The sequence below is a fragment of the Erpetoichthys calabaricus genome, chromosome 9 (assembly GCF_900747795.2).
Source record: "Erpetoichthys calabaricus chromosome 9, fErpCal1.3, whole genome shotgun sequence".
Lineage (NCBI taxonomy): Eukaryota > Metazoa > Chordata > Cladistia > Polypteriformes > Polypteridae > Erpetoichthys > Erpetoichthys calabaricus.
The window spans coordinates 167,518,605-167,590,693 of record NC_041402.2 but is presented as its reverse complement, the minus strand read 5'-3'; positions in this window follow the sequence as shown (position 1 = coordinate 167,590,693).

The window sequence follows — 72,089 nt, the reverse complement described above, 5'->3', positions numbered from 1 at the left end:
AGAGTGTTCCCCATGACTGAGTCTGCTCTTTAAGTTAGCTTGTTGAATCGGTGGTCCTTTCTTAAAGTGATCTTACCAGCCCAGCACACCACAGCATAGAAAAATCACACTGACCATCATAGAGTTGTAGAAGATGTGGAGGATGTCACTATCCACATGAAAGGACCTCAGTCTCCTAAGAAAGAAGTGCCTGCACTTCCCTTTCTTATTTAGTTCCTCTGTGTTTCAAGACCAGTCCAACCTGTCTTTGATGCGTCACTGATCTGTGCCGGCATGTTTGTGGAATCTATTAATTCTTCATTGCAAATCCATCCATTCATCCTTTATCAAATTCACTCAATGCAATTTGGAGACTATGGGAGGAAATCCTATCTTGGCAACACTGGGCAATGTCAGTGCATAAGTATTCAATATGCAATTTATTTTGGTGCTGTCATAATGCAATAAGGAGACCAGGCTTCATATCCCAGGTGCTCCTTCAGTCAAGCTTGCATGTTCTCCCCGTGTCCAAATGGGTGGCCAGGTGCTCTAGTTTCCTCCCACAATGGAAAGACGTGCAAGATATTAAAGTGGACTTACTAAATTTCCCCGTGTGTGTGTGTAATGTGTATGTGTTCACCCTATAATGGACTGACTTCATGTCCAGGGGTTTTTCCTACCAGTTGCTGAGATGGTCTCCCATGACCCTGGGTTAAGTAGTTTAAGAAGATGGACAGATAACCCATATGCCACATAAGAACAGCATTGTAACGAGACACTTTAGATACACTATTGAAGGAATAGGCTGTGTTTACAGTCAAAACTACAGTACATCAAACATGCAAACTATGAATACAAGGTGCTTAATGAAATGCAAATACAAAATGGCATTTGGGCATGAAACAAGATTAATAATAAAGCATCATACCCAACCCCCTGCCAAAAACTCTGAGTCTAAGCGAATGTAATGTTTGGACAAATTAAGTCATTACAGTGGAAACATCAATAGATTAGAAACATCATCTGGTCCATTCGGTAAACTGCATCATGTAAAACGAGTTCAAATAAAAAAAGAATATTAAAAAATCCTAATTAGGTTTTAAGGTCCTTTTCTTGTTGCCTTATTTTTCTTCCATTCCTATTGACCTAAAAATGATTTTGATTAGATTAGTTTGTGCTCATAACCAAGGAAATAACTACTTGTTACCTTGGAGCCTGATGTTTGGAGTCGGGTGAATTTTCACCCTGTCCCTTAAAAGAAGCACTATTCTGTTTTCAGCCATGTCTTTCAGATGAGCCTTTAAACTACAGAATCCATTATCAGTCTCTCTCTTTCTTTGTCTTCTTTATTCTGCAGATGTTACAGGACCTGCTGCCCAATGCTGGCTTGAACTAAATCAAGCTCTCAGTTTTTTTTTTTTTTTTTCTGGATTGAGCGGCTCTTTACCCGGCCTTTCACTTTGACCCACGTGCATAAGGCATCTGAATGTTATTTCAACAGGGCAAGACAAGCAACACAGTTACACTTTATGAGGGGGTCTATAGGCAGAAAAATAGGCAACGGCACTGAAGGAGCAACAAAGACACAAAAAAAAAATGAGGCTTCAAAACAGGACCACATCAATAAACGGAATCACATTTGGCTGGTGTGACTCAGCTACTAGCAGACCGCTCATTTATGAAGCTTTAAAATAAATGGGATGCGGAAGAGAACAACTTGAGTGAGAATAAGCCATTTAGTTTAATGCAGCTGATCAATCCCTATTCATCTTTTTATCTTATTGAAAATATCATCAAAATGAGGTTTGAAGGTCCTTAAAGTATTACTGTCTACCACACTATATTTGTTCCACATGATGCCTATAGATTTCTGTGTGAAGAAAAAACTTTGTGAAGTTTGTGTAAAATGTCCTCTTGTCTAGCTTCCGTCTGAGCCCCCAATCATGTTAAAATAGCAGCTGGTATTTACCCCACTGATTACTTTCATAATATTTGATGTTTTTTTGGAAGAAATAAGTGGATAGGACTGGCGAGCTTTGTTGGGCTGAATGGCCTATTCTCGTCTAGAGTGTTCTAATGTTATTAAACATGCTCCTGGTACCTTCAAATGTTTTGGTTGGTTTATCCTTCAGACTTTCCTCATACAGATCTGAACTCAGTAGAGCTGATCTTCTCTGGACTTTCTCTAGCACTGTGTTATGTAATAATGGGGTCCAACATTAATTTTTGGCTGAGAAATTATGTACCCTTTTTCTGTTTTGTCTTCTATAACAGCTTTGGTTTGGACATCCATCCATTTTCTAAACCTGTTAATCCAGAGCAGGGTCGCAGGGAAGATGGAGCCCATTCCAGCAAGCACTGGGTGCAATGTAAGAACAATCCCTCATCAAATTAGCATTGCTACCTGCATGACTTTGGACTGTTAGAGGAAATGCATACAGACACTGGGAGAACATACAAATGCCTTGAAGGAAGCATCTGGGACTTCAACCCCAGAATCTTTTCTACATTTACATTTTTCACAGCATTGGTCACCATTGGCTTGTATCACATTCTAAACTCCATGAAAACATCAGATTCAATTGTTTTTCTCAGTTTATAGCATTCCATGCAGTTCTTGCTCAGCGATATACATAGGACAAACTTCAAAAAGAATTGCAACATGAATACATGAACATCGCAACGCTGTCAGAAGAAAGGACTCATGATCACTGATCTACACGCATGCTAAATCAAATTTAAGGCCAGAACCAAAAGTACCAGAGAGCTGGCCGAATCTTGGCTATCAAATGAGAATGCCATCAACAGACATTTGTACATAAATCCAGCAAATGCAAGCTTAAGAAGAACATGTTCATAATAAATAAAATCTTTACAACATATGGGGTGGGGGGGGCCCTTTCACATTGACTTTGCCCACCCCCACCTCCTTGCTGCCCAACTACGTCATTTTTGCTATATATTGCCTTTGATTCTTGTAAGTCTAAGCATTATCCTCTGATGAAGGCCCCTGGTAGGGGCTGAAAACTCAGGAATAAAAACTACTTTATGATACGTGATTCATTTTCTCCCTTTGTGGATCTCCAGCTGCAAATATGCAAACCGTATCACAGACCTTCTCTTCCATATACATATATATATATATATATATATATATATATATATATATATATATATATATATATATATATATATATATATATATATATATATTGTGGCGGACGGCTGGAGATCCTGCTCATCTAGGACACCTGGAAGATGGGAGGACCGGGAGAGGGACAATACCTTCCCCTGGACACGAGAGGGCATGCACCCTAGTTTGCATCGGGGCCACAGACCACGGAATCAGAGCTTAGAAGCTCAGCCCTGTTGGGGCCTGTGGCCAACACTAGGGGGCGCCCGGATGACTACGGAGCCTTGGACTGGAGCACTTCCGCCACACCAGGAAGTGTTGCCGGAGCAGGAACCACATACACCCAGATGGCTTCTGAGTGCCCATGCAGCACTTCTGCCACACCAGGAAGTGCTGCAGGAAGGTCATCATGGAGCACATCCGGGTGCAATATACTGTAAAAGGGGCCGCCTCACTCCATTCAGGGAGCCAAAGTTGGGAGGCAGAAGACAGAGCTTGAGGTAGAGGAGTGGAGGCGGCAGGAGAAGAGAAGAAAAGAGAGAAAAGAAGAAAGGACTGAGTAATTGTGGGTGATTGGTGCATTGTGCTGTGTTGTATAAAGGAGAAGAATTAAAAGTGTGTGTTTTTGGGACTTGCGTCTCAGTGTCTGTGTGTAGTCGGGTTATATTCCACTATATACAGTATATAATATATACAGTGATCCCTCGCTATATCGCGCTTCGCCTTTCGCGGCTTCACTCCATCGCGGATTTTATATGTAAGCATATTTAAATATATATCGCGGATTTTTCGCTGCTTCGCGGGTTTCTGCGGACAATGGGTCTTTTAATTTCTGGTACATGCTTCCTCAGTTGGTTTGCCCAGTTGATTTCATACAAGGGACGCTATTGGCAGATGGCTGAGAAGCTACCCAACTTACTTTCTCTCTCTCTCTCTCTCTTGCGCTGACGTAGGGGGGTGTGAGCAGGGGGGCTGTGTGCAGCTGCTTCCTGAAGGACATGCTGCACGGAGCTTCGCATACTTAAAAGCTCAAAGGGCACGTATTGATTTTTGACTTTGTTTTTCTGTGGCTCTCTCTCTGTCTCTTCCTGCTCCTGACAGAGGGGGTGTGAGCTGCCGCCTTCAACAGCTTTGTACCGGCGGTGCTTCGCATACTTAAAAGCCCTATTGATTTTTTTTTTTGACTGCTTGCTTTGCACTCCTTTGAAAAGGAAGATATGTTTGCATTCTTTTAATTGTGAGACAGAACTGTCATCTCTGTCTTGTCATGGAGCACAGTTTAAACTTTTGAAAAAGAGACAAATGTTTGTTTGCAGTGTTTGAATAACGTTCCTGTCTCTCTACAACCTCCTGTGTTTCTGCGCAAATCTGTGACCCAAGCATGACATTCTAAAAATAACCATATAAACATATGGTTTCTACTTCGCGGATTTTCCTATTTCGCGGGTGGCTCTGGAACGCAACCCCTGCGATGGAGGAGGGATTACTGTAGTACATATAATATATATATATATAATATATATATATCTGCCACGTCTGTTAAGGGTGGCTTGTCTGTCGCCAAGGTAACCACAGGTTCGCAGTGCCACAAAAACAACTACAAGCTGAATACTGCCACACGATGGGTGATACAGGGAACCAGTGGTGTAGCTAAGGGTGGGCGGAGGGGGCGGTCCGCCCCGGGCGGCACATTTTTGGGGGCGGCATTATTGGCCAAAAGGCTCAGAACACTTCACGTGTAAGCAGCAGGGTTCGGAAAAATATCACTCATGAATGAAAAAAAGTCAAATTCTCTGATGTTCATCCACAAATGCTTCAAAAATCATTTTCAGACGGTCCTTCTGTGACGGCATCAGACACGGCAGTTGATATTTATGAGGCAATAACAAAAATAAACAGAAACTTTACACCGATAATAATTTCTAGGAAGATAAACAACTAATTCACAATGTATAATTTCGTTTTGTTAACAATCCGAATGCGTTCTTGCTCATCCCCACCTATCGCTTGTACACTATACCAGTTCTGGTTTTCGCAGCGTAATTATATTAAACTAATAATCAGAACACGGCTTATCAGTGTGTCTGTACTATATTTTTGTCTAGTTGATGCTTTAAAATAATTATATGTGAAAAAATATTGCTGTTTCTCTATATATAAATAAATATATGCAAAATGTATCTTAATTTTTCTCCATACGTCATTTTAATTTTCTATTTAAATAGTTTAACATATTCAGATACGTTGGAGGGCGGCAAATTGAAGCAACGCCCCGTCCCGAGTGGCGCAAACTCGAGCTACGCCACTGCAGGGAACATTATAACTTGGCCACTGACCTGGCCCCAACCCTGCCTGTTTGCTGTGTCTGTGTATAATAGATATAATAGATCCAACTACAATAAATATTGTCGTTGTTCCAGTTCAGAGTGGAATAAAGCTGGTTTTGCTAAAGTACTGAGACTCAGCTTCGTCTTTGGGGTGCAAGACATCGACTCACACGTCACTACATATATATTTAAAATGTATTATTATTATTACTGTATTATCATTATATAATTTTTGGATGGAGTATTTTTTTAATCAGATTCTAGTGGGGAAACGACTCAGGGCAGGATACCAGTTCATCTCAGGGTGAACTCACACTGAGGCCAGTTTACATGTAACAGTTAATATAATTTGTATGTGGGAATAACTCACACAGACATGAAGAGAACATGCCAACTCCACATAAACAATGCAGGTGCTTGATTCACACCTAGGAGGCTGGTTCTGTGAGGCTAACCACTCTATCACCATGTTGCTCTTCCATTAAATGATACTACGTAAATTAAAAATAAGATGACAATATATTTAACTGGTACTCTGTTTAGGGTCAGCTCTTGACTTGTGGTCATTGCTTTTGTAATAGGCTCTGGGGAAAAGGCACATCAAAATCATCATTATTATTATTATTGTTGCTGTTGTTGTTGTTATTCATCAGCATCAAAGGAATGTGCTCAAGTTGCATGTTAAGAGCAAGTGCAGGTTGTGTCGACAACAAAAGGAGCACATCAGTCATATTGTTGCAAGATGTCAGTACTAACACCAAAAGAATAGACTAATTGACACAATCAGATAGCTACTTGTACTGATCAATGCCTCAAGAGCTTAACCTACAAGAACATAATCACTGGTATAATCACCAACCTGAAAAAGCCATTCAGACAGAGAACGCCTTCATCATTTTCGACAGATGGACCAGACATCATACTCGATGATCACAGTCTACCTATTGGCTCACATCACATGAAATGAGAGGTTAAAGGAGGTTTTATATTGGAATGGTATGCCAGTCCATCACAAAGCGCACACTCACTCTCAAGAACTCATTTGAGGTGGCAATGTGATCCATTATGTGTATATTCTTGATTTGGTGGGGTAGAAAGAAACAAGTAAATGTACAAACAGGCTACATGATACATTATAAATCTTGCTTGATTCAATTCAAAGTTTTAGGGTACATGATAGTTCCCAGTCCATCGCAAGGCACACTTACACACACTTACACAGGGCACATTTAGAGTCTCCAACAAAACTAATATATACAGAGATGGAAAAAAGACTGGAAAATTGAGGCAGCAACCCTGTCTACTGCTTCACCTTGACTTACACACATAAACAAGACAGGCTGCTTGAGAACTGGCCTGTCATGAATTGACTGGCAGTTGGCTATGACTGGCTTCATCTTCCCATGACCCTGTATTGGAAACAGCGGGCTTGAAACACAATGAAATTAAAACTGCAAGAATGTCAGCGCAGATGAGTTGTGAAAATGAATGGCAGCATAACATCATAGATATATATATGTGTGCGTATACTGTATATATATATATATATATATATATATATATATATATATATATATATATATATTTAAACATGGATGAAGACTGCAGTTACTGGATTTTTATGAAATGAAAGACATGGCAGACCTGGACAGGATTATGACATCTAAAGACGTTACATTGACAATAAATGTCTGAGTAGTTAAAGCACTGGCATTCCCAGTAGAAACATATGGCTGTGAAAACTAAACCTTCAGAATAGCCGAGCGAAAGAAAATCAATACTTTTGAATTGTGGTGCTGTTGAATATTGCTGCTCATTCCATGGACTATAGAACAGACAAATTGGCCAGTTAGAGATAAGATGACACCCAATATCAAGGCAGAATTATTTACAGTCAAATTAATGCTAAAATACTGTATATCACTGATAGCTAAAAAACGACAAAGAAATGACAAAGAGCTGGACAGAAATAGAGTGCCATTGTGGAAAAAATGAAAAACAAGCCAGAGGACAAAATGACATTGCTAGTGCTGTCTATGAAGACAGCAAGAGGTGGAATATAACTATATAGATGAAAAACAAACACCATTTCACATATAATACATTGCTTATGCAATAAATATTGTACTCTCTTAGAATCAATTCATCTCCTAACTTATTTATCCAGTTCGGGGGTGTGGAGAGATATTGCCTAGAGTGGCAGCAAGGTGTACAGGGTTGTAATAATAATAATAATAATAATACATTTTATTTATATAGCACCTTTGCCATGCTCAAAGAGCTTGGATCCATCCTTGGATAGGACGCTTGTCCATATATTTATATATTATTGTGATGTTAATGAGTTAAATTGTACTTTTGTGTAATGTTAATAACACAAGTAGTTGATTTAGTTGTCTGCACTGTCTCCTTTATGTAGAGGCGAAGGAGATGAGGCCACCAAATCATGCAGCTGGGGTACAGACGCCACCAAGTATTTGAGGGGAAACATTGTGTTTGTGTTCTTTGATTCCTGTTTTGGATTTGTGCTTTTATGTCCCTTAGAATTTCCTGGATTTAAAGCCTTCACTTATTTGAATATCCCGTTTTTGGCTGGCTATTTCCCCAATTTTGTTTCTTTAGGTTTTGCTTTTTAGGTAAATCCTATTTTTGCGTTTTTTCTTCCTTACCTTTTTTTGTCCTTTTTAAGTAAGCTTAATCTTTAACTTTAAAGAAACTTTGCTGTTGCTGTTTGTGGATCAGAGGTTTCACAGTTTCCCTCTCATTCTTTATGGACACTTTTAACTATAGATATTTAAAAGCCATAATCTCTGCACTGACTCATAAGAGACATTAAAAGAAAAATTAAAAATTACCTGAAAAATCATAGTCAGCAAACGGGCCAAGATTCAAAACACAACCGAGTGTCAAAACCAAAGCGAGAACTAAAATATGGAGTGGAGATTCACAAACTGAGGAGAGCAAAATGAAAGTATTTTATTGCAGCAGAACAAGAATTTTTCCAACAAACCCTGCAGCTGTTGAGGATGACCTTTAAAACATTACCCTGATGATGTTACCAACAAGTCTGCCACAATGCATTCTGGGAATCGTTGCCAAGTAAGTGAGAACTACTAAGAGCCTAAAATGGTGGTGCCCATCAGGAAAACAAAATGGTATCATAGATAGATAGATAGATAGATAGATAGATAGATAGATAGATAGATAGATAGATAGATAGATAGATAGATAGATAGATAGATAGATAGATAGATAGATAGATAGATAGATAGATAGATAGATAGATAGATAGATACTTTATTAATCCCAAGGCTAAATTCACATACTCCAGTAGCAGCATACTGATACAAAAACAATATCAAATTAAAGAGTAATAAAAATGCAGGTATAACAGAAATTCTTAGAATGAGATTTGGAGTCTGACTTTCAGACACCTAGACACAGCGTTACTTATTATACAGTTACTATTGTTCTTTATGCTGTGACGTAACTATAACGTCGTTGTGTTTATTGTTAACCAAAGATTTCAAGTTAATGCTATCAATTTTACATTAAACAGTTTACTTAGTAATTTAGCTGCGTTTTTTGCAATATCTTGGGGATTCTTGCCACTTTATTATTGTTCTGTAAGTGCTACGTAGTAAATTTTTCACCTTGAAAGTTAGTTGTACAGTAAAAATCGATGGCTTTTTAAATGGTTATCTGTAAAGGTAAAACTAAAAGCCGGCCCGCGGGCCCGGCATGGATGTTTCGAATTTTTTAAATCCTCAACAGGATTCTGGTCTGTTATGAAATTTAAATCGTGGGCAAATTTTTACCCTCAACAGCCTGAACTGAGTCACTTTGACCCAATGTCTCTGAAAATTCATTTTTTCTTACTCTGTTTCGTAAGAGAATTGCAAAATTTTGTGTATTTCATTGTTAGGTTTTCTGCATTAAGTGCACTTTTCAGTCAATTGCTATTGAATGTTGATGTTACATAGTTTGATGTTAATCTCGAGTTGTTACGATACGTTATTATTATTCATGTTCAATAAAGGCTGCCTAGTTGCGTCGCAAGCAATTAAGGCTCCTTGGTCAGTCTGAGTGCGCATGTATGGTGAATGTCGAATGTACATGCACCAAAGCTGAGAAAAAATAGGCCTTTTTTGCGCTGCAGCATCAGGCCCAATTTCATCTTAATCTGCCCCTTACTATGAGCGAACATGAGTTTCAAATTCAGAATGCTGGTTCCATGAGGCACAACCCAAACCACAACACCACTCAGTCCTTCTGTTTGCTATTATTTAATTGAGATCAGGGTCCTGAGGAGCAGGTGCCTGCACTTGTTAAAAGATGAGAGACAAGTTCAAATGGACATTCTTAATAGTCTATTCTAGAAATTTAGGTGGGAATACTAAAAATGTGAATATTGGATATATTCATAATTTTCATAACTGTATTAGTCTGCAACTGGCTGTAATTAACTATACATTTTAAAAATGGTGTGTCCAACTGCCTTTAGGAAGGTAACCACACTCGAGTGCAAAGGATTCCTACATTTGGTGCACTTCTACGCTAATAAATGTACTGCCATGTAAATGCATTCTGGATTGGAATTAGGCAAGAGAAATGTGCCAGAATAAAATAACAAAACGCTGGTTGTGTCTACCTGAATGGTCTCTGACTCCTAATATTAACACACTGCTTATTGGTTGTACTCAATCTGTTTCCCCTATGGCTTGTCTGCAAGAGCATTCGAAACACCTTCACATTCTTATTATGATATAATCAATCTTGCCGGTGACAAGGAGCTTCCACTTTCCACAGCGTGCTCTATCTGCTGCTTTGTATTCCATCTCATGTCAGTAGATGTCACTGTGATTGATAGCTGTCTCTACATCCCTCTGCTCGCCGGTGATTTAGGCTTCCCAGTTTTTTGTTTTTCTTGTTATTACTTTTCCTTTTTCTTTCATCACAATTATATCCAATTAGTAGTTTCACTTTTTTTGTTATGGCTTTTTTAAGGATATTCATGTTCAAAATAATGTCTTAATAAAAACAGGAGTGCAAGGATAGAGTTCAGTTCAGATTTGCATGCCGGAGATCAGTAAAGATGTGAGGAAATGGAGCATGTGACATACTGGACTCAGGCTGATCTGTTTATGAGACGATGAGTCAGCAGTGGAACAGAGGTCTTAATAATACAAAAAAAAGTGAATTTAAAACATCTGTTTATTTTAGGAAGATCATCAAATTAGCCATTTAGGAATTCAGCAACCCTGGCAAACGTATAGAGAGAGGGTGACGCAGGGATAAACAAGCGCACTGCAGGCTGCCAAAAATCCAAGTGTCAATTAGCCTGCTATCATATAAGCGGCTCTCGTGTATTTGCCTTTGCCTTTGAGCTGTTTGTTTGCTGGCTGCTTCTCAGACAGAAAATTCTCTGTAAGTCTGATCCTTTCTAAAATACAATTAAAGAACTTCAAGAAGAGCGAATGCAAGGCCTCATTTTGTGTCAATGCCTGCGTTAATGAAGTGAAGGCACTTACTTGAGTGCTTGCTATGGCAGTCACTGTGGCCGAGAAGCTAAGGTAATGGGCTGAAAACTGAAAGGTAGCAGGTTCAGTGCCCATCACTGGGTGACTGAGGGAATCATTTAATCTGATTAGGATCTGGGTGTCAAAACATGAAATATTTCCATGTCTGCAATTAAATTGGTCAGCAAATCACTTAACCTGATTCAGATCTGGGTGACAAAATATGGAATATTTCAGAGTCCATCAATAAGTTACAGAACAAACCATTGACAGTAAATTCATTGAAATATGTGCATCAAATTATGGAATATAATTTAAACTGCATGTAAATGATCCAGTTTAGCTGGCATTGTAACACTGGGAACAATGAAGGAACCAGTCATGGGCAGGGCCCACACTTTTATACAATGTCTAATTCACCCAACCTGCACATCTCTGGGGATGTGGGAACAAAAACATTGTACCCGAGGTAAACCCGCATTGTCAATGACCAAGACAAGAGTTAACCGCTGCACTACTGTGTTCGTCTATGTACAATATGAGATTTCTGTTTGTTTATCCATTTGTTTGTTTGCTAACCACACAAAAATTACAGAATCGGTTTTCTCAAAAATTTTTTTTTAATATATTATTGATTTTATTGTAATCATTCCATACAAATGCAGTAATCCCTCCTCCATCGCGGGGGTTGCATTCCAGAGCCACCCGCGAAATAAGAAAATCCGCGAAGTAGAAACCATATGTTTATATGGTTATTTTTATATTGTCATGCTTGGGTCACAGATTTGCGCAGAAACACAGGAGGTTGTAGAGAGACAGGAACATTATTCAAACACTGCAAACAAACATTTGTCTCTTTTTCAAAAGTTTAAACTGTGCTCCATGACAAGACAGAGATGACAGTTCTGTCTCACAATTAAAAGAATGCAAACATATCTTCCTCTTCAAAGGAGTGCGTGTCAGGAGCAGAGACTGTCATAAAGACAGAGGAAAGCAAACAAATCAATAGGGATGTTTGGCTTTTAAGTATGCGAAGCACCGCAGCACAAAGCTGTTGAAGGCGGCAGCTCACACCCCCTCCATCAGGAGCAGGGAGAGAGAGAGAGAGAGAGAGAGAGAGAGACAGAGAGACAGAGACAGAGAAAAACAAACAATCAAAAATCAATATGTGCCCTTCAAGCTTTTAAGTATGCGAAGCACCGTGCAGCATGTCGCTTCACTAAGCAGCTGCACAGAAGGTAGCAACGTGAAGATAATCTTTCAGCATTTTTAGACGAGCGTCCGTATAGTCTAGGTGTGCGAACAGCCCCCCTGCTCACACCCCCTACGTCAGGATCAGAGAAAGTCAGCGCAAGAGAGAGAAAGAGAAAAGTAAGTTGGGTAGCTTCTCAGCCATCTGCCAATAGCGTCCCTTGTATGAAATCAACTGGGCAAACCAACTGAGGAAGCATGTACCAGAAATTAAAAGACCCATTGTCCTCAGATATCCGTGAACCAGCAAAAAATCTGCGATATATATTTAAATATGCTTACATATAAAATCCGCGATAGAGTGAAGCCGCGAAAGGCGAAGCGCGATATAGCGAGGGATCACTGTAGATCAATTTTTACAAAAAATAGGATTGAAAACAAATTAACCCTCACCCCTGAGAAAGAGAGCATGGCCAACATAGTAAAACTTAAAGCTAGTAAACATAAGTAAATTGATGAGTTTAAGAGGAAGGCCTAAGCGAAGATTTATGGATGTGGTGAGAGAGGACGTGCAGGTGATGGGTGTGACAGAGAAAGATGACGAGGACAGAAAGATATGGAAGAAGATGATCTGCTGTGGCAACCCCTAACAGGAGCAGCCGAAAGAAGAAGTGGATAAAGATAAATGGAGAAGAAAAAGAAATGGGAAGAGAATCTGCTTCCTCAGTGCTTTAAGAGCTTAATCTAAAATATTATTGATTAGATCTTGCCAGGTTTTGAAAAAGTTCTGCACAGATCCTCTAAGTGAGAATTAGATTTTTTTCCAATTTCAAATAGTAATAAACATCAGTTACTCACTGACTTAAAATTTTGCGTAGTTGTTGCTGCAACTTAAAACATCGGCTCTATGCCATGTTGGGAAGAATGGTTATAATAGTAGGGGGGCAATTTAAAAATCAATTTAAAAAATATGGAGACTACAATTCCTATCAGTTAGCAGGAGTGTGCTGGTGCTGATGGGAGGAGTTTTATAACGGCCAAAGTACGACCTTATCAAAGACAACAGGTACGCACAATTCGAACAACACAATTTCAGCTCTTGTCTAAAAATATGTTTTTGATCATCGTGAGTTGTGTTTAACTATGTTGAATTTACAAAAGACAGTTCTTCCCTGTTTATTTATGCCTGGGCAATGCCGGGTACTTCAGCCAGTTACTATATAAGCTAAATCTTACTACTTGGTGTCTACCTGCTTTAATTTGTTGTCTGCTACTTATCCATTTTGCACACTAAGGAGCTCATTTTAACCTTAATCTGTTTGTTTGCCAATTATGCAAAAACATCATCTAACTGATTTTAACGAAATTTATCAATGGTCAAACGTAAAACATAGAAGTAGTATTCATGGTTTCAACCCAGCAAGGCGTTAGCTTAACTCCAATACAAGCAAAGAAGAAATTCTTCACTCATCATTGCACAGAAATTGGTAGAGACGTGATAGAGTTGAAAGAATGGACACTTGCATTTCATCAACATATAAAAAGCACAAATAGATTTGCTTTCTTACATTAACCCACTGAAAAATGTATTTCCTGAACCTCCCCTCCTGGCATATAGACAACCACCAAACCTTCAACAATTAATTGTCCGAGGCTCCCTAAGTGAACCAACAGAAAATGGCACATCTCCATGCCTACAGAAAAGATGCAAAACATGTGCCCACATCTATGATACAGACCGTATAGTTATACCACACTGCCGACTTGAACATCACATCAAGGGATCATTTTCCTGCAGATCATCTAATGTAGTCTACCTAATTTTCTGCATGAAATGTCCTGACACTGCACTCTATGTGGGAGAAACTGGACAAACACTCCGCCAGAGAATGAACTTACACAGGTTCCACATTAAACATGGCAACACAGATGTTCCTGTGGCGGCCCACTTCAATAGCCATGGACACTGTGAGAAGGACTTTAAGGTCACAGTGCTTATGGGCAACTTCAAAACACAGCAAGAGAGAAAAGAATGGGAAGTTAAACTCATGCTAAAATTTAATACTTTACAACATGGATTGAATAAAGACAAGAGTTTTATGGCCAGATATGAGGATTGTTTACATCTCTCAGAATGACAGACAACCTGTCTACAGACCCACATTGTTTTGAAAAAACTCATTACAAACTTCAAAAGACTTTGTTGGACAGTTATCTTATCCAGAGATCTTGACAATACATTGTTCTTTTCTCTCTTGCTAAATTAACCCTAGCCTGAATGAATCTATTAATTTTTTACATACAAAATTTCTCATTTAAATATTTGCCAATGTTGTTTCTTGTCCTAGAGTGTGTATATAAACATAGGAAACTTCAGTTTCTGTATTACATCTTGCCTGAAGAAGGGGCCTGAGTTGCCTCGAAAGCTTGCATATTGTAATCTTTCTAGTTAGCCAATAAAAGGTGTCATTTTGCTTGGCTTTTCTTTACATTAACCCGTAATACAAATACAACACAAGGTACTTTGACTTGTCTACCATATATTCCATTTTCTAATATAAAATATCATGCTGTTGGTCACAATTTAAAATTACTTTTTTTCTCATTAGAAAGAAAATATGCCAGGGTTTTTACAATTCCCCTCTCCCTCCTGGCGATTGTTTGAGGCCTCAATGCTTCTTTAAAAGATTCAGACCTTTCTGATGTTTATAGGCCTAAAATCCAAAGAGAATGACTGGGAATTAGAAGGTAAGAGGAAAGCCAAAGGGCCCCAGGCTGCTTTCATACCTCTTCCTGAACCCAAAAGAAGAAAAGATAAACTGTTTGGGGACAGAACTTCCCCAATTCACCTCAGGGTACAGTTTTAAACACAAAATAAAGGTTTAAACTGTAAGATAATGTCATATTCAATTAAAATGGGGCACATACTAGAAACAGTAATTGCTGAAAATGAACGCCTAGAGGCATTGTCTCTTTCAGAGAGCAGATGTGAGCCTCAACTGATGTTTGCACCATCAAGGACACTTTCTATTCATTTGCTGATTGGTCAGTTCGACCAGTCATAACTCTGAACTAAATGACTATAAGTTGTGGCACCTGGCTGAGGTTCATGCCCGGCCGGGATGCCCAGGAGGACCGGAGGAGGGCTTGTGCCTCCTCCAGAACATGAGGGGGCGACCGCCCTGGTTGCTTTGGCGGCCTGTAGGGGCCCGTGGCCACTGCCAGGAGGCTCCCCAATGCCTTGGGAGCCCTGGACCTCAGCACTTCCACCACACCCGGAAGTGCTGGGGGGAAGAGGAGCAGGGACACCCGGAGTCCTTCCGGTTGCGCAGCTGGCACTTCCGCTACACAAGGGAGTGTTGGTGGAAGAGTGTCAGGAAGCACCTGGAGCCCATCCGGGGTGTATAAAAGGGGCCGCCTCCCTCCAGTCAATGGCAAGAGTCGGGTGGAAGTGGAGAGGAGTGGAGGCGGACCAGAGATAGTGAAGGCATTGTGTTGTGTGGCCAAGGACTTAAGGGGTGATTGGTGCTGCGGCACTAGGTTTGTGCACTTGGACAACTGTAAATAATGTATAATAAACATGTGTGTGGTGAAACCAACATGTCTACCTGTCTGTGTCCGGGCTGTTCCCCACAAAGTGAAAATTAAATTGCAGATGAATATGTGGACTATTCTGATATGTCACTGGTGTCCAGATTCAAGTGGTTAATTTTTAAAATCCAGAGAGCCCATCCAGAAATTAGAAAGCAGGGGACTTTGGCACAGCTACTCAAGAGAACCAGGAGGCTGCAGGGTAGACCTGCTCACTTTATCTTCCTTACTGGCAGAATGAGGGATCCTCTATTAGAATGTGGCGGCACTCCATCAGTGATAAGACTGGACAGGCAGCTTCCTATCAGCTTGCCAAAATCTCAGATGATAACAGGAACAAAGCTCGTTGGGGGATTCTCTTGTGTTAACTCTAATGTTGTAAACACACCAGGACTGGCTATTGATTTTGCTGCTTCTATGATTTCTGAATGCATCTTGATGTCATACACAGTTTCAAGTCTGTGAATGTTTTCCATGCTTGCGTGGGTTGCTAAAAGAAAATCAAAGCTAATTCTCATGTTAATATGCAACTGGAAAATGTTCAATTTCATTAATGGATGAGAATGAACAGTACATTCAATTTTGAAGTGGTATTTGCTTTGATTGCTTGTTAAGAAAATAAAAATGTTCAGCAAGCGCAGGCTGCACAGTACCATAGATACATGCTGCTTACTAACTTCAGGACCTTACACCAAATTTGCATGTTCTCTTTGTATACCCCATGGGATTTCCCTTTGGTACCCTGGCTTCCTGCTGTATTCCGATGATGGGCATATTTGATTGATCAGTTACTATAAACTGATTAAGTAAATGAAAGATGGATGGATACCCATGTCTAGGGCTAATCATTGGAGAGCAATGGTCAGGAATGGGGTACACCACAGGGGCCAATTAACTGGACTGAAAATCAAAAGGTCTGCTGGTTCGAACCTGCTGTGTCCTCTTCAGAAATGTACTTCCTATGGAACATGTCTGGAAAGTACTTGTAGGGAGCTGAACCGTGTATCTTAACTTGGAAAGCGACACGCAATAGTGTTAAATGTAGTGTCACACGCGTGTGCATGGGAGGGAGCTTAAGGGCTTAACTAACTGTAGTTGTACATCAGACCAGTGGGTGACGCTGTCCACTAATTCCTTCTCTCTTTCCTCCTCAGAAGGAGATCCCTGTCACTTTCAGTTCCAGCCCCCCTAACCTCACTTCCGCTTCCAATCCCAGAGGCATACCTCTTCCTGTCTTCCTTGTATAAAACTGCCAATTTGTTCTGTTACCTCAGTTTTGTTGTAAACTCAGTCTGAAAAGACAACTTTGATTATTTTAAATCGATTTATTTCAAGTATACAGGGTGGCTACCCCAAACCTTTGTCACACACGTGTGCATGGGAGGCAGCTAAAGGGTCCCAATAGTGACAATTCCATAGCTGACCAGGGGATGGCGAGGTGCACTGACTTTTTCTCTCATTCCTCTGCAAACCATTCACGGGAAATCCCATAGGGTTCCAGTGCCCGTGATGACATCAGTTCTGTTTCCGGTGCCCGTAACGACATCACTTACAGTTCTGGCACCAAAACGGGACGTCACTTCCTGTACAGGCCTTTAAAGCCGCCATCTTTGCCACATGTCTTCAGTTCTGTTTTGGACTTTGAACCAGACACAACTCATCAAAATTTAACCCTTTTGTAGCCAGGGCATAATACACGGGTGGCTGCCCCAAATCTTTTTCATGTCTCCGGTCCATTCTTGTGGCACCTTCTTATATCACTTTGTGATTACTTCCACAGTAGAAAGGCACAATACAGAATAAAGGAGCTCCCACAATCATTAAATACAATAAAGACAGAATTCACACATGAGCCAATGCATGGAAATTACAGTACCTATAAACAGAAGTAAGGAGACTGTGGAAGATTGTGGGTTCGCTTGCTGGTTCCTCCCTGTGTGGATAGCGCTTTGAGTACTGAGAAAAGTGCTATATAAATGTAATGAATAATTATTATTATTATCCATCCATCCATCCATCCAGTTTCCAACCCGCTGAATCCGAACACAGGGTCACGGGGGTCTGCTATAGCCAATCCCAGCCAACACAGGGCACAAGGCAGGAACTAATCCTGGGCAGGGTGCCAGCCCACCGCAGGACTATTATTATTATTATTATTATTATTATTATTATTATTATTATTATTATTCTCCACTTTGGACGTTCCAGCACTCTATTGGATTTAATCTGGCTTGTTTGACACTGATCAAGATGAGTGTTCTGTCCATAGATTTTCCTGCCTTGTGCCTTTACGCTTATGCTTGCTCCCTTGTGATTTATTTCTGGAAAATGGTATGGCATGGTAACAGTATATAACTAAAAACAATTAATTACATAAGTATTGACACCCTATTATGTGACATACCTAAATCATCACTGGTGCAACAAATTGGCTTCAGAAGTCCCAGAATTCATTCAATGGAGATCACATGTCTGGGATTTCAATTCACTGCAATCTAAATGCTCCTATGTGAGGAAGGACCATTTGTGCTGATTCAGTATGATGGACCTAATCTACACATTGAAGACAAAAAAACACTCCAAGTAACTCCATGAAAAGCTGACTGAAAAGTGCAAGTAAGAAGATTTGAGACAAGCAAATATCCAAGTCATCGAATATCCTTTAGAGTCCTCGTAAATCAATCATGAAGAAACAGAAAGAGTATGGCACAGCTAGAAATTTGCCTAGAGCTGGCCATCCACAAAAAAATGGGATGGAAATAGGATGGAAGCAGAGTGATTATTCAATTAGAAGACTAGGCCACCAGGAGACCTATGAGAACTATGAAAGAGTTACAAGCTACAGACTGTGGAGGGATTGTGCAAATAACAACAGTTCCTCAGGTGCTGCGCCAGCGGCAGCTTTACAGGAGAGTGGCAAGGAGAAAATCGCACATGACGTCTCAACTAGAGCTTTCCAGAAGACACAGGGGAGACTCTGAAGTCAGCTGGAACAAAGTTCTATAATCTGATAAGACGGAAATTGAGATTTTTAGCCATCAGACTAATTTCCAAAAATACACCATCCCACTGTGAAGCATGGTGGTGGCAGCATCTGGCTTTGGGGATGCTTCTCTGCAGCAGGCCCTAGAAGGCATATGAGGGTTGAATGCAGCAAATAATGGAAAATCCTGAAGGAAAACCTGATAATGTCGGCAAGAAGCCTGCACCTTGGAAAAAAAAAAAACCCAGCATAAAGCCAAAGCTACACAGGAGTGGCTTAAAAGCAACAATGTCAATGTCTTTGAAGGACTGAGTCAGAGTCCAGAATTTGTGACTGGACTTGAAAAAGGCTGTTTACTCATGATCACCATGCAACCTGACAGAGCTTGAGCATTTTTACAAAGAAGAACTTGGAGAAATGGCAGTGTGCAGAGATTTACAAAGCCGATAGACACCCGTGCACACCGACTCAAGGCTGTCATGACCGCTAAAGTTGCATCAACTAAATACTGCCTTACTTGTGCAGCGTTTCCCATAAATACAACATTTACTGTCAGGCTGCAGCTCCAAAGATTTAGGCCACCATCACTGCTGCTGCAAACGTAAATGTGTAAATGGACTCCTGGATACTAGGTAGGTTAGGAGAGAAAGGTTAAACTGAATCTTGTATGACTTTATTTCATTGTATCTTAACATTCCCTTCGCAATGACCATTAAGACTTGAAAGTCGCTCATAGCCTTGGGATTAACCCTTCACTCACCACAACACTATAGATAAAGCTTGCACATCACTTTAATTCACTAATCATTATTACAAAGAACTTCCAAAGAAAAAACAAAAAAGATTCTTTTATTGTTGATCAGCGTCAAAGAAGGCCAAATTAAATCCACCATGCTTCAATGTCATATAACAATAAAATATGAAAAGTTGCAAGGGATGAATACTTTTTATAGATGCCTAGAATGCTACAATAGAAAGGGTTGGAAAAATCTATTTTGAGATGAAAGTCTCCAAATGTTGATGACAACATAATGTTGAGAGAGAATGCAACATTTGACACTAGTGTCACAATAGGTGCTGCACTGAGTAGTGGGATGTGCAACTAATGTCAGCAGTGAGGTTCTTCAGCCTCACTGGATCATTTTAGAGGAGGTGTGATAGGAAGAAGGGGAATGGAAAGCATCCAGTAAACATGAAGAAAGTGAGGCTTAATCAGGCAAAACGTGTCACTGCTCTCTTTATCTTTAGGTCCTACTTTTTTTATTAAATTGACCTCATCACAGAGCAATTGAGTTTGTGTGTCTTATTTCTTTTATTTCATTATCATTTCATAATAAAATTACTAATGTGTGCCATCTGAAGTCTACTCCTGGTACATCAATTTTATCTAAAATCTGAAAATATTTTGGAAGAGGTTAATTAACTACTCTTGAGGAATATTGGGCAGAGTGAGCAATGTATGAATAAGCAATACCTTTAAAAGTGCCAAAACTTAATATCAGTTAAGTCCAAAGGATGCTTCCCTGTAATACAATGTCATTTAATATAATCATAGTATCACAGACTGGTGACGTATTGCATGAAAGTCAGAATTCCACTGCACTAAGTGCACATGCTAACAATACCATTACTGATATTACTGATTATTAATCAATTAATGTGATTTATAAAATGTGATTAATCTTTTAGTTCGTCTTAATCACATTTACCTTATTTTTTTATTAGGGTATCATGGTTTTCATATTTGATTTTCACACCCTTATTAGTGCCTGATACTTATTTGGCCCAAAGGCTGCAAAATAACCAGGAGGTGAAACATAGTCAAAGCCACAAACAAGTCGAAACCTAAAAGATGAAACTTTTGCACCAAAGGCCAACTGCTAAAAGGTCATCAAAGTCAAAGGGAAAACAGTAAGATCAAAAAACAAAAATTCAGGAGAGAAATCCGTGCTACATTTGTTTGTGTTTACTGTATATTTAAATCACAGATATGGAATGAACCATCACACAGGTATTTAAAACGTCACACTGATGACATAAGATGCATTGATGTCCAAAACCACATTCCATGGCAATTGATAATAACGGCATAATGACATGGAAGCAAGAGAAAATAATGTTGTGATACCTCTAAATAAATAATCACTAATTTCTAGAAACATTATAATGCAAGGTAACCACACAGAAATGTTCCAAAGTAATAGAAAACCATCTTCTCACAAATACTTTTGCTTAGAAAAATGTACTTTAATATTAATATATTTTTAAAGAGAACAGCTCATAAAACTACTGAATGATTTGCACATCCGAAAACCAACTTTGTGGCCTCAAATTTCTATCCTTTTAATTTTCCTAAACCAACATCAGGTTTGAGTTGAGAATGCTCTACAATTCTGCCACAATATTCTTCATTAATCTGAAATAAATTTAAACAATCAAATGAGGTAAAACAAAAGAAATGGGCAGGAGTTTTGGGGATACAAAACCAGATAAATAAACTACCATTGTCTTAAGAAAAATAACTATACAAAAGGAAAGCCTAAAGACATAGCCAAAGTCTATCAAATGCAGAGCTACTGCATTTGTTAAAATAATGAGAAATAATGAGAATTAATTTGAAATTTCCAAGTTAGAATACTGACCCTGGGGTGCCACCATCTTTTATAGGTGTATGATGTCATATGTCATGTGACCTCTTTGTCATATGACATGGACAACTTGCAAAACTACATAAAATGGCCACACCCATGAGAAAAAAATTAAAAACGAAAAGGTGACAAATGATGTCACGAAAATACTGTAGTTAAAGGAAATGTGTACCGGACCATCCTACAGTAGAGAACAAAACTTTAGGAGAAGGAGTAGCTATTTCTTTAGAATCAAACAGAATGCTCATCTGCTTCTTTTTCACTTTTTGTCTCATTTGTGCTGACCATACCTTCCTAATTAAATGGGGTACCTGGTTGGCACCCCAACACCTTGACATGCTGTACACTCTCTTTAATTGCAAATGGCAAAGCCTGCATTTAAATCCAGCTAGCTGAAGACCAGCGACTGTCCTAGAACAACAACATCAGTTCAACCAATGAATGGAAACTTTGTAGGTGCAAAGTCAACCCATTGTGGCAGATTAGAATTTTCTAGCTTCTTGTTCTTTGTGGGGCTCAATTTTTTCTGCAAAGGACACATAAACAGAAGAAACTGAGTAAACAAGAATACACAATGAAGAAAGGAATTAAAATAAACAAAATAAATACGTAAAACTGGAAGTTACTGCAATGGTATTTCTTGGAATTCATCAAATACTGCTTATTTACTCTTTGCATTCATAAATGTCATTAGGTGCACCTTGAAAAACACATACATTACAGTGAAGTGCGTCCATGCCCACCACTTCCAGAGCTCCACTGTTGCTTTCTAACACAATCCACAGTCTGTGTTTTTCTGCAGGCACCTAATGCTCCTGATTAATTACCAGGTAAATAATTTAAAGCTGGAGCAGCTTAATAATTCAGTGCTACTAATGGACAATAATATACCATAGTGGGAGAGAAAACAGTGGCATTCTGAGATGTTACTTGTCCAGATGATTACGATAATATGCAGCATTACCAAAAAGCAGAGAAACGTGATGCTAAAGTATTATAATGCTATATGTACGTATAACGTAAAGAATACAGATATATGTAATCCCCTAATAATGAGCTTATTAGAAGACCAAAGGATAGTACCTTGATACATGACAATCTTCATTAACTATTTTATTTTTAAATCTGCCTATGCTTACATTAAGATTGAATCCTCAGTTAATAATAGCATTCAATTATTTAACTTAATTTTTTTTTTTATCGAGCGCATGCATTTTGTTTAAAATTGTCTAAAATGTTTCCAGGGCAAGATCCAGCCTGCAAATGTTGCAATCAAGTTCCAGCCTCACTGGGCCACATATTTTGGGCCTGCACCAAATTAACATCATTCTCGACAAAAATAGACAGCCTTGGTGTCACAATCCCTCCTAACCTATTAACATTTGTGTTTGGTGGACTTCCAAATGGGCTTAAAGTGGAGAAGGACAAACAAACTGTAATTGCATTTACTTCACTATTAGCATGTAAACTTATCTTGCTCAACTGGAAGAATCCTAACTCTCCTATTCTAAGTCAGCGGGTAACTGATGTTATATACTATTTGAAAGTGGAAAAAATCAAATTCTCACTTAGAGGATCTGCTCAAAACTTTTTTTTAAAACCTGGCAGGATTGAATCAATAATATTTTAGAATAAGCATTTATATTTTGGAGAAAGTCTCCTTTCTCTCTTTAATACTCTTAAACATTTTACTCTGGCTGTTGGCCTTTCTCTCTTTGTCATGGGTGGAGGTTGAATTGAATTTAATGTGTTAAGTTTGACTTGATTGTATGTAATGTTACGTGCTTTAAATAAATTCAAATAAAAGTAAAAAATAATAATAATAATAATAATACAAAGAAGAAGAAATTGTTGCCAGCCCAGCCCATCGACTAATCAACAACGAAGGTGAGACTCAAGACCATAATTTAAACCGAGAAGTTTGAGCTACTGAAAGAAAAGCCACAGCTCAGCCAATGTTACCACAGCCTTGACAGATCATTTGTGGGCTAAAGAGCGAGTGTGGCATGGCTGAAAAGACCCAGGCTGAAGGAAAGGACTGAAAGCTTACTCATTTTAGCTGAGGCACTTAACATCAGTTACTACTAGTGGAAAATCTTGAAGCAGCAGGTTGAATGCAAGTGCTGAATGTGCAGCAAGGGTGAAGAGATGATCAGCCATATAACTGCTGGATGTGCAATGCTACTGAATACATAGATTGGCACAAAAAAGTTGCTAGCTATCTGGACTGGTCGGTCTGTGGGGAACTAGATGAGAAAATGCCTGAAAGAAGGTATCTGCATATCCAGGATACTGTTGTCAACATTGGAGATATACTAATATCATGTAGAAACTGGTAGTGCCATTTCAGCTAAGTGTCCTAATATAGCCCAAGATGTACAGATTGTACTGTTGGGAACCACTCACAAACTTATAATGTGCTGCGTTAAATGTTACTTCCCTGGTCAGGACACAAAAAAAAAATACCCAGCAGCCATAGCCAAACTGCCACGATAAAGAAATACAAGTGGCACAGTGGAACAAAAGTTAGCACACACACCTTTTAGAATTGGCACACGGGATTCAAATTCCATGCATGATTTTTGTTTTTGTGAAGGCAACACTTTCTCCTTGTGTTTGTGTGTGTCTTCCTCTCGTGTCTATGGACACAAAAAGGCACTATTATTTTATGTTATAATAAAAATGATAAGTGGAAGATGAAGGCTAAAGAATGTACTCTACTGTATATAAACAAAGTTAATAAATTCTGACTATCTGTCTGTATGTCCAGACATCACTCCACTGATTTAAATTTGGTATGTACATTTATCTTGGTCCTGGTCAGGGTAAAGGCTACTTTGGGAGCAGCTTCTTGGAGAAATCTTGCTATGTAACACATTATTTTCTTACATTTTAAGTCTCAAATTAAGGATGCATACACTTAGATTGTCATGAATGTTTATGGATACATTAAAGGTAAACCTACTTAATAAGCAGTGTACACAGAGGGGAACTTGCAAACATATACAGTTGGATCTAGCTATTCACATTCTAGGGAATAAGGCCAGTACGTTTTGCTACTTCTATTTCCTCTTTTATTCATTTTCAAACAATATGCCATCTAGAAAGAAAATCAATTTAAAACAAATGTCTCCTGAAAAGCCAACAACAGTTAAAAAACCGTGTAGCTGAAAACTGCCAGTGGACTGCTCAAGAAAGTGAGGCAGAAAGCCAAAAGGAAAGACTACAGAGCCAAGCGGCAGACAGTAAACTTTATGTACAGAGAAGAGGACCAAAAAGCTATGAGGAACGCTCACAGCAGTTGGAAACTGATCAAGAAAGGAAGGGAGGTAGAGTGTCCCATTGACGGGAAACTGACTGGGTTAGACACACAAGAATCAGGGATGAATCAAGCAGTAACTGGAGACTGATCAACAGAGACATAGAGGATTATGATAAGATGAGACCTCTCACCAGCATGAAAGCGTCACTTAAGGCATGCCCTACATTTAGTGTCTGCTCAAGAAGTACATGCCAGGGGACCACTAAGAGACTGGGGAGATAAGTTCAATACTGGCTTTAACTACAACCCTCTAAGTAATCATGCTTCCCCAACCAACACTGCTTCTATAGATCAAATTTGCCAGAGCAATTGGTGGACATCTGACTTTTATTCACCTCAGATTACATTTATATAATAAAACAATTTATTTGTTAATTCAACTTTTTAAGTAAAAAATAATAGAGACTCCCTGCTCTCTTTGGTCGCCAGCCCCTGAAGGTAGGCGTTGAGCACCTGCTATCTCGCGGCTGAGCTGCTTGAAGGGCGTTGGGGTGCTCCTCCGTTAGAGAAAGCGATTGTATTTAAAGAGATGGTATACAGAGGAGTATGAGGGGCGAGGGAGGAAGACGGTTTGATGCTTAGTTATTATAGATTGAAAATAAGTTACTGGAGTATTTCACTATAACTGTCTATTGTAAATACCAAAGAATTATAAAACATAGTCAAAAGTAAAAGTAGAAAAAAAGTAATAAAACATAATAAAAAGTTAAATTGCATTAACACCTCGTCAAAAACAATATTATGAATTACTTTATCCTCTAACTAACATTCTATAAACGTAGCTTTTTTGCATTTCTGTTTGCATATTGACCTGGGTTCCCTTCCCAGGTCCTCCCTGTGTGGAGTTTGCATGTTCTCCCTGTGTTTGTGTGGGTTTCCTCCGGGTACTCCGGTTTCCACCCACAGTCCAAAGACATGCAGGTTAGGTGCATTGGTGATCCTAAATCGTCCCTAGTGTGTGCTTGGTGTGTGTGTGTGCCCTGCGGTGAGCTGGTGCCCTGCCCGGGGTTTGTTTCCTGCCTTGCTCCCTGTGTTGCCTGGGATTGGCTACAGCAGACCCCCATGACCTTGTAGTTAGGATGTAGCAGGTTGGATAATGGATGGATGGATGGATGCATATTGTTTGGGGTATTTTTCTCTTTTTCGTTTTTAGGATAATTCTCTTTGTTCTTGATTCTTATTATATGGAGCTCTTTTCTGTTCATTTTTTTATTTTTGACATTCTTTATCAGCTCTTGATGCTCTTTTTCTATCGTGATCTGAAATTCAACGTTCTTGAATAGATATTTTGCTTTTCTTCCTATCCATTGAAGGGCAAGTTAGCACTGAGAGTGTTACGGGGTGGGACGGAGTGAAGATGTGCGCAGATGGGGTAACGATTGGGTGTGCGGTGTGGAGGGGAGTGCTCAAGGCTGAATATCGGTGACATGATAGAAACCTTTTGTAATATAATGGAAAGATATGCATTTTAAAATACAATATGTATTTATCCATCCATTTTCCAACCCGCTGAATCCGAACACAGGGTCACGGGGGTCTGCTGGAGCCAATCCCAGCCAACACAGGGCACAGGGCAGGAAACAATCCTGGGCAGGGTGCCAACCCACTGAAGGACACACACAAACACACCCACACACCAAGCACACACTAGGGCCAATTTAGAATCGCCAATCCACCTAACCTGCATGTCTTTGGACTGTGGGAGGAAACCGGAGCGCCCGGAGGAAACCCACGCAGACACGGGGAGAACATGCAAACTCCACGCAGGGAGGACCCGGGAAGCGAACCCAGGTCCCCAGGTCTCCCAACTGCGAGGCAGCAGCACTACCCACTGCGCCACCGTGCCACCCATATGTATTTATTTCTTCAATAAATTTTAATCAAGTGCTTTAATTCCTCTACAGTTTTGAAGTTATTTTCTTATCATATACAGGTTACTCAGCTTGCTTTATAATAAAAATAAGAATAAAAATAATGTCAATGTTGCCATTATAATGTACACTTTGTGAAAAGATCAGACTCGACACATTTTAAAAAGGTTTGGGGCAGCCACCTGTATATTATCCCTGGCTGCAATGGGTTTTGAGAGTAAGACAGTAGTGTCTTTGATGGAGTCCAAACAAGAACTGATGAACAGTGGTTAAGATGGCGGCTTTAAATGCCAAGACCGGAAGTGATGTGAGGGAACTGGAAGTGACCTCATTTCGACATTGTAACTGGAGGTGACATTCTTCTAGTCTCCGGAGCCAAAAGTGACGTTCCTCTAGGCACCAGAAGTGACGTCTTTAGGGATGAGTCAGACAGGCTTTCCTGTGTTTGGTCTGTAGAGGTAACAGATGAAGGTTTAGGGTACCTCGCCACTCCCTGGCCTAGCGTGGAATTACCCTCACTTGGTCCATATAACTTCCTCCTATTCTCACGTGTGTGACAACTTGCAAAGAGATTTGTCCACAGACACGAATGTTTATAATATCCACAACAGGATTTAAGAATATATAACTGTGCTTATGTGTGTGCATGGCATCCATTCTTCTTCTTCTCCTCTCAAAAGTATTGGGCTCACAGCAGGAACAAACCCTGGATGAGGACGAATAGCCAATTTCATTCATTAAGGGAATATTTAGAGTCAACAATTAACCTACGCTGCACTGGGATATGCAGACATCAGGGACTTCCTACACAGAGAGTAACAAGTCTGAAATTCAAACCCTATGTCCTCAAACTATTCAATATTAATGAGTTTATGATTCAGGAAAAAAGACATTGACTTGTTGAGTTATATATTATTTCAAAAATAAATGAGTTCATGATTCAGGAAAAAATACACTGACTTGTTGATTTACACATTATTTCAAATATACATATATATTGGTTTACTTCCATAGCATCGCATCTTACCTACTGAACACATTGGTTATATAAACCAGTCCACCACAAGATTAAAACCACTGACAGGTGAAGTGAATAACATTGATTGTCTCATTACAATGGCACTTTATCAAGAGGTGGAATATATTAGGCAGCAAGTGAACAGCCAGCTTTTGAAGGTGATGTGTTGGAAGCAGGAAAAATAGCAAGCGTAACGATCTGAGCAACTCTGAAAAAGAGCCAAACTCTAATGACTAGATAACAGTATGTCCTGTGTGATATTCCCAAAATGAAGGACAACTTGTGAACCAGCAACAAGGTCATGGGCACCCAAGGCTCACTGATGGGCATGGGAGCAAAAGCTAGCCCGTTTGGTCTGATCACACAGAAGAGCTACTGTAGCACATATGGCTGAGAAACTCCACGAGAGAAAGGTGTCAGAACATACAATGGGACACAGCTTGCTGCATACAGGGCTGTGTATCCACAGACTGGTCAGAGTGACCATGCTGACCCCAAGAATCAGAACTGGACCATGGAGCAATTTAAGAAGGTGGCCTTGTCTTTAAGATCATGTAGAAGGTCAGGTGCATACGTAAGTGTCATGTAACTGACAAAGAGATGGTGGCAGGATGCACTAAGGGAAGCCAGCAAAGAGAGAGTGTGATGCTCAGGGCAATGTTCTGCTGAGAAACTTTGAGTCCTGTCATTTATATTGGTGTTACTTTTCCATGCACCTCCTACCTGGAGACCACGTACACCTCTTTACGGAAATGCAAAATTATTCCCTGCAAAAATTGTTCAGGAGTGGGTTGAGGAACATGGCAAAGAGTTCAAGGTGTTGACTTGGCCTGCAAATTCCACAGATCTCAATCTGATCAAGCATCTATGGGGTGTGCTGAAAAAATAAGTCTGATCCATGGACACCCCATGTTGCAAATTACAAGAATCAAAGGATCTGCTGCTAAGGTCTTGAAGCTAGATACCACAGGACACTTTCAAAGGTCTGGTGGAGTCCATGTCTCGACAGATCAGAGCTGCTTTGATGGCATGAGGGGGGCTGACACAATGTTAGGCAGGTGGTTTTAGTGCAGAAGTTTATGTGTTGTATATCCTGATATAAACTGGGCTGATAAATAAGGTACATACATTTACACATTTGTTTGATACAACATATACACATACCTGCATAAATACAGACTTGTTTATTGGGCATTTTTAAATTCTTCCATTAATATTAAACTGGTTTGACAAGTCCTGTGCCCTTTAATGGGATGGCAGCTCAGAAGCTGCTTGACATATTCTGATTACTGCTCATGTTGTTTTCTGATTGTGTTTACTCAGAGTAATTTTTGCTAAACAGTCATTAAAGAGGCTAAAAAGTAAGTGATGTAGGAACTTTACAAAGATGGAGGATTTTCCGTTTTGATCTTTTTGAGTTACATTTAAATGATCAGAGCAGTGTATTGAATAGCAATTTCTGTTATCATTAGCACCAGTTTTCGCATCCTCCAATCAACTCATTCGTTTGTTTTTATGCAATAAATACATAGCTATGCAGACAGAATACAGTATGTAAATATCCATAGTGTGCAATTATGGAAAAATAATTCCCAGTGAGCTGTTTTGTTATTTTTTCCCATGCAATTTGTAGTTAACCTGCTCTCCTGTGGAAATGTCATCAGTGAACATGCATAATTCATTAGTGTTTAATTGAAACTTTCTTTTTTTCCATTTCTGTTTGTGATTCAAACAATGAGCATAGTGCTAGCTGAGATATTTAGGGATAAATAAATTAATGTGGCTCATTATTTTCCTAAAACTTTTCTCTGTTGTTTTTCAAGAAAGCTAAATTGGAAAAACGGAAAAACACTCATGCATCGCAGGAGTCGAGTATTTTTAATAAGCTTTCTACTATGTATTAAAAGTTTGGAGCCTTTATTTTATCGGAGAATGTAAGTTTTGCAGAATATGAATGATAATTAAATTAAAACAAGGTTTAAGGAAATACTACAAGAATCTCTAATGTCAGCTCCTGCCTTGCACCCAGTGTTGTTAGGATAATCTCCAGTTCCCAATTCTTCATTTTATTAGGCTTTTGTGAATCTTATGTTAGGATTTATTATATAACCCACTTCTAGGTGGGTTCAATGTGCTTGATCAACCTTCTCTAGACAGCTTGGCTCTGCATCTCCATACCAGTCAGGCCCTTTTCCTTCAGATCTTCTTTTACTTTATGCATCCACCTCCACTTTGGCCTCCCTCGCTTTCTCCTCCCTCTGTACTTCCATTCCCATCACTTTTTTGCCCACGTATTTAATGTCTCTCCTCATCACACGCCTATACCACTTTCTTAGCTATCTCTTCCACTTTTCTGATTGTCTCATTTCTTATTCTGTTCTTTATTGTAACTCCACACACGCATCTCAACATTCTCATTTCTGCCACCTCTAAGTTCATCTCCTGTGCTCCCTTTACTGCCCATTTCTCATCATTGCTGTTCTAATCACTGTCCGAAAAACCTGACCTTTATCCCTAGCCTTAATTCTTTCATTGACTCTATATTATAATAATGTCATAACATTCTTAGACCTGTTTTGTCAAGTTTGTCATAGTGAACCAAAGTCTGTCCAGGCAGCACTGGGCACAATGCAGAAATCAGTACTGGACAAGGTGTCAGACCATCACAAGACACCTTTTTCTTTTATTATTATAAAATAAAAATTCCATTGTTTGTGAAAGCTTTTGTACTGAAATATTGGCTGTTCAATGTCACATGTGTGAATGCAGAGCACCACTTTTGGGGACCAATTTAAGAGCAACTCTGGGGAAGGACTCGGATGCAACACCATCCTTTCCATTTTTTGGAAGACCAAGACATGGAAGAGTATCAAGTATAAAGAGTGCACTTTAACCCCGCCTCTGGCCCCTATTCTTCTGCTCCCAACCAGCAACCTTCCAGATGGCATCAGTTGGCAAAAGACCATGAAGAAGTTACATCAGTGTTACAATCAACAAACCTATTGATCTTTCCATCATTGCCAGCTGCAATTTTAAACTTCTAATATCCCCATTTAAAAGTATCAAACACAGTGGCATGTTGGGCAGGATTTCTGGAACCAGTGAGCCAGCAAATGATCCTTGAAATGCTAGGAAGATGTGAGGGACATTAAAGAAGTGGGAGTAAGGTGAGGTCATAGGTTCACTTCCAGGTCCTGGTGTTCCTATCTGATGGAGTAACAGAAAAAGAGGTAAGTGATGGTGTTACATCCAACTCCTTTACTGGAGGACATGGATATAACACCATTTAAGTGGTTGCTCTTGGATGGTGTTGCTCTTAAATTGGTCTCTGTAACAGGTACACCATACTTGTCCTAAAGATGTGCGTGTCTGGTTGAGTATCAGTACTAAGTTGGTCTGGCATGAAATACTGTAGGTGTGTGAGCATGAGTGTCATGCAATGTGTCCTGTCCAGGACTGGCTCAAGAAATGTACCTGATGGTGCTAATTTACCATGTATGAGTTTAAATGTCTTCAAGGTGTTTAACTAAACTCATGAAATAGAATGTTGAGAAATTCAGCATGCCACCAAACTTGCTCAATATACTAACTCAATTCCATCACAATTTGCAAGTCATTGTGTGAAGAGATGGACAATGTTCTGATCCCTTCAATGTAGATTGTTCAATGTAGTGGGGGCTGGGTAGTCTTTTTTTGCAGACTTTTTTTGTTTTTTTTCTGTCCTCCTTAATTTATTCTTTTTTACTTAGTATTGCCTAATCTTATTTTTATATTTTTCTTTCTTCATGTTGTAAAGCTACATCATATATATGAAAATGTGCTATATAAATAAATGTTGTTGTTAGATGTTGGTATCAAGCAAGGTTGCCTTCTTACCCTTATGATTTTTTGCATGTTCCTCAAAGCTGTCACCTTCCTTGCTCATAAGTAAAATTGCAAATGATGATGGCATCCAACTATAATATCGTCTGGATGGCAGCCTCTTTAGCATCCAACATCTACTAGCCATCACTAAGATGTCAACTTCTCATACCATTGAGGTTCAGTACACAGATGACTGTGCTCTCATGGCCCACTTAGTGAAAACAATTCAAAAAGTCTTCAGCACCATGTCTTCCACTTACAGCTCCATTGGTCTGAAGGTCGATATGAAAGACCTGGAACAAATCTTCAAATAGAACCCACCTTCGTTTTCATATCAATGGCAAGTCTCTCGATGTTGTACCTTACATCATCGACCTCAGCAGCATTCATTCCCGCTCATGTAACATAGATGCCTATAGCCAAGCATGCTTGAACTTTGCTTCCACAGCATTTGTTTCTATTTCAGAGTCTTTAAAAACCAAAATCTATCTCAACTCAATAAAGCCAGAGTTTACAGAGCCATATATCTCTCCACTCCTCTCTAAGGATCATAAACCTGGACACCATACTAGATATGCATAAAAACTTTGGAAAAACTCCATATCTGTTGCCACCAGTGCGTCTTGTGCCTGAATTGGTCAGACAGAGTTCCAAACTACAGTATGATATTTACATTCATACCCATATCTCCAGTATCAAGACTCTATTAGCACATGGGCTGGTTAGGACATGTTATCTGCATGCCACTACACCACACTAAATCATAACCCCCGACAAGTCCAACTAAGAGATGAATGACGCCATGCTGGATATCAGAAAATGTGGTATAACATGTAGTGGGGTGGCATCCAGCCATCATTCATGAAATTCCAAGCTGAGGATGGGGACCACTGGCATTCTGCCATTCACTATGTTATTATGTACCCACAGGAGAAGTTAGTCTGAAGAAAACATAGAGAGAAGGGAAAAAAGACACCATAGTGCAACAGGAGAATCCCATGCTGGTGTGACCTACTTCTGATTCACATGCAACAAATCCTGCTGCTCATGCGTTGGCAGAACTGCCAACTTGAGAAGGGTAGCGACATTACCATAGTAGATGATAGGCTGCTATAAGCAAGCATATACACATATGTGCCGTATGAAGGACTTGAAATCTGTCCAGGAGTTCTGCTGGGATAAAAATTATATAAAAATGCATTTACTGCAATAGGAAAAATATCCAGGATTAGGTTATTGGAATCACATTACATTCTTGGTTGGCTTGAACTTATATTCATTCTGTCCTAGTAAAATATATAAGATATTATTATATATCACTCATGTCCATGTTTTTAGAAGCAATGGTCTTTACTGTCTTTTAGAAAAGATGAACACCTGTAGAAATCTTAAGTACTGCTTAACTCAGCAGGCTTTTCCCCAGACTCATGACTGTTGAGTGAGTGACCTTTCAGCAGGATTAGCACTTGTTTACCTGTTGGTTCCACTGACCTTTTCAACTCTCATCTTCCTGCCTGTCACATGTGGTGCTTGTGTTTGCCTGTACAGATTGGCGTATGGTGGTCCAACTGAAAATTCTTGTAATTCATTGTAAGTGTGAGGCGATTTATGAATGTACTGAATGAAAACTGCAAAAAAGGTTTTTTTATGGACAGGTTTGTATGAAGGAACATTTCCTACCTTCAGCTGAAAATCTCCACAGACAGAAACTAGCCGTGGAATACCTGAGTACTGAATATTTGTGAGCACAGTGTTAGTTGCAGGACATGAACAATAACAATGAGAATTACAATAGATTTAAGGAGATACACAATTTGACACTGTGGTGTAGTGATTAGCACTGCCCTCTCACAAATCAAGGGGTCTCATTAATAAAACTTTGCATGGATTCGAGCGTAAAGTATGCATATGGCAAAAAAAAAGGAAAATGCGTACACCAAAAGACAAATACAATTGATAAAATTTGCTATACACACATTTGTATGCAGTTTACCCTTTAAAAATCACAATCACCTTGTAAATGTGCATGTATGAGCCCTACCCAGTTGCCACCCTGAAACAACCATTAATGGACTATGCTAATTAATCTCATACTTATGCAATTAATGAAGCTACAAGCTATCATCCATCCATCCATTTTCCAACCTGCTGAATCTGAACACAGGGTCACGGGGGTCTGCTGGAGCCAATCCCAGCCAACACAGGGCACAAGGCAGGAACCAATCCCGGGCAGGGTGCCAACCCACCGCAGGACACACACAAACACACCCACACACCAAGCACACACTAGGGCCAGTCCACCTAACCTGCAGGTCTTCGGACTGTGGGAGGAAACCGGAGCACCCGGAGGAAACCCACGCAGACACGGGGAGAACATGCAAACTCCACTCCGGGAAGCGAACCCGGGTCTCCTAACTGTGAGGCAGCAGTGCTACTACTGTGCCACCTTGCCGCCCTACTATATCTATAAATACATATTTCCATTTTTTATATATATATTTAAAAAATGCTAAGGTTTGTGTCCATCTGTCATGCAGTTACTCGCGAACCACTAGGGCTAGAATCTTAATCTTGGTCTTAATCAAAAGCTTATGTCATGATACATGCTGGTGAAGCAAATAATTTAGGTAATGGCAACTTCTATGTAGTTATTTGGGGTCATGTCTTACTTTCAGCCAATTGTTCGAGAGGGTGATATGGCAGAAAGGAAAAAGACAGCAGCGACATCTGCTGAATATGAAGCACATTGCTGAGGCTGTGGAAGATCAGCAGTGCCATCTGATGAACATCAACTTTGGCAAACAAGATACATGCATGACAAAGCCAGACAAATGTGTATAGAAACCGACTTGTGCTCCTGTGTTCACCTCAAAGAGACTGAAAAATACAGTGCTACACACTGTGATGGCACCTTAAAGAACTCCAGCTGCAACATCTCCTGTGCATCAGGCCAAGCACAGGAAGTGCTTCAGTAATGAAGAACGATATGAGGTAAGCCTGAATATGGAACCACTGAGCAGCTGGCAAATAGTATCGTTGCAATGACGTGTCAGACATGCTCCATGATACAGACTGCAAGAACACAACAACAAATACAGAGAAACATCAAATGAGGAGATTGTCAAATACTCAAAACTTCCACCCATATGGAAATGTTGCTTTTACTTCCTTACATTAATGTTTGGTTAGGAAGCAGTACTTTCGAATGTTACATTTGCAATTTTCTCACTGTGGAATGGTATTTCTTCACACTGAAAACAAAAGAAGGTATGGCCAAAATGGAAATGTTCTGCTCACTCAATGTGAACTACCTTTATCTGAGGACCGGAGGTCCGTGTGTTTCCTAATAAATCTACACCGCCCAAGTGGACAGCTAATTCAATGAAAGAATAGACAGTTCCAGGAAGGAAAGCATCCATTGTTGTTTGATGAATTTTCAAAAGAAAATGTATTCATTCTCTGAATAATTTGAATAGCATATCCTTCATCTTATAGGAACACTGATAACAACTCCTCACAAGAAAGTTATATTTTCTTTAAAGAAACTGACAGTCACTGGACAAGTTAACCCTCTAAAGTTAACAATGTAGTCATATATCAGGAGTTAGCAACCAATTAGGAACCTCAGGACAAATCAGCACTCTAATAACCTGCCACACCGGCAGCAGCCAACCAGCCGTCAAGGTCAGACTGACAGATCAGACGCGTTACTCGAGACACAGACATTCTGCAATCTGAATTTCACTGCTTGGCTAATTATGAACACATTTAATTTTCACCCAACTTGAGATATGCTGCTTTAGCTTTCTTATTATCAACTTTCCTTCTGGTATGTAATTATTTGGTTCTCTCCTCATTGTTCTTACCTGACAACATAATGAACTGTGACTTGTGGGTGACCTTTATATAAAAAATTTCCATATTCTGCACTCTCTGTGCTTGTAGACAGGACACCCATAAAGCAGCATGTGCTCTAACATTTTCTTCAAAATTAAAATCATAATGACGCAAATCTTGACACCAACAAAAGTAGATTTCATTAATCTCAGAATATAATATTTCTATGGAAAGAAACTGTTGAAATTATGATTAGGAAGTCAGGTAATTCGATGCTGAATATTTTTTTTTATTTATACATCCTATAATTTTAACATATGATATAAAATGTCTGACCTTCACTTGGAGGAAATGCAATTCTGAGAACAAACAGATAGATGAGGGATAGCTTATTATTGAAATGCATTATTAAATTTATTTCAATAAGGTGAATCAATAAATCAAAAATAGGATATTTCTAGATAGGTATGGTGTGATTTTATTGAATAACCACTTAAGGTAAAATTGTAATTGGACATAAATATGTTGTGCAGGTATTATGTGAATTCTTCAGTGTCTTCTGCTCTTAAACAGTTTTTCTTTCTTTTTAATATGTACTAGCCATCCCCCGTGCCTCCGCCCACGTAGTGGTGAAACAGGAAAAATTTTTAAAAATCAGTAAACATTTAGGTATTGCTAGCTAAGCGTAGGCAAGATACACTCCAAAACACAGAGGTAGACCGACTCCCCACTCCTGACGTCACGCTTTCCCCTCCCCTCGGCCCACAGCCTCTGTCTAGGATTAGTGCGAATGTATCGCTTCTGCAAGTGAGCTATGATTCTTAGCGTGATGAGAGAAGTCACCAAATCAATCAGAATACTCAAGCAAATTCTAGAAAAAAGTCCAATCTAAATCCGTTAAGTAGTTCTCTCGTTAGCTAGCTAAGCAGAGGTAAGGAACACGCCCCGAGGCTGGAACGTGAGTGAGGAGGGAGCCTCCCTACTCCCCCTTGGCCCACTGCATGTCTCTCGGGTTCACACAAATAAATCGGTACCGCAAACGAACTATGATACTTAACGTGATGAGAGAGGTAGCAAAATCAATGTAGCAAGCAGTACTCTCCTAAAAGACAGACAGACAGTTAGATTTCATATATAGAGAGAGATAATGTATTAATTAGTATTGCCTAGTTCATTAATAAGTTTGAATTATTGTTTTATGTTAGTGTTGTTCCTTATATTTTATTCATTGAACCTAAGGGGGTGGACCCCCTAATCTACGGTAGCAGCTTGTGAGAAGTCACATTTGGCAGGTTGGCGAGGTGTGATTTTTTTAAATAAAAACTGAGCACTCAGGCTTGGAGGGATGTAGGTGCTAACAGTGGCATGGTGGAGCAGCTCTGGGTGGTGCTAACATGCACTGCAGCCAATTGCCTTGTAAACACTGTGGAGTGTGTGATTAGTGCGAACAAACAGGGAGTAGGATCAGGCCACCATTCCGAGTGGGCTCCTGCCTTCAGATGGAGTAGGGCTCATGGGGTTCCCTGCAGGTACTGAGGGAATGCAGTAAGAGGCATGAGTCAGACTTGGGGCGCCTCAATGGTGACTGAATGAGGAAGTTGGACTGAGGAGACCCTGTGATGAGCTCAGGAGACGTCAATGTGTGAGAGCACTGAGGCAAGCTGTGGTTTACAGAAAGACAGATCCTGTGTGTTTTAACCTTGTTTTTTATGGATTATTTATTTGACTTTTACCCTCCAAGAGCACTGCCTTTATGGAATGTGTATTTATTGTTCGACTGGACACATATTTAAATGGGACTCCGTGCAAGCTGAATTCAAGGCTAATACTAAAAGTGCCACAGAGAACTGGTTGAAACGTTGCTGTCCAATGAAAACGCCATTAACAGACATTTGGATATGAATTCAGCATATTCAAAAAGAAGAACATGCAAATAATAAACAAGACTTTGTGATAAACTCACCCCTCCACACCTTATTTGCTATATATTGCCTTAGATTCCTGTAAGTGTAAACATTTTCCTCTGATGATGATTCCTGGTAAAAATCAAAAGCTTAGGAATAAAATTGTATTAAGATACATGATTCATTTTCCCCTCATGTGGATTACCAACTACAAATTTATTGACTGAACTCAACTGCACTTTTGGGTTATGAACCTTTGACTGTTTGACCTTTGTTTAAAATGAAACCACTCTTTCACTTTACACCTACCTAATTAATTGTCACAATCAGGAATTGGACTTCGTACCCCTTCATGGTATCCTCATGTATGAACCTCTCCTGTCTAGTGCTTCCTGTCATATTTGATTGAACAATAAAAGCCTCACTAACCAATCAGATTGCTCAGTGAGGCCGGACACACTCACAATGACAGTAGCATTTATTTACAGTATATAGTAGATTTGCAAGGGCAACTGAAATATTTAGATGACAAAAATTGACAGCCGGGCAGTATGGTGGCACAGTCATTAATGCCACCTCCTCACAGATCCAGCATGCAGGGCTCAAATCTCAGTTGTTGTCTATGTGAGGTTTGCATGCCTTCCCATGTTTCCAAGTGTTTGTGATCTTTCTGTTCATCTGTTATACAGATCTGTCTATTTAGTTTTATTTAACAGCTACAATTACAAATATGAAATAAAAATAAAAATTAAGTTACAAATATGAAACAAAAATAAAAATTAATTGTGGGGACACACATTCTTTATCCTAATGTGACTGCTTATTTCCACACTTTTTCACCAAACTGTGGATGTGGGAACAGTGGTTTAAACTCCTGGATTTGAGTCTCAGGTCCATGGGGGGAGAGCACTTTCTACTTGTGTCTGTGTAGGTTTCTTCTGGTACTCTGCTTTTCCTCCCTTATCCCAAAAATGTGGGCTGTGCTCGTGTTGCTTCTTTTCTTGTGCTAAATTTTCACATCCCAGAATCTTGAAAGGTCTTAGTGGGTTGTGGGAACATTATAATAGAGACCAAGAGCAGATGGAACAGGGAGGAGGCAGACACAAAAGGTACCATTTCAGCCTCTGTGCATTCACAAAAGATACACCGGTCTCAAAAATTTGCCTTATTGGCCACTGGTCAATCCCACTGCTGCCACCACTTGTCAGTCAGTCAGTCATTGTCCAACCCGTTATATCCTAACACAGGGTCACAGGAGTCTTCTGGAGCCAATCCCAGCCAACACAGGGTGCAAGGCAGGAACAAACCCTGGGCAGGGCGCCAGCCCACTGCAGGGCACACACACACATACTCCAAGCACACACTAGGGGCAATTTAGGATCGCCAATGCACCTAACCTGCATGTCTCTGGACTGTGGGAGGAAACCAGAACACCTGGAGGAGAACCTCGCAAACACGGGGAGAACATGCAAACTCCACGCAGGGGGGATCCGGGAAGCAAACCCAGGTCTCCTTACTGCGAGGCAGCAGCACTACCACTGCGCCACCATGCCACCCGCCACCACTTGTGATGCTCCACAATCCTTAAAGGTGGCAATGCTAGGATAGGGACTGAAGGCTAATGGAACAGTAAGGGAGGCAGACACAGAAAGTGCAGTTCATGAACAAAAGTACTTCAATTATAGAACAAAATTTCTAAATAGTTTTAAAACCAAAGTGCACTCTGGTAAAACTGAATAACAAACAGTGAAATAAAAATTAATAAATAAAGGTGTACAATAAAAGCACAGCAGAAATAAAAAAATGCACACTTCTCTACATTAGATCCTTTTGCACTTTCTCCTTAAAAATCAAAAGGTACAATGAAAATCACAATGCCTTTGTGGCACAAAGAAAAAAAAAATAACAAATGCAACCCAATTCAACATATGGCTAATCCAGGGAGATACTACTATGCTACTATAAGAGATGCCCAGGGCCGGATTTTCCTATAGGCTAACTAGGCTTCAGCCTAGGGCCTCAAGATCAAGAGGGGCCTACATTCAAATTGTTAGCAAAATTTTATTATCTCTCATGTAATTTACAAACTTAAAAATGGAAGGTGAAAGGGCCTCATAAGTGGAATAGCCTAGGGCCTCTTTTCATATAAATCTGGCCCTGGAGATGCCCCTTCGGTCTCAGCTTTTAAATCCCGGCTGAAGACTCACTACTTCAGTTTAGAATATCCTGACTAGAGCTGCTGATTAACTGTACAGACTGTGTCTCTGTTGTCAGTCATTAGCACTAAAACATAAGTAACATGATAGTTAGAATTGTATCCTAACCCTCACCTATTCTGTTTCTCTTCTCGGTACTCAAATGTGGCACTTGGTGCCCACTGCCCACCTGCCAAGTTGTTTTGCCTGCCTAAGGTAAAGTCATCCCTGATGGAGGATCGCAGGAATCGTGAGAAACAGGGCTCCTTTCATCAGATTGGCTGGCCCAACACTGTTTCAGCCGTGTAATGGCCAAACGGGGGAGGCAGCTTGATGGATGAGGTCTCCAGGAGTCTAAAATTATCCAAATCTTATTATGTGATATCATCTACTGTTAAATTCTGCTCCGTACTTCTAAAAAATTTTTAATTTTTTATTGAGGATTTGTTCTGTTCTGTGTATTGTATTGTATTGTATTGACTCCCTTCTTTTGACACCCATTGCACGCCCAACCTACCTGGAAAGGGGTCTCTCTTTGAACTGCCTTTCCCAAGGTTTCTTCTATTTTTCCCTATAAGGTTTTTTTGAGAGTTTTTCCTTGTCTTCTTAGAGAGTCAAGGCTGGGGGGCTGTCAAGAGGCAAGGCCTGTTAAAGCCCATTGCGGCACTTCCTGTGTGATTTTGGGCTATACAAAAATAAACTGTATTGTATTATTGTAGATAAACTGCTCGACCCTTCGATAGGCTAGCCACAACACTAAGCTTGAGAGATCTGATCCCACTCACATACTAAAAAAAAATAAATAAAACTTTTCTTTCAGTGCACGATAACGGGCCACCTGACTTGGGTATGAAGCCATTTCCTTCCATATCACACGCACATAGATGCCTTGAAACACGCACAGTACCCAATCACAAGCGTTTCCATCCATATGTCATCATCTGTGTTGCCAGTTATCTGCAAGCAAACACCTCAAAGCCACCTCCAACTATCCAGTCTGCTTCTCGCAAACAAGGACCTACATGAAGACAATGACAACTGCACATGCATCTGCGTTTATATGCATCAAAATGAAATGCTTATGCTGTCTCCGACATTTATGCCAATGACCACTGTCTGGACGAACCTGCCTACGGCTCACAAGGTAGTTGTAAGAAAACTGTAAGGAGCGAGTCAAGGGTGACTATCACGTTATCGCTAACATTTCTCATCAGAGAGAGACGCCAAGCCCCTACAACCTTGAATGGCATGACACAGGTTTGAGAATGTTATGTAGTTGAAAGCATCCGTTTGTTCATTAAATATTTTGGTATATAATGCTACAAATATTATTAATTTTTTAAAAATCCATCTGATTATTAGAAAAGAAATAGAAACTGCTAAATCAGAACTCGTACAGGTGAAGAGCACCTAAATCTTAGCGGCCTGACTGTTTGGCCAACAGGTCAGCAAAAGGTTGCAGTCCATTATACTGTCAGGAAGAACAATAAGGACAAAATACAACAATTATGTACCAGTAAAGGCAGACCTTTATTAGTGTCAGTGGAAGACTTGAGGGCAATGCATCACTTCAGCCAAATGACATCTTCTGTGAGGATCTTAAAAGCACGAATACCACGGGAGTCTGGGAGCAATCAGAGCTCAGCTTTACAGACGGCAAAGAAAGCAGGCGAGTGGCAGCACAATCAGAGGACGAACATAACATCTCAGTGCCCCGAGTCAGTGTGTGGATTTGATTTGAAAAAAGGAGAGGGCAAAAGTGAAGAAAAAAAAAGAAGCAGCAAATTGAAACATGAATTGAAATAAATCACATTTTTTTTAAATCTACTTCAAAGGCATCACCGAATTAAGCAGACACTTTTCATTTCTTGTTTCACGTTCCGTATGTTGCTTTTCCTCAACCTCCCCCATCCCCTAAGCAAATGTTTTAATATTTATTCACGTATAATTTTGCTGGTTTAAGGCCGTGAAATGAATACACTGCTAGTGCCAGTTGCACTAAAAATCGTCGACAGCATAGACCATAACGGAAGTTTAAGTTATTCAGAATGGTTGGAAACCCTGGAAAGCACAAGACGAAAGGGAGGTGGGAATTTGAAGTCTTTTTTCGCTAAAAGAGGATTGTCAGGCTCAAGTGAAGCTTCAACACTTCATTCAAATGCCCTTTCAGAGCAGTTCAAAGGTCACTCAGTGCTGTTTCTTTATTGACCGTGGCCAATCTTAAATTCTTCTAATGCAACTCAAAGGTCATCCAGTATTGATCTGCAAATGCTATGGTCACTAAGAGCTCTTCTAACGTACACCAAGAGTTCTTTAGATTCAGACATCATTTTTCAATCCTCAATACCAGTTTTCACATCTGTGCGTGTTTTGCAAACCTTAGCGGGTGGATTTCGTGAGGACATCGGGGAAAGAGATTCAGGTTATATCCATTTGTCCTCTTTCTTTGAAGCCAGGAGGACTTCAGCCAAGAAGAATTTCCCTAAGCCCAACCCCAACCTGCTTGAAATTCTGCCACTTCCCATCTCCAAGGTTTATAGCCTGAAGATTCCTAAGCACAGCGGCAATCTGTATTAGAGAATTGTTGAGGCACATCGGTATCTTTAAAATCTAGATGGGGTAGGAAATATGACAATAATAGGGACCAAGAAAATGGACATGGAAAATTTCTAAACTGATCCTTGGAAAGAGAATTTGATATTTTTTTACAATCTGCAGAAATATTAGTAATACAAGGTGGAATAGAATTCTTCTAATTGAGTTTCCACTTCTATATACTGTGTTTTCTGGGCCTACCTCCATAGGTTGAAGTTTTTGACTACTAGGAGGGTGGCTTGCATTCATTTTTATTCACATCCTCTCTCTTTCTCCCTTTCTCTCGCTCTCTCGCTGCTCCTCTTTGGTATTTGAGCTAACTGACCTTCCAACTCCAGACTCACTAATCCTTTGGCCATGAGGTTGTTTTAAGCTCCATTCTTGTGTTGCTCCCAGACAAATCCCAGAATCACTTATGGGGTTAGCATAAGCATAAGGTTAGCGTAAGCATCCCTATTTCAGCACCAGGGACACCTCTCCAGAACTCCTTCTAATAGTTTCTGGTGTAGCTGCATCCTTGAGTCTTCAGTTGCTCCTAAAGATTTCAGTCTTTTAGGTACCCCTCTTCAGCTATCCAACTTAAAAACACAACATGGTTCAAACTCTTAAAATCTCAGATTATATCTGTGATTCCTCGCACTAGGATAGGCAAGCAGGATAAATGGAAGTGAACAGGAGAGGAACCATAAAGGAAGACAGAAGATGAAACCAAGAAGTGTTGATCTTTCGTCTGATCAAAAATCATAAGCCAAGAATCAAAGGAAGAAACAGAAGCCAAGCCAAGAGAAGTCGAGAAACTGGAAATCTATACAACACTCATACACAAATGCAGGAAGAGTTTTTATTCGTTAAAAAACTGCAGATCCAGAAAAATCCAGAGAAGACCGACTGGGCTGATTCCAAGACTGCAGGGAATGAATTATGAAGAAAGATTAAAAGAAATAAAAATTTTCAGTTTAAGCAAATGGAGAGTAAGAGGAGACATGGTTGAAGTGTTTAAAATTATGAAGGGAATGAGTACAGAGGAACCACACTTTTACTTTAAAATGACTTTGTTAAGAACATGTGGGCATGGTTGGAAACTTGTTGAGGTTAAATTTTGCACAAACATTAGAAAGAAACTCTGAACACATGGAATAAATGGCTGAGTAGTGTGGTAGACAGTAGCACTTTAGGAACCTTTCAAACTTGACTTGATGTTATTTAGGCGGAATTAAGAAAACAGGATTGGCAAGCATTATTGGGCTGAATGGCCACTTTTTGCCAAAATGTTTTCATCCAAATGTTGATGTGTCTAATGCACCACTCTTTATAGCATCACTCCAATGATGGACAATCTACACTCCGCAGTAACTGTTGTAGCATCTTGATGACAATAGCACAAAATGTCAATAAAAACAACACTAACTGAATCATGGCAGTTTCCTAATAGCTAATAGCCGAAGATTTAGGAATCTCTCCACCATTATAAAGGTAACTAAATCACATTTTCCAAAGCTGAGTTGCCTCTTATGGGTTAGGAGGTGATCTGACCTCCTTCTAAACTTTAGTGGCCTTTCTTGGGCAAGGGTTAGGTGCCCCTATCAAATATGGGGTCTCCTGCATTCTGAGGAGGCATGGCATGCTTCTGCCCTGTTACTGCTTCTTTCTCTTCTAGGGCACTCAGCATACATAAAGGAATTATGCCACTCTGTGCTGGCATGAATGGCAAATTAAAAGCCTGTGATTGGCTTCAAGAAGTGCCCCACCTTGGTAAATCTCAGCCTCCGGCCTGGTTTGATTAGATCGGGATACAGGAAAAATAGAAGAGCACATTCTGCCAGTTTTTTAGGTTTCAGGAAAACTATAACATAAAGGCAGGAGAAAATTATGGAATTGCCATTATCATTGATGATGATAAAACATCTTAACTGTCTCAGCTATTATTAGAGTTCTTTGCCTTTTTTACAAGTATAGATTAGAAGCAATCAGCAGTTTTATTCTGTTCTGTACCTACAGTGACAATAGAGAGTTGTGTAGTAGCCATGAAAATCATTGAGTGCAGTTATGCTACACTGGACAGCACAGTTCCCAAGAACACTTAATACCATAAACTAAAAGATATCTAATATTCTGCTTCTGTAACATGAAGATCATAAAAGGCTTTCCTACAACAATGGGCCAGTATTTTTAAATTGACTGTTGATTTAAGAACAGCAAGTACTTTCCTTGTACTGTGACTCAAAATTCACCCAACAGAGGCCTGCACTCCAAAGATCACTCAGTGCGGCAGGCTAAGTGCCATTTATTAGACTCCTGCTGTAATTCGAAGATCATTAAAGCTTTTTGATGAAAGCTTCTTCTAAACTCCCCCAACTGGGATATTTTTTTTGTTTCTTTTTTGCAGGTGCTATGATGGGGCAGTGGTTAGCACTGATGCTTTATGCATGGGATCAACTTCCGGTCGTTGTCCATGAGAAGTTTGCCCATTCTCCCTGTGTCTGCTTGGATTTTTTCCCATAACTCTGTGCAGGGTAGGTTAATTGGCACCTCTAAATTAGTGCCATAGGTGTGTGAATGAGCCTGTGTGAGTGTCAGGGGCTCTTGTGATGAACGTGTACCTTACCTCCGCTTAGTTGGCGAATGAGAGAACTACGTAACGGATTTAGATCAGGTTTTTTTCTAGAATTGCTTGAACATTCCGGTTAATTTTGCGACTTCTGTCATCGTACTAAGAATCATAGTTCACTTGCAGGAGCAGAGACAGCAGGCTGAGGGGAGGGAGAACATTGATGTCAGGTGTGGGGAGCCGGGCAGGGCCATCCTCAATGTCCTGTTTCACTTCTGCGCGGATAGAGCTGCGGGGCACGACTAGTATGCAATACACTGGCGCATTCTGTAGGGTAGGTTCCTGCTTTGTGCCTAATGCAGTAGCGATGAGCAAAGCCATTCATGAGAAATTCAATTTTCAATGAAAGCTGCAAAAAAAAAAATACTAAATAGATTACATTTCACCAAAAGCAAAATTTGTACCACTAGCATACAAATTTTCATCTCATCTGCAACAATTTCATTCATGTGCAAATGCATTATTATTATGGTCCCGAGCACTGAAAGTGGGGGGCTAAGCTACAGAGCAAGCACTAAACTGTTAAAATGCATTGGCCTGGGAATGTGGCTTCTACCACATCCAGAAAGCATTGCACAAACAAACACAACAGTCAAATAATTTCACTTAGTATGTTTTAAAAAGTATTCATAATTTAACAAGAATTAATGGAAAGGGTGAATTGCACTTAAAGCAAATGGCCATTATATGTTTATGTTTAGGACAGCACGGTGGCACAGTGGGTAGCGCTGCTGCCTCACAGTTAGGAGACCCGGGTTCACTTCCCGGGTCCTCCCTGCGTGGAGTTTGCATGTTCTCCCTGTGTCTGCGTCGGTTTCCTCCGGGTGCTCCGGTTTCCTCCCACAGTCCAAAGACATGCAGGTTAAGTGTCGCTAGTAAATTATCCCTAGTGTGTGCTTGGTGTGTGTGTGCGCGCCCTGAGGTGGGCTGGCACCCTGCCCGGGGTTTATTTCCTGCCTTGCGCCCTGTGTTGGCTGGGATTGGCTTCAGCAGACCCCTGTGACCCTGTAGTTAGGATATAGCGGGTTGGGTGATAGATGGATGTTTTTGTTTATGCCTTATGGACTAAGTAGTCATCCAGAAGAGTTTCAGTCTTTTGTTAACAATATTTTTATTACAATTAAAGTGCCTTTTCATGAAGATAAATTGATTACATTTTGATGTTCTTCAAGATTATACAAGACTTCTTCAAGATTATTCTCAACTTGATGTTATTTTGGAAGAATTAAGTGGACAGGACTGGTGAGCCTTGTTGAACTGAATGGCCTGTTCTCATCCAGATGATCTAATACAGTATATATTACCTTAGGTCAGATTTTTTTAATTTTTGGAAAGATTACAATTCCCTGTATGGTCAGATAATGGGCTTGGACTAAAATCCCTTCTGCAATGGTTGACCATGCTCCACTTTATTCAAGTAGCCTCAAAGATACATTTTCCTGGGTGTGTGGCTTCCAGCACATTGAATTAGAGGATTTGGAGAAGGCGAGCACAGATGGTGTTACCCCTGACCTAAATGTACAAGCAGGCAGTGAGACATCAAGATAAGAATTTGTAGAGCTCTGTAGACAGGACCATGGAATATCTGTGTAGTGCTAAAGGGTGGTCAACAAAAGAGACATTGGTTCTGGCTGTGGAATAACTCTTACAGAGCAATTTTTCTTGTTTTCCAAGTCAAGTCAAGTTGGGGAGCATGCACTGGTACAGCACGTTGCTGTACCCACCACACAACGAAACAGCTTGGGATCCTGGTTGGCAACCCCCATGCAGACACACATTCCAGTCCCACCCTCCAGAAATGACCTTCAATCTGACACAGCCAGGTGTTATGTGGGTGTCCCCTTGGCCTTGTCCAGCTACTCGAGTCTTCAACAATGAGGATCCCGTGAGCCGGATCACCCTCGGGGGAAACGTGCCACATGGCCATAGTGCCGTAACTGACTCTCCCACACAATGGGGATAATGTGCCTCATTTGGGACTCCATGAGGAACCGCTCATTCGACAGAAACTCAAACCAGCTGTACCCAAGGATTCTCCGAACAGACACAGTACCAAAGTAGTCCAGTCTTTGTCTCAGGTCACTGGATAGCATCCATGTCTTGCAAACCTACAGACAAGTAGAGAGCACCAGGACACTAAAGACTAGGACCTTTGTCCTTTTGCATAGGTATTGGGAGTGCCACACACTCCTTTCCAGTGACCTCATGACCCTCCATGCTCTCCAATCCATCTATTGACTTCATAGGAAGAGTCACCAGGGGCATGAATTTCACTGCCGAGGTAAGTAAACCTCTCTACAAGGTTGACACTCTCTCTGCAGACGGACACACTGTTGATGGTTGTGCCCAAGAGATCTTGGTTTTTATCCAGGACACTCGCTCAGTCTCTTGACAGCCCCGATCAGAACCTCCATTGACTCCACAAAGATCACAGCATCGTCAGCAAAGTCAACATCAGTGAATCTTTCTTCACCAACAGATGCCCCACAGCCTCTGGACCCCATGACCTTGCCCTTGTTTTCCAATCCAAAAAAATAATAATTAGAGTAAATTTCTCCTATTTTGCAATTTCAAAAGTGATTGTGAATCCAATTTTCAGAATGATTTAGTGAAACTATGTGGAAAATGAAATTCTGCTGTTTTGCTCATCATTACTGCTGGGATGCACTCTAGTCCTCCATGACCCCAAACTGAATTAAGTCTGCTTTACCATTTTTATCATTAATAAGACAATTACTCTTTGTTTTCTTCGACAGTGACTCAAAGTTAAACCGAATGAAATGTTCACTCTGAAAGATGTCTAATACTGTAGTGCCAGAACTCAAAGATCATCAGAGCTTTGGTCTAACATCTAAAGGCACAAAGCAAGATCTGTATATATCTTTAATATTGCCAGTGGTGTTCTTTTCAGCCATAAATACCATGCAGTAGGTACTTATTGCCACCCTTTGCTGTAAATTATACTTCATCCACCACTGGACTGCTGACACCTTCCAGATCACTCAGTGCTCTACTTTTCAGAAACTCCATAATCTGCTCTTTAATCACTGTCGTGCTGTAGATTAACAGTGAGCCAGTACTTTTATTTAACAGAGCAAAGGTTACCCAACACACCTCAAGAGCAGCTCCTAAGGTTACTAAGAACATTTCTTCAGCCCACTAGAAGCTGAGCTCTGCCGCTCTCCTACTGCTAGTCTAGTGTACCATGCTGCACAGCTGAAATTCCTAAGGTCGCTCTATTCTGTTACACTTCAGCAGCCGACCGATCCTGATTAAAACGAGCCGTCTTATCATAAGAACACAGAACACCAATTTGAAAATAGCCTGGAGCAATATGAGAAATAGTACCGCTTACTGTAGAAGCTATTAACAATTTCAGCTCTGACAAAACATGCACAAGAAGTTTGGCGAACCAAATCAAGGCAGAAGCAATTAGATTAATCAGCCTTTGTTTTCTTGTTTTATTAACTCCAATCTACCCATGGGACCTTACATGCCAGGCATTTTATATTAATGGAGTGTTTTTGGATTCTAACAGAGCTACTTTACCTGGAAGTGGCACCTTTCTGTTTAGTATGCTAAAGACAAACGCGCTATTGTACCAGTTTTTAAAGAGATCAGTTCAGTCTGAAATATTTGACAGACCTGAACGCTGCCATTCAAGAATACAAACCTGTAATTAGCAATGGCAAACAAATAAAAATGAAAACAGAACACTGGCCATCTTGGACTTCAAACCCTGAGGTTAAGGGTTCAAATTCCACCACTGACACTGTGTGATCCTGAGCAAGCCACTTCACCCGGTTGTGCTCCAATTGAAAAAACAAAAGAAATGTGACTGGCTGTATCTCAAACGCTGTAAGGCGCTTTGGATAAAATAAATAAATGTAAGTGATAAATCCAAATCCTTCCTATATCATATAACTCAAGAAAGAGACACACATAACTCAGTTTCGCATTAGGATACTGTAATAAGTTTATATGTTTAATATGTCACTGTGCTCTGTACAAAAAAATATTTTATAAATCCACTCACATGTAAAGCTAACACAAGGCTAGATTTAGCACACAGGTACAGTGTCCATTTTAGGACATCCTCCTCCCTCCGAAAAAACTCCATCCTTCCTACTACCGTCGACAAAATATTCCTCCTACCTGCGAGGAATCCCCCGTCACCCCTCCTCCCTCCCTCCCTCCTCCTCCCACCACCATCCGCTCTCAGTTCTCCGATGTCCGTTTTCCGTCATCCACCCTCATATCTCCGTCATCCGCCTTCAGCTCTCCATCAAACCCCACACTCCCCCCGCCCCCCATCACGGCATTTTCTTTAATGAAGTGACGTAATACTCCAGGTCCACCTTCTTCACAAGTTCATTCACCGAATTATTTGTCAATTAGATTTCACAGTAAGATTTTACAGCACGACTCAAACGCGGGAACGAAGGTAAATGACGTTAATTGTTGAATGTCTTTTAATACTATGTAAGCATACATATTAACACGTGTGCATTAAAACATGTGCATTTACGGGGTGATTTCTCAGGCTTAAAAGCTCACCTTTTATTAAAAGGTAAATGCAAACTTTTTTCATTGTGAAGGGCACAAACCACGTCGGATTTCAGCCGTTAAACGCGCGAAAATTTTGGTACACCAGATAAATAAGCACAACATATTATCAGTTGTATTGTATGCTTACAAAACATATAGAAATGTGTTAATCGTTAACTAATAGTATGGGATGGGATTTTTCGACTCAGCTGCAGATGCAGATGGAAACCAGAACTGCTTTGGAAAAATACAAACGCTTTACTTAGGACCGATCTGGAAGAAGGTAGCGCAGCGCCTTGATTTAAACGATTCCATGTTTTGGTGGGTTTGCGTTGCTTGTTGTCAATATCTTTACACCTGTTTTTAAGGCTTATTGACTGAAAGGGGCTTTCATGAAAAAAGTTAGAGCTTTGCTACAGGATACACCCTCCACAAGTTAAGGAAGTAAAAATAAAAGTTATATATTTCTTTTTTATTTAAACCTTTTAAGTTTGTATGCGGGCGGCATGGTGGCGCAGTGAAAGGTGCCAGTTAAGAGACCCGGGTTCGCTTCCCTGCGTGGAGTTTGCATGTTCTCCCCATGTCTGCGTGGGTTTCGTCCGGGTACTCTGGTTTCCTCCCACAGTCCTGAAATCCGACGTGGTTTGTGCCCATCAGAATGAAAAAAAGTTTGCGTTTACCTTTTAATAAAAGGTGAGCTTTTAAGCCTGAGAAATCACCCCGTAAATGCACATGTTTTAATGCACACGTGTTAATATGTATGCTTACATAGTATTAAAAGACACTCAACAATTAACGTCATTTACCTTCGTTCCCGCGTTTGAGCCGTGCTGTAAAATCTTACTGTGAAATCTAATTGACAAATAATTCGGTGAATGAACTTGTGAAGAAGGTGGAGCTGGAGTATTACGTCACTTCATTAACGAAAATGCCGTTATGGGGGGCGGGGGGAGTGTGGGGTTTGACGGAGAGCTGAAGGCGGATGACGGAAAACGGACATCGGAGAACTGAGAGCGGACGGCGGTGGAAGGAGGGAGGAGAGGGGAGGAGTGACGGGGGATTCCTCGCAGGGAGGAGGAATATTTTGTTGAAGGTAGTAGGAAGGATGGAGTTTTTTCGTAGGGAGGAGAACTGAGAGCGGATGGTGGTGGGAGGAGGGAGGAGGGTTGATAGGGGATTCCTCGCAGGGAGGAGGAATATTTTCTCGAAGGTAGTAGGAAGGATGGAGTTTTCTCGGAGGGAGGAGGATGTCCTAAAATGGACACTGTACACAGGGGGCTCATCATTTAGAACTGCTAGGCAAGCTTTAGAAGACAAGAAAGGGACAACTACAAAAATTGGCATTGTACTATTTCTGTGTGTCAGAGTCAGCATGACATTGGATCTTCTTTTCCTTGTTTGGAATGGCATGATTTCCTTAAGTAAGGGCCTGCACATGAAGAAAGGGTATAAAACCTTGGAACATTGCCCGGCACACCTTTGAAGCCGACGGACAGATGGGAGATAACGTCATCCGATCCTGAAAATCCTTCCAGCACAGCGACGAAAATGACAGACTCTATGCATCGAGCTCCCACTTCCATGAAATGTCTTGCTATGGCTTCCTTTGTCTGTTATGCCACGTAAATCGTCATTAAAGAAAGCTAAGTTATTTTCTCTTATGTGATTTCTTACCGCCGTATCACTATGGGAGGGATATCGCCTCTTTAATATTATATCTATATAGTTTCGGGTTACTTAAGACGCCAGAATTAAAAAAGAACTTATTCCAACCAGGGAGCTAGCACCTCCTGCTGGAAAACAGATACATAAATATTTATTTAATTCAATGAGTGCCAGATAGAATGAGATTTTGAACTGTAACTGTAAAAAAAATACATTGCCAAAAGTATCTGCTTCAAGTATTTTAATTCACTCTTTTAAAGAAAATTCTGGCGATCAGACTATAATGATCTGTATTTTAAGACAGGCAACTACGTCAAAGTGATTGTGTTAATTTCAGTATGGATGTGTGTTCCATGTGACCGTCGGAGTCAGACAGGCTGCAACTTGTCGTTGTACCTGTTCAACCTTCTTCTGGAAGCCATCATACAGAAGCCCTTGGCAGATACAGAGGCAGGTGTAAAGGTCAGCGGTGAGGCGGTAAATAACCTCAGATTTGCTGATGACATCAATCTCATCACTGAAACTGAACATCAGCTACAAGAAGTCACAGAGAAAGTGGATGAGACCAGCAGGAGATATGGACTACTGATCAACAAATTGAAAACAAAGATGATGGTAGTAAGCAAGTGCAAGAGCAACATCAGCTAAAAATAAAGTCAAGAGGAGAAGATTTAGAACAACTGAAGAAATTTGTCTATCTGGGTGGCTTGCTAACACAGGATGGGCGCAGCATGACAGATATCAAAGGAAGAATTGAACTTGCCTCTGAGGTCTTTGGAAAACTAAACAAGCTACGAAAATCAAAAAGTATAGGAATCAAAACAAAAGTCAAATTGTATGAAACCCTGGTAATTCTATTTATAATATATGGCACTGAATGCTGGTGCCTGAGGAAGGAAGAAGAACGCAGGATAGAAGTGGCAGAAGTGAACTGGCCATGAAAGATCCTGCAAGTAACCAGGCTAAACAGAATATGGAATGATGACATACGAAACACACTGAAGCAGGAAGAAACATTACATTTGGAAACAACAACTCCTGTGGTATGGAGTTGGCTTCCTGAATGAACAGAAGAAGGTTGCCACAAAGGGTTATGCACTGCCACATCACAGGGAAAAGAAGAAGAGGTAGTCAATGGAAACACTGGAGGGATAACATTAGGGAGGACCTCGAAACAAACAACCTTAGTATTAGACAGGCAGTGGATCTGGCCACAGAAAGAATGGAGTGGAGACATCTTGTGACCTCATCGTCAGCAACAAATTGATGGAAGAGAAAGAAAGACAAGACTGCTCATTTCAGGTTTGTTTCTTGTTGCACATCCTAAATATGTGCAGTCGTGAACTGGCAAAGGGTGTGGGGGCATGAATTTGCCCTGCCATGGACTGTTATTGCATTCTCGCTAAGGCTGGCATTATTTTATCAAAGCCTTATGATTGCTTTTAGGAAGACAGGATTTTTTACAACACTTTTCACATCTTCTATAGGCCATAAAACATTTATTTTCCCTGTACATTCTCCCAGGTATCTTTTTTTATACTAAGGTATCTTTACTTGTTTAAATAAAACCTGATAATTCATTATAAACTATCTGAAATACCTGGCATTGCCCGGGAGGAAAATAAAATGTTTTTTTTTTTTTTTTTAATTGTTTGAGAAAAATATATAATTAAAAAAGCACAACTTTAAAAATAAAAAAAATGAATGTGCTTGTCTCCGTCTTATATGTATGTTATCATCCAGTTCACGCATAGAACCGGCCAGCTCTATTTACAGTTTTTCTGAATTGCTAAAACACTAAATCCCATTGTAAAAACTAAACTGTCAACTACGAAAACTCTTTCATCAAATCAATCCCACAGTTGTCAAAATCTTAAACACTATTCATCTGGTTAGGACACAATTTGCAAATCTGAATCTCCCATTTACCAAAATTCTTAACACATTCTCAAACACAAAACACATTTAGCAGTGTGGTGCACTTGTACCCAGAATGGTGCACACAGGCTACAGAAGTTAAACACAACTAACAAACTGTTTTCATTATTTACACACTACCACTCAAAATTGAAAACACGGGTGTCCAATCAGTGAACCCAATTAGTAAACAGTATATAAGCCTAGTGAAATGCAAATGGCATGAGTGGATCCAACTATGGAGCAATACAATAGAAGAGAAAGCGGAAGAGGAGTCCATATCAGAGGTGGTGGGCAAGGACTAAGACCAAGAAGAAGATCTGTAATCAAATGACATCCGAGCAACTGTCATAGATCATGTTCTGGTGCATGGCATGACTATGAGGGCGGCAGAGCAACGTGTACAACCAAACCTAAGCAGGTTCTCAGTGGCTTCTATAATCCGGACCTTCAGAGAAGAAAACAGGTAAAAAGTATACTTGTCTCAGTAAGGGGACAATGAAAAATAATTTCTCCATGGTACTGTTTGAAAACATTTACTGAAAACATAGATGTGTGTGTATATATATATATATATATATATATATATATATATATATATATATATATATATATATACTGCGGTGGGTTGGCACCCTGCCCAGGATTGTTTCCTGCCTTGTGCCCTGTGTTGGCTGGGATTGGCCCCAGCAGACCCCCGTAACCCTGTGTTCAGATTCAGCGGGTTGGAAAATGGTTGGATGGATGGATGGATATATATATATATATATATATATATATATATATATATATATATATATATATATATATATATATATATATATATCTATAAAGTATACTTATAACTAAATGGTATTTTTTTTAGAATTGAAATACGGCCACATGAGGGTGGAAAACCACGCATGTGCTCACTACACCAGGAGACACTTATTGTGGATATGGTCCGTCAAAATAATGCAATTCGACTGTGTGAAATATAGCAGCGGATTATAGAAGACAACATACATTTTGAGGGAATAAATAGTGTGAGTCTGTCAACAATTGACCGTGTCCTGCAACGCAACAAGATAAGGATGAAACAAGTTTATCGGGTACCATTTGAGCGAAACTGTGAGAGAGTGAAAGAGCAATGATGTCAATATTTGCAAGTAAGTAAACTTTCACAGTAAACTCAGTACTAGAATGTATACTGTATTGTCTGGGATGCAGCACATGTATACATCATACTGTGTCATTAACAGAACTAAATGTAGTTTGTTGTCACTGTGTACAGAGAATCTTTGAGCTTGACTCAATGGTTAGGCCTCATGAATACATCTTCATGGATGAAGCTGGATTCAATCTAGCAAAAAGGAGAAGAAGAGGTCGCAACGTCATAGGTCAACATGCCATTATTGAACTTCCTGACCAGCGTGGTGGAAATGTAACTATCTGTTCTGCCATCAGCAGCTATGGGGTTCTCCACAGACATGTTACTGTTGGGCCATACAACAACGAACTTCTAGTAACATTCCTGGATGGTCTACGGGATGCTTTGCTTGAGCAGAGAGATCACAAGCAGGCAGAGCATCCCATGTATGTTATCATTTGGGACAATGTGAGCTTTCACCGTGGTCCAAGAATACACGATTGGTTTCACAATGAGCAGCGTTTAATGAATGCGTTTCTTCCACCATACTCTCCCTTTTTGAACCCTATTGAGGAGTTTTTCTCGGCATGGAGATGGAAAGTATACGATTGAAACTCTTACACACAGGAAAATCTACTTCAAGCAATGAATGGAGCATGTGATGAGATAGGAGTGGTATCTTGCCAGGGCTGGATTCGGCATGCTAAAGGATTCTTTCCTCGTTGCCTTGCAAGGGAGACCATAGCATGTGATGTGGATGAAGTCCTGTGGCCTGACCCAGCACAGAGGCATGATGCTGAGGCAGAATAAATTATCTGAATATGCTGTAAAAATATGTAATTTTTTTTATATATATATAACTTTTTTGCTGCAGTTCTTTTTTTGTTAAAATGTGAGTACAAGAATAAATGAATGAATAAATAAATAAATATATTCCCTCTGGGTGGCACGGTGGCGCAGTGGGTAGCGCTGCTGTCTCACAGTAAGGAGACCTGGGTTCACTTCCCGGGTCCTCCCTTCGTGGAGTTTGCATGTTCTCCCCGTGTCTGCGTGGGTTTCCTCCGGGCGCTCCGGTTTCCTCCCACAGTCCAAAGACATGCAGGTTAGGTCGATTGGCGATTCTAAATTGGCCCTAGTGTGTGCTTGATGTGTGGGTGTGTGTGTGTGTGTCCTGCGGTGGGTTGGCGCCCTGCCCGGGATTGGTTCCCTGCTTTGAGCCCTGTGTTGGCTGGGATTGGCTCCAGCAGACCCCCGTGACCCTGTGTTTGGATTCAGCAGGTTGGAAAATGGATGGATGGATATATTCCCGCTATCCCACAGTGTTTTGTATTTATTTATGTAGTGTGTAATCGTTGCTAAGTTGTGTTTGCACATTGGCTGGTTTTGTGTGGTTTTTGACAGTAGTGCTTGATTTGGAGTAAAGTTAAAATAGTTTTGGGTCAAATGTTTGGTTTTGCAAGACAAGTCGAAGGTTTTGTGAGTATAACTTGAATTTTAGAGTTTGTGTTTAGTGTTTTGAGACAAAGAGATGAGATTTTAGGAAATGTGTTTTAGCAATGGGCGGCACGGTGGCGCAGTGGGTAGTGCTGCTGCCTCGCAGTTGGGAGATCTGGGGACTTGGGTTCGATTCCTGGGTCCTCCCTGCGTGGAGTTTGCATGTTCTCCCCGTGTCTGCGTGGGTTTCCTCCGGGCGCTCCGGTTTCCTCCCACAGTCCAAAGACATGCTGGTTAGGTGGATTGGCGATTCTAAATTGGCCCTGGTGTGTGGGTGTGTTTGTGTGTGTCCTGCGGTGGGTTGGCACCCTGCCCAGGATTGTTTCCTGCCTTGTGCCCTGTGTTGGCTGAGATTGGCTCCAGCAGAACCCCGTGACCCTGTGTTCGGATTCAGCGGGTTGGAAAATGGATGGATGGATGGATGTTTTAGCAATTCAGAGAAACTGTAATATCAAAAGCAACAGGGCCGCAGTGGTGCTCAAACATAAAGAATGCTGGCAGTCACCTCCAGTTCGCCCTCTGGTGGTCGCTCCGAGTGTCAACTGGATGATAACATGCATACAAGACCAAAAGATCACCCCCAACCCTACCCAGAAGGGGATGGGTTAGGGTTGATTTCACCCTGCAGAATTTTTAGTCGACCAATAAAAAACATTTGTATCAAGTTTCATGAAAATCGCTCTAGCCTTTTGGAAGTGATGCTGGAACATACATACATACACGCACACATACACACTATATATAGATGAATACATTATTGAAATCACAATGTAAAAAAATCATTTGAAACCATATTTAAAAAGGCACATTTAATATATAATTCCTTGGTGACTATCTACTTTTATTTTTCACTTGCTGCGTTATCTTTTCGAGGGCATGTAATGTAAAAATCTTTGATAACTGATGCCCTATGTGTGTGTGTACCTTCAGCATTCCTCCTACACCCTTCCTCGGTATCTCAGTGCTTGATGAATCTATTAATCACTTACTGTCATTAAATAAAACCTTAATAAACCCTTTTTTTGGTTACATGTAAAGGCCCTATTCTAAAATGTTACCGAAAAATTGCTAGTAAACAGAACACTTTTCCTTCATGCCATGTCCAAGAGTATAATTTTTTCAAATGATTTATTATCAGTGGTGTCTCTACATAAGAGAATGTATAGACTTTAGCTAATCCCGAGCTAAGCCTATGGAAACCCATGCCAACCATCATTTAAAGAATGGATTTGTACATTATTCTTTAAGGCTGGCTTTTCTTTTTCTTTTTTTGAGAAAAAGGTGGTTCCTTACATTCTTGTATTGACTACAGAGCACTTAACGAGATTACACTAAAGAATGATTATCCTCTTTCCAGAAAGCATTGCACGAACAAACACAACAATCAAATAATTTCACTAAGCTTGATTTAGGAAGTGTTTATAATTTAACAAGAATTCAAGGAATAGGTGAATAGAAAACTGCTTTTATTAAAGCAAAGGGACGTTATACATTTTTGCTTATGGGTTATGGATTAAGTAATCCACCAGCAGCATTTCAATCATTTGTTAACAACATTTGTATTACATTTAAGGTGCTTTTTAAAGAAACAAAAATTGATTGTATTTTGATGAATTTTAATTTGAGGGAAAATCTGTTACACACAAATGTAGAACATGACCTAAATAAGTAGCAAATATCTCTTATGCTTGGTAAAAGAAAAAAAAGTAATCTTTTAAAGTGTGCTGGTTGCTCTATTGTTATGCTCAGGCAAAGTTTCCTGTTGAAACACTAAGAAGGAAACATATGGTCACGCAAAGCACTGAGAACGAAAATGAATGTGCATGTCCAGCACATAGCATACTTTATTAACATCTAAAAAAGTCAAACACTCCCAGGTTAACAGGACTCTCAATCAGATCAATGTTTTGTCACGTTCCATTAACAACTGAAGGTAACCAATTGTGTTAAAAGTTTTCTGATTATGAAACAAATTCCTTGGAACTGTGATCTAATCAATGAAGTGTACAAACAGAGTCCGACAGGTGCCTCTCCTTTATAACACTTGCTAAAGCGGTGCTTGTGCTCCTATAAGGGTTACCTCTTGCAAGGCTTCTTATATTTAAACATCTATGCGTGGAAGTGTGAGTGTCTGTCCTGCCCGTAAGTGAGAGGTAGAGTCGGGGTAAGGGCTCCGCCTCTGAGGAAACAGAAAACTCGCGTAGCTGCTAGTAACACAAGTGAGGCCAGCATGTCAGCAAAACAAAACCTCAGAAGAAAGACAAAGTCACTTAACCGCTAACATCGGCAAAATGGTATCCCTTTTACTTTTCCTCCCACCGCTGATACACAAGCAAGACGAGCACATCTGTAAAACTAAACCTCAGATGAAAGACAAAGTCGCTTAGCTGCTAATATCGTCAAAATGGTATCCCTTTTACTTTTTCTCCCACTGCTAATGCACAAGCGATGCGAGCACATCTGCAAAACAAATCCTCAGAAGAAAGATAAAGTCACTTAGAAGCTAACATCGGCAAAACCGTATCCCTTTTAGTTTTTCTTCCACTGCTGATACACAAGCAAGTCAAGCACATCTGCAAAACGAAACTTTAGAAGAAAGACAAAGTCGCTTAGCTGCTAATATCGTCAACACAGTATCCCTTTTACTATTTCTCTCAATGCTGATACACAAGCGAGACGAGCACATCTGTAAAACTAAACCTCAGAAGAAAGATAAAGTCATTTAGATGCTAACATCGGCAAAACGGTATCCCTTTTACTTTTCCTCCCACTGCTAATGCACAAGTGATGCGAGCACATCGGCAAAACGAATCCTCCTAGGAGAGAGATGTTCAGAGTAGTTCCTTTCATTTACCTGATATCTCTACATTTCAGTTTTTTTTCTGACGATTTCAACAGTTTCTAGGACTCTGGGTTTTTTACAGCATGGGCTTACATGGCTAGTAGATAATAAAGAAGAATGATTGACGCTTTCCTCCTGCCTGCATTTTATTGCCTGAATCGAGGCACCCAGTTGGAGTGTCTAGTTCTACCAATTCTGATTCATCTCATTGTTTCATCTACCGATCCTCTTTATATCTGACTTTGGCCGTTCCATAACACATAACACAGCTTGTAAAAATATTGCACTAAACAACCAGCCTAGTTGTCTCTATATCTGGATGTACGTACCATCAATGTCTCAGCACTGCTTGCTTCTTGGTCGTGCCCTTCTTAACCAAAATTATCCGCAGACAGGGTTTTCTCACACAGGGAGCCCAACTCTATCTTCACTGCTTTTTTGTTTTACAAAATATAAGCCAGCACTTTGCATGTAAGGGAAAGTAGTCCTCAAATCTTTAATCGTTCTTCGGTGTATCATTATGGTAATAGAGCCATCCCTTTTGATTTAAAGATGGGAAGAAAGTTAGCCCTTAAGGGCTACATAGCCTTTCGGAGGTTATTTTGTCGTAAGCTCTCAATTAGCACTTGGTGATCAGATCAGCTGTTCTGCAGAACATTTTAAGGTATGAAAAAATAATAAAAATGCAATTTACAGATTTAAAGACTTATAACTAATCCCTTAACACAAGGTGAAGTAACAATTAAATATTTAAGGTCTCATAAATGGGACTTGTTTGAACAATATGAACCAGTTAATTAGCATTGAAGGTCAGGGAAATTGAAACTGACAACATAATGGTCTGCTTGATATGGAGCAGGAAATCCCAGCAGCCTGGGAAACATGACCAGTGCACCACTAAGCCCCCCCAAAACAGATTCAAGCACATCATGGGGAGAATGAGACTGGGCCATTACTCATACACAATCGAGTACATCCTATTAAATAACCCAAAGATGTAGGAATAAACTTTCCTGACTGCATACTGTTATGACGTGCGTTCACATTCACGCCTGCTTTCAGATAGATAAGCACTCAAAAACAAGTACAGAAAGGAGTAAATAAAAGACATGAAAAAAATGAAGGCCACTTGGAGAAAGTTGGATGATTAAGATTACAAAATTAAGAAAAATTGGGTGCCCTGCACTGATTGTTCTCTGTGATGCTCATAGGTATTCAGAGCCACATATGCAAGTGATGCTGGAAGACCTTAGAAGAATCCCCAGTGAATTGATTTCAAGTGTCTAGGAGAGGCCTGTCTGATTTCTTGGCCTCACTCTCTCTGTCTCTTTCTCCCTCTTTATTTTTTTTTAACTTTACTGGTAATAAAGGTAATATTCCCAATTGTTTTTAGCTTTGTGAAATAGGATGTTTAGTTCAAAGAATGAATGGTAAAAGGCAGGGAATGGAAAAGGGGACTGAAAGGTCAATGCTCTCCACTCAAATCACCGCTCTTGCTGAATGGCACAAGAAGTTAAGCTCTGAGATACAACACATGCATTTTAAGCATGAAGCTGGCAAGCATAGATATTAACCTTAAACTATAGGGACAGGAACTTAACAAGGAAACAAAAGAGAAAGTTATAGGAACTTTCAACAAAGCAAACTGTCCTCTTTGGAAGAATCTCAGGTGACTGAAGTTGGAGGTAATGTGCAGAGGTTGCAACATTCACTGAAAAGAATTACCATTTTAGTAATGATATACTGTTGACTACGAGTAAGTCACATCAGAATTTTAGAGCAAAAGTGATGAGAACAGCCTATTTATCCCAGGAAAGTTTGACAATCCTATGTCACAATAATAGTCCACAGATATATATATATATATATATATATATATATATATATATATATATATATATATATATATACAGTATATATATATATATATATATATATATATATATATATATATATATACACAGTAATCCATCGCTATATCGCGCTTCGCCTTTCACGGCTTCACTCCATCGCGGATTTTATATGTAAGCATATTTAAATATATATCGCAGATTTTTCGCTGCTTCGTGGGTTTCTGTGGACAATGGGTCTTTTAATTTCTGGTACATGCTTCCTCAGTTGGTTTGCCCAGTTGATTTCATACAAGGGACGCTATTGGCAGATGGCTGAGAAGCTACCCAGCTTACTTTTCTCTTTCTCTTACGCTGACTTTCTCTGATCCTGATGTAGGGGGAGTGAGCAGGGGGGCTGTTCGCACACCTAGACGATACGGACGCTCGTCTAAAAATGCTGAAAGATTATCTTCACGTTGCTATCTTTTGTGCAGCTGCTTCCTGAAACGACATGCTGCACAGTGCTTCGCATACTTAAAAGCTAGAAGGGCACGTATTGATTTTTGCTTGAAAACAAACTCTGTCTCTGTCTCTCTCTCTCTCTCTCTCTCTCTCTCTCTCTCTCTCTCTTTGTCTGCTCCTGACGGAGGGGGTGTGAGCTGCCACCTTCAACAGCTTTGTGCCGCGGTGCTTCACATACTTAAAAGCCAAACAGCCCTATTGATTTGTTTGCTTTTCTCTATCTCTGTGACATGATCTGCTCCTGACGCACACTCCTTTGAAGAGGAAGATATGTTTGCATTCTTTTTAATTGTGAGACGGAACTGTCATCTCTGTCTTGTCATGGAGCACAGTTTAAACTTTTGAAAAAGAGACAAATGTTTGTTTGCAGTGTTTGAATAACGTTCCTGTCTCTCTACAACCTCCTGTGTTTCTGCGCAAATCTGTGACCCAAGCATGACAATATAAAAATAACCATATAAACATATGGTTTCTACCTCACGGACTTTCTTATTTCGCGGGTGGCTCTGGAACGCAACCCCCGCGATGGAGGAGGGATTACTGTATATATATATATATATATATATATATATATATATATATATATATATATATATATATATATATATATATATATTATGCCATGGCTGCAAATAGTTATTTTTGTTGAGTTGATTACAGGTTATAGTCCAAAACAGAACTGATTTAATAGTGCAAATATTGTGGCTTTAAAGGCCGGGACAGGACGTGACGTCATTGGGACCAGAAACGGAAGTGACATCATCGATAGCCCCGGGACCTGGAAGTTGCATCATTGGGGCCGGAAATGATGTCATCTAAGATGCCAGGACCTAGCGGGATTTCCCGTGGATGGTCGGCAGAGGATTGAGAGAGAACATCAGTACAGCTTGCCACCCTCTGGTCTAGTGTGGTACTACTATTAGTCAGGCCCTTTTACTGCCTCCCAATCACACGTGTGTGACACCTGTTTACTGAAAAAAATCAAGTTGAGCTTTGAAGGTGCCTAAAGAACTACTGTTTACCACAGTACTTGGTAACTTATTCCATGTCCCACTGATTCTTTGTGTGAAGAAAACCTTTTTTGACATTAATGTGGAATTAGTTAGTTCAAACATCTTTTAGCTGCAAGTTGATAATGTTAATTTTTTACAACAATAATTTGCAAATAATGCAGTGGTGAGGTAGTTTATACTGTAACAGAAATACTGAGGACATGTTAGTTCAGTCCATGACTATTGCGAAGAGAGAGAGAGAGGTTGGGAGCATGAGCAGAAAGCATGTTGTTGCACCCACCACATGATGAACCACCTGGATTGGGACCCGAGTGTCCCCTACGACACCTCAGCACCACACTGGAACAGTGTGAGGTCTTTTACGGTGTCTGAAGTGCCAATCCTGCCACCAAACCCCAAGTTTTCCCTATAAGTTGGGGGACCTCCTTGCAGGGCTGGATGCAGGTTAACAACATACCCAGGATGATGAAATTTCAGCTTAAGGGTCTTCCTCAAGGGCCCAATGGAGTGGAGACACTTCTGGCATTCACGGGATTTGAACTGGCAACCTTTCTACTGCTGGTGCAAATCCCTAGCCTCAAAGCCACCACTTCACCCCTACTATTGAGAAACATCTACATAATTACTATCCTCTTTTTAACATTAATGTTTCATCAATAAGTTCAAACAACTTTTAGCTGCAAATTAATAATGTCAATTTTTTGCGATAATTATCCACACATAATGCAGTAGTGAGGTAGTTTATACTGTAACATAAATACTGAGGACATGTTAGTTTAGTCCATGACTATTGCGAAGAGAAGGGAGAGGGGTTATGGAGCATGAACTAAAAGCCTGTTGCAGCACCTACCACATCAAGAACCACATGGATTGAGACCCGAATGCAGCAGGTGACATCTCAGCACCACACTGGAACAGTGTGAGGTTTTTTACGGTGGCTGGAGTGCCAATCCTGCCACCAGCCCCCAAGTTTTCCATGTAAATTGGAGGACCTGCTTGCAGGGCTGGATGCAGATTAACGTCATACCCAGGATGGAGCAATTGCAGGTTAAGGGCCTTGCTCAAGGGCCCAGTACATTAGAGCCACTTCTGGTATTTACAGGACTTGAACTGGCATCCTTTCGACTGCCGGCTTAGAGCCACCACTCTACCCCTACTATTGAGCAACATCCACATAATTACTATTCTCTTTTTAACATTAATCTGTGATGAATGAATTCAAACATCTTTAAGCTGGAGGATCATAAACTCCATTGTTTATAATGATTTGTAGGAAATGCAGTCATGAGGTAACTTATACTGAAAGGTAAATGCTGAGGACATGTTAGTTCAGTCTATTGTTATTGAGAAACGTTTGAATAATTTCTTTCCTCTTCCATTCATTTACACTTTCTATCATTAATGTATGATTAATTAGTTCAAACACCTTTTAGCTCCTGTTTGATCATGTCCATTGATTATGACAACAATCTGTAGATAATGTAGTCCTGTGGTATTTATGGCGTAACATAAACACTGCAGACATGTTATTTCAGTCTATGCTTATTGAGATGATGCATTATTTCTTTCCTCTTCCATTCATTTTCTGGATAGTTGTCATTTTTTGTGTGTGTGCTTCTGTACAAGTGGCTTGCATATGGAATTTTGGCAGACTTGTTCTGGGGATATCAGGGGATGTCATTTGAGAAAATATATCAGAACATATATCAGATATACAAGTTGATGTAGCCATTCTCAAGGTAAAATTGAAACTGTAAACTAATGTGTAGTTGAGGTCAGACAGAATGTTGAGTTTAAGATGAGTTTGAAGATTTGCCGTTGCTTTTTAATGGGACTTTTTTAATTTTTAAAACTTTGGACTGCATGATCTGTTCGAGATATCTCAAAAAGTTAATCATACATCCTTCTGAGGCACAGACTTGGACACATCATCCGTGTTGTTTCCTGGTGTCATAAGGTGTTTTGGGTCTTACAACAGACACTCTCTTCCAGGCGTCCTGAATGAGATTGATCAAGTCTCATCTTGTGACCAAGTGGCATTTTGTGGTCCCCACACATCACCCCATTTCAGCCAGATCCATCCTGATGCGCTCTCTACAGCCTCCACGCTGTTGCTGATTGTTCTTTTCTTACTTGCACCAGTGATACCCAGCGTTTCATAGGCTTTGCTGTGGGAATGGCCTGCAAACATTTGGCAACCAACTTCTAACGGTATGCACCTGGTCCTCCACCCTTTTCTATGGTTCCTGGCATTTTTCCCTCTTCCTCTCCTGTTCTTTGTCCATTCTCTCATCCCAAAGCACAGCTATATCCAGTAGGATGAGCTATTTTGTAACTGGTATGATGTCAGGTCTCACAGTTGTCTTGGTGATATGTGCTGGGATTTTCAACTGCCTCTGTAGATCGACTGTCATCACCCAGTGTCGAGCCTTATAGAGCAAGCCAACAATGTTGTTTTTGTTTCGTTCGATGGGCTGCACACCATCCCTTGAGGAATGTGATCATCCTGGGTGTAGCACTGGCATTCCTACTTTTGCTGATTGCCTCAGTGATGGTCTTGAGGGCTTGGTCATGTCTGAAGTGATAACATCCCTCGCACAGTGCCCTGGAGCAACTGCTCAGGATGTGCTCGAGGGTGCCCATTTTAAGACACAGGGGTAATTCCAGAGTTTCTACCTTGCCCCACACAAAAAGGTTGGATGGGCTAGGGAGGATGTCATACACCTCCTGAATCAAGAACTGTGGGTGCCATTTCCACATGTCCTCCCAAATAACCTTCTGCTCCATTACCTGTTCCCACTTCATCCAGAAAATTGAAGTGCCTGAACCAATTTACTTTGAAAATAAGTGTGCCACATCTTCAACAAAATTGAACCACTAGTGGCCAAGTTGTTTTATGTGAAAAGACAGACAGACAGATAGACATGGCTATTGCATTAGGTGCTTTTCATCCATCCATCCATGCTTTTCATACTTTTTTCAAATGCACCTACAAATGTACTGCAGTCTTTCATGGGGATGTAAGATTTATAAATTGATTTGTTTTTACCAGTGTGGTATGGATTACAGGCTTTCTTCAGCTAAAGAAAAGAACACAAGTAGACATGGGGATATGAGTGAGGCTTTATGGAGCAATACTCCTTGTTTTCCACCCCTAAAAACACTTAAAACACCAAAGAAACTCTTTATTGAGTTTCACATTTCACAATTGTGAAATTACCTGCAAAATTAATTTTACAACCATATAAAACAAAATGTGCCTGTTTCACTCATCACTGTTGGCTGCTTTTCTGCCAATATAGTTGTAGTATTGTACAGAGTACAATGAATTCTTATATTCATGTTTGACCAACATGTCATCACTCTTCAGTGCCATCATAAACAGGAATCTATAAATTGTGGCACGCGGCTGGAGGTGGTATCCAGCCGGGATACCCAAGAGGACCGGAGGAGGGCTCACGCCTCCTCCAGACCACAAGGGGGTGACCGCCCTGGTTGCTGTGGGGGCCACGGGTACAGAGCTTTGAAGCTCAACCCTGTAGGGGCCCGTGCTCACCACCAGGGTCTGCCCCAATGCCTGGAGAGCCCTGGACCTCAGCACTTCCGCCACACCAGGAAGTGCTGGGGGGAAGAGGAGCAGCCGGCACTTCCGCCACACTGGGGCGTGTCGGTGGAAGATTGCCGGAGCACACCTGGAGCACATCCGGGGGACAATAAAAGGGGCTGCCTCCCTTCATTCAGGGCTGGAGTCGGGTGGAAGGGGACGAGGTCTGAGAGAGGAAAGAGGAGGCCAGAAGAGAGGAAGGGCAGTGTCTTCTGACCTGGACTTGTGGGGTGATTGGTGCTGTGGCACTGGGTTGTGCTTGATCACATTACTTGTAAATAGATTGTAAATAAACATGTGTTGGACTTAAAATGATGTCCGTCTGTCTGTGTCCGGGCTGCATCCCACAAAATATTTTAGAACATTACAACAATCTGGATGAGAACTGGCCATTCAGCCAAGCAAAGCTTGCCAGTCCTATCCTCGTAATTCTTCCAAAATAACATTAAGTGAAGTTTCAAAGGTCTCCAAAGTTCTGCTGTCTACCGCACGACTTGGTAACTTATTCCATGTGCCTATGGTTCTCTGTGTGAAGAAAAACTCCCCAATATTTGGTGAAATTTACCCTTAACAAGTTCTCAACTGTGTCCTCGTGTTCTTGCTGAGGTGATACAGCTCCATGTATGCCCCTATTCTAAATTTTACTCAGAGCATAGGTTTGAACCCTGAAAGTTCCAGGACCCTGCAGCGAGAGATGCCTATTCTGTAGTCTACATCAACTCTTCAGGCTGGATTATATTCAGAATGCCAGTTAGCTTGAGGCAGAAATCAATCTGGGTTAGTGTAGTCTTCCAAGGAAGGAGTGGGTCAGTAAGTGCCGCCATGAACTGATGGAGCAGTAATAGAAGGCGAGACTGCAGGGAGTCCAAGCGCAATATACCAACCCATAAATTCTATTTTATATTTGTAGCTACCACAACTCTTCACTGTTAAAACCACATTTAGTTTGTTGAGTGAATAGATGAATATTTTGTAGTTATGCCTTGCATGATGTTTCATATTTACCTCTGTCCATTTTTCTTAGCCGCTTACCAAGGACAGGGTCGCTGGGCAGCTGGAACCTATCTCAGCATGCATTGGGCACAAGGCTGGAACAATCCCTAGACAGAGCACTAATCCATCAATGGGTGAACACACACAAGTACTAAATTAGCATCGCCAATCCACTTAACCTATAAGTCTTTGGAATATGGGAGAAACCTAGAAGAGTTGGCAGAAAACCATGTGGACACCAGGAGAAAATGCAGATTCCATGCAGGGAGCACTCAGGGTGCAAACCCCAGTGTCCATATTGTGAGGCAGCAGCTTTACCACTATGCCACCATGCCACACTTTAACCATACAATATTTACTAATGATATACTGTATAAAAATAAATTCAAGATTATATTTTCCTTATACAAAAACTCTTTTCTCCGCTCACATTTGCATCCAACTTCTTCCTCCACTCTGTTGCCAGCACATCTTTGACATACACTGTGTACAATACAATACATCCATCCATCCATCCATCCATTATCCAACCTGCTATATCCTAACTACAGGGTCACGGGGGTCTGCTGGAGCCAATCCCAGCCAACACAGGGCGCAAGGCACAAAACAAACCCTGGGCAGGGTGCCAGCCCACCGTAGCAATACAATACAATTTATTTTTATGTAGCCCAAAATGACACAAGAAGTGCCACAATGGGGTTTAACAGGCCCTGCCTTATGGCAGCCCCCCAGCATTGACTCTCTAAGAAGACAAGGAAAAACTTGCAAAAAAACCCATATAGGGAAAGAAAATGGAAGAAACCTTATTAAAGGCAGTTCAAAGAGAGACCCCTTTCCAGGTAGGTGGGATGTGCAGTAGGTGTCAAAAAAAATACACAGAACAGAACACAAGTAATCCTCCATACAATATAATAGTGCAATATAAATATTACAAGTACAGAGGAGAAATCAACAGTAGATGATATCACATAATACGATTTGAATTTGTTCAGAGTCCTGGAGACCTCGGCCATCAAGCTGCCTCGCCCCCTATTGGCCATTCCACAGCTTAGTCAGCACTGTGCCAGCCAAGCCGAATGAAAGGCCCCCTCTTCCCAATGATTCCTGCGTTCCTCCATCAGAGATGAGGCCATGTGCTGTGTATGTGTTAACCCATTCGGTTGGCTAACTTGTCCTCACTCTTACTGACCCACACTTTATTTATTTAACTGAACACGTGTGTCTCAAGGATGTGGAAGGAAATTGGAGTAACCAGACAAAAATCCCACAAAGATGGGGAAGAACATGCAAACTGCACACAGAGAGTGAACTGCAGGATCATTTACTTGTGAGACAACAGTGCTAATCAATGTGCTTTTGTAATTTTGTTAATGGTATAGTTATGTTGCATATTTTGATTTGTTTCTTTTTTTTTTTTACTCGATTTGTTTTTGTACTTGATGGTCTGTTCAATACACCACACAAAGTACAATTTGGAATTCATTATTGCTTTACTGGATCTCTAGGAAGACATAAAATAAAACAGACTGAGCACTGCTTCCTCAGAATTAAAGCCAGAAAGCTTAATTTGCTGCGGAGTAATTAGATAGCAGCCCACCGCACATAGGCTTACATGAATATAAACCAATTGCCGTCTTTCTGATAAGCATTAAAACATTTCCTAAATGAAACAGATAAGTCTCCGCTTGTAATTAATCTATTATCCATATCATACGCATTGCGTCTGACTGCAGCAATTAATCATCAGCTTCTTCTGCCACCAGGAAATGCCGGTTACATGATAATATAATGACAGTAACATCACTTTGGAAAGTGCTTGAAAGCATCAGCTGCTGATCGCCACTCTTTAGAAACTGCATTCAGCCAATAAATACTCACCGACTGAAAGGAATAAAGAAATCGGGCCTACAATCAACAACAGGAGTTGGGGCTTTTATTTATTTATTTTTTATTCATTCCAGGTACAAACTTGCACTCTGATGTGACACTTAAAGCAGGGCATCAGCAAGGATCGCTAACTGATTCCTAACCCGCACTGATCTGCCTTTCACAGATTCGCGCATCTGTCATCGGAGCAGAAGTCGTGTCATGCATTTCACACAGCCACCGCCCGGCTTTCAAAACATAATCTATTCTTGTTCCTTATTCTTATGTTTCCCAGTCACTTTGCTGAATAACAATTCACCTCTTTCTTGAAGGGAAGAAAAATATGCAGGGTGAATTTTAATGGAATGCACTTGAAATGAATGAGCTTGATTAGCTGTTACGTGGATTTGGAACTTTAATGAAAATACAAGTTTCCAGGTCTTTGACTTGCTGCTAAGTGAACCTTAATTTGGGTGTCGAGAAGCATCTGCATGGATGGTTAATCATGAAATAAGACAACTGATTAAATCCAGAGAGTTTAAAAAATGTGACTGAACACTTGACAGACTTTGACATGCTTTGCTTGCACTAATGTGGGAACTCCTGGGATTATTACATATGAAATTTTCTAAAGTACCTTTTGTGTAAAAGAACATTTGTAGATATACACAGTCTTTATAATCTTGCATACATCACCTGGACCTTCTGTTCATGATGTACAATACTAGCCATGTATATAGTTGAGCATCTTGATAACTTTATTTCAAAGATGGCAGTGAACCTTGAGCATAGAGCATTGTAAGAAATGCAAAAGTAGATGTCCACATGCATACTGTTGCAAAGATGATGTTCCATCTGCTGTTTCTGAAAGCCTTCAATTTGAAAGTGGGCATTAAATACGGATAAATGAGAATCACAGGACAAGGACTGTATACAGTAGATAGTGCTGATAGCGATACACGTCGCACTCTCCCGTGGAATTCTGGGAGCATTGCTTAGGCAACGGCTTACACTTCTACAAAATAGTGCTACCCTTGAGCAATCCAAAATGATGATTAAAAACTATAAAGTTATTAAATTTTAAGAGAAGTCAGGTAGAGAGAAACACATATTAAAATTGGATCCCCTCATCATAAAAAAAACATTTTAGCTGCATAGATCACCAAGAAATAAAAAGGGAAAGGGATAATAAATAAATAGAATGTACCAATCATAACAATTACATTCTCTCCAAGTTGATAACATGAAGTCGACTATGTTACTTTGTTCTGCCATCACACATGAGGATCTCCCCACAGGCTCAACTGAGGTATGTGATAACCCGCCAAGCCGAAAGGAAGCACTGACACTAACATTAACTTCTTCTTTTATCCACACAGCTTCAAGAAACCGGCCAAGGAGCACTTACTCCTGCCCATTCCAGTTCATCTGCTATAAGAAATGTGGCTGCCCTGAAAGAGGGATCTTTAACAAGTCAGAAAAAGTCCCAAGATATCAGTGGTGCAAATAGCATATCTGTAAAAGAGAGCTTCAGGACCTCTGGAAAATGCGATCATTTGTGAAGTTTAGCCAACAGAAAGCCAAGTGCAGGAGTTACAGTCAGATGACTGGAGATGAGAGACTGGTGAACTCCAATATTTTGTATTTTATTCAAAGTGACAAGCAACTTGCAACAATAAATAAGAAGACAGGTAAACCAAGATGGCGGAGTGCAATGTCTCTCGGGAACAGGCAACCCCATCTGGTCCTGGGCATAACCTTACTTAACTTTCTTAACAATATCCTACATTGGCTCCAGTTGTCAGGATTTAAATATAATTTGTAACTTTTCTTAGCTTTTCTATTCATGTTCCTTTTATATATTTTGTGTTCCTTTTATATATCTACAATCACAGATGGTGTAATTTGTTGTTTGTTGTTGTTAGGTACCATCGAGTCGGTTCCGACTCATAGTGACCCTGTGTACAACAGAGTGAAACATTGTCCGATCCTGAGCAATCCTCGCCATTTCTAGCCACGTTTGAACTCATTGTTCCATCCATTGTGTCAATCCACCTTGTGCAGGGCCTTCCTCTCTTCCACTTTCCTTCTACTTTACCGAACATGATATCCTTTTCCAGAGATTGCTCCCTCCTGACAACATGTCCAAAGAATGACTCGCCTCTTAACAAGCATTCTGGTTGAACTTCCTCCAACACAGATCTATTTGTTCTTTTGGCAGTCCATGGTATGGTCAACGTTCTTCGCCAGCACCATAACTCGAAATCGTCAATTCTTCATCAATCTCCATTATTCGTCATCCAGCTTTTGCAATCATACAAGGGGACTGAAAACAGCATTGCTTTGATCGGATGCACTCTAGTCCTCAAAGGCGTATCTTTGCTTTTTAACATACGCCTCGGCATTTAAAGTAACAGTGTGCATGACACTCTAGATTCTATACACGTGCATAACTTCTTACGGATAAGCTTCACGCACAGGGATCACCTGAACTTTATTAAATAAATTAAGGCTTCAAATGAAAGAAGGTTGTTTTATGAGCTGTTAATTGGAGGGACAGTTCCGGTTTTGCCCATTTTCTTTCAAAGCCTGTCTTTTCTCGGCGGCGTATCGAAACCAGCTCACGTTTGACTATAAAATTAGCCCTTAAAGAATCTCTGCCACTCACAAATCTATTAGCACATCAATCACTTTGTTTCAATCAAAAGATCTAAATGGTCACTACACCGGTAATACCACTCTAGACATCCATGATCCTGGGTGTATTGAATGAAACGCGAGCCTGGATAATTCATAACAGTGAGGGTTCTCCAAATACTTGTGGGCACCAGCATGGAATGAAAATCAATACATACATATTAATGTTTCCTGTTCCCTTAAAAGATGCCTTAATGCTCCATGATCCTCATCTGAGGGCCCTAACTATTAATACTCTCTAACCCAGAAAGACACTGCTAACACACCAAGGACATGCCACCATAAGACCCCTGATATCATATCCTACCTCCAATTATTTCCTTTATTTCTGGCTTGATGCATGTGTTTGTATTGTGCCAGATTTTCTTCTCCTTCATAACAGAAACCTTCACTCTGATAGCCGCCCTCATAGCAGTGAACAGTAGAGCTCTTGTTTTACAAAAGTATATTTGCATGGGTGCATAATGGAGCAGGGATGCAAAAAGTTCAAGTAATTAACAAAACCTTGATGAGAAGCCTGTCTGGTGCAGTGCATACTCACTTATACATCCACACTCCCTTAATAATGATAATACATAATTATATTTATATATCACTTTTCTAGATACTTAAAGCACTTTGCATAGAGAGTGGGGAGGCCTTTTAACCATCACCAAGGTGTAGCATTTGCCTGGATGATGCTGATTCTTGCCCCAGTTCACCCACCTTACAATCGCTATTAGGTGGTGAAGGGGTGAGACAGATAGTTAGCCACTAAGGGATTGGAGATGATTAAAGCCATGGTGGGGAAATTTAGCCAGACCTTTAGTGGCAGGCTCCTCTGTGGCTCCGTTAGCTGGTAATAGTGACATTGGTTTTGTTAGAAACTGAATTGACTTTGATGTTCAGTGTTCTTCAATGCCATTCTATTTTTTTATTGGGCTTCTCTGTCTGATCTTTTGTAAAACACATATATGGCATTATTTTTTATTATTAGATTACATTGTAGCATTTGCAAATGTTTTACAGATTGGGTGTCAAAAACATCTTAAGTTGACAAACTTAACAACGTCATTTTCAAAGTATAACAGCGTCTGATGGAAATATTATAGTACACTATATGTGTTAAACTAGGGAAGGACTGTGGCACAGTGCCTCATAACAAGGGGTCCGGCGATTAAGTCCCAGGTGCACCCTGCATGGGATTTGCATATTCTCTCCGTGTGTGTATGGGTTTCATCCTGGTGGTCCGATATCTATCAATTCTCCAAAGACATACAGCTTAGGTGGTTTGACGATGCTAATTTGCCTGAGATACGTGCGTGTGTGTGTGTGTGTGTGTGTGTGTGTGCATGTGTGTGTGTGCTGTCTCACAATGACAGTGTGCACAATGCTTGCTGGAA